The 65,746-nt window shown below is 50.9% G+C and overlaps 1 protein-coding gene across 1 annotated transcript; it reads left to right on the top strand.

Annotated features, from left to right (window-relative positions):
* Positions 1 to 11,379: 11,379 nt before the first annotated feature.
* Positions 11,380 to 47,864, top strand: SIGLEC1 (sialic acid binding Ig like lectin 1). The gene is made up of 21 exons (XM_077814715.1): positions 11,380 to 11,428; positions 13,729 to 14,088; positions 14,336 to 14,632; positions 16,403 to 16,666; positions 17,874 to 18,128; positions 21,879 to 22,178; positions 25,291 to 25,545; positions 26,732 to 27,034; positions 28,674 to 28,928; positions 30,409 to 30,708; positions 32,133 to 32,393; positions 34,646 to 34,948; positions 35,626 to 35,880; positions 38,185 to 38,490; positions 38,938 to 39,189; positions 40,675 to 40,983; positions 42,476 to 42,730; positions 43,604 to 43,906; positions 45,342 to 45,441; positions 46,427 to 46,499; positions 47,613 to 47,864. Exons 1-21 carry the CDS (start codon positions 11,380 to 11,382, stop codon positions 47,640 to 47,642), a joined length of 5,085 nt encoding a protein of 1,694 aa, XP_077670841.1. The 3' UTR covers positions 47,643 to 47,864.
* The last annotated feature ends 17,882 nt before the right edge of the window (positions 47,865 to 65,746 follow it).

The following is a 65,746-nucleotide window of genomic DNA, read 5'->3' as shown; positions in this document are numbered from 1 at the left end:
GTGTGGATGCTCTGGGGGGTTTACAATGTGGTGTAGAGACACCCTCAGGGCTATTAGACTCCCCGGCAAGTGTTCTGCAAATCCTCAGGTAGAGATTGGCATTTGGCTGCAGCCTGGGTGTAGGTTGTGGTTCGGGATTGAGAGCCACTGGAGAATGAAGATTACGAACAGGGATCAAGTTCAGATCCAGCCACCCTGAAATCTTGCAAGCCAATCATGCGAGACTGCAGCTCAAAACGGGAGATCCCAACTAAGATCGCCCTCCCCCTCTTGCATTGGATGTTGTGCAAACACAGTGTAAGGAACCGTCCCTGCCCCAAAGAGATCACAGTCTAAACAGATGCAAAGTGGGTGGGGAACGACAGGCAGAGACAAATGAAGAGATTTATGCAAGACACACCGACTCCACCAGGAGCTAATTCCTGACAGAACCAGGAATGGAACTTGGGTGTTCTGAATGCCAAGCCAGGGCACCACCCACTCGACCACACTGCCATCCTAAAGTCAAGGACAACATCGCTCCTGGCCGTTGCAATCCTGGGACACAGCTTTATTTAGTATCGTTTAATAAACGAATATCCTAACCCTAGATTTTCACATCAAACTCTGGAGCCAGCAGCTTCTCCTTTTAATGCTAGCTCAGCGCTCCTGGCCCGTGAAGTCAGCTGACTCAGGTTTGATTCACATCCGATGCCAAGTGGTGGAGCTGTCCTGGATGGTGTAAGTTACTCGCTATGGTTTGGGGCTTGAAAAGGGGGATTTCCCGGACACCCATCCCATTTGCACTGGGTTTAGAAATGAAGTTGAGCCATAGAGTACAGATCAGAATCCAGATCCTGGGTTTTCCTGAAGCTCGGAGGTGTTTGCATCCAGGGTGTAGGTTCATCTTATTATAGAGATAAGGACCCAGGGCAAAGTATGGATCTGGATCCAAAGATTTGGGTGTTTGGATCTAGGATTTTGGTCTGGTCCCTTCTCTAATTTAATGCTGGAGTGATCGACGCTGGTCGTTAAAGATACAAGTCCAGGAAGGGCCTGTGCTTGGGGTAAAGCACTAGAGAGCACACTATACTGGCTAACATGGCTACCCCTCTGATACTCTACCACTATTTCTAACCTTATCTTCATTGCTAAGGTACCCCTCACCATAGTGTCTGTGCACTGCAGGGAAGGGGATGCACTAGGGAACTGGGCTTTTTCCATCTTTAATTGCCATACGATTGTGTGTCACAGTGCAAGGTTTTTTGGGGGGAGGAGGGCATTAAAAAGGCATCAGCAACCTTTTAAATGCCACTAAACCTAGTTTAAAACTTTGGATTGAAAAAGGCACTCTCTCCGGTGTCAGCAGTAGCGACTAGACCACCAAAGATACAGCCCCCTGAGGAAGAACAAGTCCAATGCAGCACTCAGCCGGAGGCAGCGGCCCCCTGCCCAGAACACTCCCACCAGCAGAGACTTCCCCGAGGTGACCCAAGTAAAACTAAAGCAGACTCTTGCCAAGGGTTGAATCAATGGCCACAAACTGAAGATGGACACTGGAAGGCGCTAGGCCCCATCGGAAACCCAGAGAAGAGTGACTGGAGAGCCACATGACAGAGGAGAGATTGAAGCAGGACGACGCTTTCTATCCAGTATCCCAGATCCAGGGGAGTGCCAGAGATTCCCTCAGATTATCAGGGATCACAAAAGGCATCTATGACAGATATGGCAATTTCCTGCGATAGCCTGGAACGATCGTATTGATTGATGTTTACGTGTTATTGTGGGCTGGGGTCGTGTGTGACCTCTCTCAGGTGGAGAGGTGGGGAAAGATATGACCGGAGAGTTCAAAAGACTATTATGCAAAGTATGGATTTTGAGGACAATAAGGAGTATCTGGATTTCCAAGGGAATCCCGAGGGAGAAGTTAATGCCAATTCCCCTACCCCAGGTATGCAAAACCCCAGCCTATTGAAGCTACGCTCTGAGGAGATGGTCATTGTCTGCCGATCACCTGTTACCGAAGGCCAAGACCGAAGGCTGGAGCTGTATGAAGAAACAGCTGATCCGCCCAGTCTCTACCCTGGTTCCGGATCTAAGTCGGATGAATGGGGAAAACCCAGGTGTCGGTTTAGAAGGACTAATGCCTACTATAGCTGGAGGCTGGGTTTGGAGGTGGCCTTGGGGGAGCTTTCTGGCATGCGGGTAGGTTCTTTTATTGTTTCAATAGGCTTTCTCTGCGATGCTTTTACCTTAAGAATGAATGTGCTTGCTTAGAAGCCGTTGAGTTGTAACTTACAGTTGTGGGCGATACACTGATCATAACCCTCAAAGAGAAAGCAAAGCGCAGCTGGCAGTCTGGCTTGCTGGGGCTATCACAGCGTAAGGCAGGGAGATGTGCTATTTTAAAATCCGCGGTCAGGAGGGAGGGAGACACGGGACTCCATCCAAGAGAGGTGCCGGCTAGGAACTGGAAGCCTGAAGTGGGTGCCCTTGGTGAACAATGGAGGAGGAATACAGGTGCATCAAAGAGCAAGGAGAAACAACTGCCCCCGACCCTGGGAGAGAGACAGCACTGTACTATGGAGTGCCACCCCCCAGAAAGACCATAGACCCAGGGGATCAGCCCCCCACAACCACCAAAGCATCTGACCCTATCCTGGGCGTGTCATGCTCATCTTTGACAGAGCCCAACACACAGAATCATCCCATAGGGTTAGAAGGGACCGCAAGGGTCATCTAGCCTAACCCCCATGTCTAGTTTGCCCTGCCAAAAATTCTCCTTGAATCGCAGTGACTGGGTGGATATTGAGCACTCTTCCCTTAGCCCTGAGTTAGTGCTTAGTATTTTCATGGTGCTGCAGCCGTGCTGAGAGATGGGACTGCACTCCCGAAGTGATGCGGAAGGGGGTATAAACTGCATCTAAGTGCGTATGATGGAATCTAAGGAGATGTATATTTGTGTAATACAGCCACAACCATGTCTAGGGGCCACTGACAGAGATGAGGGATGGTCCAATGGCTAGGGAAGATTTCCTGTGTAACCTTTGGCAAATCACTTACTCCCTCTGTGCCTCAGTTTCTCATCTGTACAATGGGAGGAATAGCACTACCCTACCTCCCAGGGGGGTTGTGAGGATAAATCTGCTGAATTGTGTGGTGAGCTCAGATAGTGATGGGGTTCGTTAGGAAGACCAAGAATGGCATGCGCCACGCGGCCAATTCACACACTACCCCTCCAGTCTGGAAGCTGGAACTGCCTATGCTCGATCTCCTCTGGGCACAGGGGTGCCAGCCTGGAGCCATGCAAGCCCTGTTGGGCGCTTGCCAGGGCCGTCACGCTGGTACTTCCCCCAGGACCACCCTGATTCCTGCATTAAAATAGTGCTAAATAATCAAAGGGTAAAAGAGCTGACGGCATCAGTCACTTCCCCAAACCAGAGTCATTACAAGCCCAGCAAGGGGAAGTGATGCTCTCCTGGATTCTTCTCCAGCCCTGGGATTAAATAGCTCTCCTGGAGTCAGTGTGGGCAGACGCCGTCTCCTAGGTCCAGGGCTCTGGTCCTCTGGCTGGGGATTTCAAAAGGGAGCATCTCTTTCCTGGGGACCATTCCATGAGAAGGTAACATTTCCTGCTTCTCCAGGCCATGCCTGTTGGCTTTGTACCTGTTGGCTTTGTACGGGGCAGGGAGCTGCTCACCCTTTGGGGAGCTTGTAGAGCAAATGACCTCAGGCACAGGAGTAGAGCATGGGGCAAGAGAATCAGCATCTTAGTGCCCCCTTCCCTAGAGCAGTGCGCATCCCCGGCACCCTGATACCCTGACCACCTCTGCAGTCAGATAGGTCTACGTCAGGGGTGGGCAAACTTTTTGGCCTGAGGGCCACATCTGGGTGGGGAAATTGCATGCAGGGCCATGAATGTAGGGCTAAGGCTAGGGCAGGGGGTTGGGGTGCAGGAGGGCTCAGGGAAGGGGGTTGGGGTGCGGGGCGCAGGTGGGGTTTTGGGTGCAGGCTGTGGCGGGATGGAGGTGGGGCTCCGCATGCTGTCCTCGCCTGCGGCTACCTCCCCCGAAGCTCCCATTGGCCACGGTTCCCTGGTCCCAGCCAATGGGAGCTGCTGGGGCAGTGCCTGCAGATGAGGGCAGTGCACGGAGCCCTCTGCCCCACCCCACTCCCCCAGGGGCTGCAGGGACTTGGTGCCAGCCACTTCCGACAGCAGCGTGGGGCCAGGGCAGGCAGGGAGCCTGCCTTAGCCCCGCTGTGCCACGGGGCTGGCAATCCCACGGGCCAGATTCAAAGCCCTGACAGGCTGGATCCAGCCCACGGGCTGTAGTAATGCCCACCCCGGGGCATCCTATGACGGGCCCACTGGGCACCTTTGCCAGGACCACGGAGAGGAAGCGTCCCCAGATGGGGAAGGAAGGTGATGGGTCCTCCCCTGTCTAACTCAATATAGGATCCTGCCGAAAATCTGGCTCATTCTTCCGTCCACTTCCAATAAAGCCAGGTTGCCTCGTTGCTGCATTGTCAAGGGCTCTGCTTCACCAGCTGGACTGTGAGACCACACAGGATGACTGGACAAGAGGGAGCTTGGTGAATTTAAAAGGCAATGAAACTGATTTACTGTAATCCACTGGGGAGCGCGTGTTACAGATGCTCCCCGTGCCAAGAGCTAGAGGCGATGAATAACTGCACTGTCTTAGGCTTTAGCTCATGCTTTTTAGCTCTAGAGGTTCCGGGTTCAATGCCAGGTGTGTCAGCTGCGAGGGCATCTGTCATCCAACTTCCACATGCAAGGTGTGACTAATCTGTGGGACTCCCTGCTGCAGGGGTGGGCACTGGACAATTTCCAAATGGCCTGACCATCTGCTATCTTTAGGAAGCCAGTCTTTGGGCTACTGTAGATAGGGTTTGCACCTCCCTGCTGTTCTCCCCTGGGGAGCCCATCACTTGGTCAGGGGCAGGGAAAAGGGGAGCTGTTGCCAGAGGGTCCCAGCTCAGGGTCTAGTCTAGAGCCTGTGATGGGATGTTAGGTGGGGTGGGATCTGAGTTACTACAGAAAATTCTTTCCTGGGTATTTGGCTGGTGAATCTTGCCCCTATGCTCAAGGTTCAGCTGATCACCATATTTGGGGTCGGGAAGGAATTTTCCTCCAGGGCAGATTGGAAGAGGCCCTGGAGGTTTTTTGCCTTCCTCTAGCATGGGGCACGAGTCACTTGCTGGAGGATTCTCTGCTCCTTGAAGTCTTTAAACCACGATTTGAGGACTTCAATCGCTCAGACATAGGTGAGAGGTTTTTCGCAGGAGTGGGTGGGTGAGATTCTGTGGCCTGCATTGTGCAGGAGGTCAGACTAGATGATCATAATGGTCCCTTCTGACCTAAATATCTAGAGCCCATTGAAGGCATTGGGGCAGGGGGTCTTTCCAATGACTTCGCTGCGCTTTGGATCACATCCTCAGTGGGACCCAGGAGACCACTGGCTATTCATTGCCTCCTAAACCACAGAACAGCTTGGAGACTGGCTGCTCCACCCACGAATGGCTCAGGCGTGGGGCTGAGAATTGGCAGCACCCCCTCTCCCGAAGGAAGGGGCTGCCTGGCAGGGGCTCAGAAGTACTCACCTCCCCCAGGGCCACAGAGATGCATCATGGCAGACGTAGTCCAGCTGGGGAACCCATCCCAGAGAGGTGAATGGGGAAGCGAGACACCTGAACTACGACCCCCAGGGTGCACTGCGACAGCATTTCCACGTGGATGCTTTTCAGGTGTCCAGCTTTTGTAGTTTTCCCTGGAAAGCAGACATCCCCCTTCCCAGTCGGTTTAGTTGAAAACCCCACTTTTCCATCACAACGCAATTTTGACAGAATGTTTCCAACCAGCCTGCCGCCTTCTTGTGTGCCCAGCCCTGTAGCAATGATCCCACACTAGAACGTGGTCAGATCACCAGGACTTTGCTGGTGAACGTGCCCTGTAATGGCCACGAGAGATCGGGGAAACCGAGGTTTCACATCCCCTCCAACCACTGCATTTCCAGCACCATAGCAACTGCTAGCCCCGCTCTGAGCTGGCCAGAGAGAAGAGCTCCGCTCAGCTGGGGACTCCTCACGGGTCTCTCATGAACTGGCTCTGGCCGAATTAGCCTGCCATGGCCCCTGACATCCAGCAGTTAGCTGAATGACGTTGCTGGTGGCTCAGCTGATGTTCATAGCCTGTGATTGCTGGGCAATTACCGACTCCCGTGATCTGTCGGGGAGAAAAACCATTGAGTCTGAGGAGCTGCTCAGTCCCTGGGGGTTGGAGAGAAGAGGACAGGTCTGAAGGGGTCAAGACCTGAACAACAGCATTTCCTTAGGGCAGGAGAGCCCCAGTCTCAGTGAAGGTTTTGATTGCAGGGAGATGATGTCTCAGCAGTAACGAATAGGGCTCGGACCTGTGGGTTTGCATTGGGCCAACCTCTATTATGTCACAGCAGCTCCGAGAGACCCTAACCAAGATCATTGTGCTGGGCGCCGCACAGACACAAAGTGAGAGACAGTCCCTGCCCCAAAGAGCTCATAATCTAAGGCTGTGCAGTCTAGTGGACAGAGCACCGGCTTGGGACTCAGGAGACCAGGGTTCTATTGCTGGTCTGCTGGGTGACCTCAGGCAAGTCTGTGCCTCAGTTTCTCCATCTGTAAAATGGGAATATTGACACTGACCTCCTTTGTAAAGCACCTGTAGAGGTTTGGATGAAAAGTGCTATAGAAGCGCTAGGTATTAACATCAAATAAAACTAAAGACAGGACAGGAAGCAGCGGTCAAGGGAATTACCCAGGGTCACACAGAATGTTATTGGCAGAACTAGGAGCAGTGCCCAGGTCTCCTGCATCTCAGACTAATGCCCTATCCCCTGGACCACAACAGCCAGTGACACTAGAGATAGGTCAGAACCAGAACCGCAGGTTGAAGCACCCCAGAAACCTTGGGGATGTTCAAACCCGCATCCAGATCTGAATGTCACAAATGGCTCCTCTCACTACATGCAGGCCTGGGGTGTGTCTCAGAAACCTGACCCAGGATCCATCACTTCATAGAGCGAACCAGCGAAAATGAAACTGTGAAACCAGGGCAGGAGCGCAGGAGAAATGAAACTTAGTGGGGAAGCACTGTGGAAAAGTGACCCCAGGAAACAGACGGGACATTGCAGAGAGACACAGTGACATTCATTTCCTTCTCGGCCCTGCAGGCTTGCAGTCCCCAGAGTTTAGCAGTTATTTTAGGCTCTCTGGCACACCACCAACCTGTTTTAGTTCTGTAATTTGCTGGATATCTTTGGAGCCAAGTTGGGACAAACATGTACAGCCCTGGGACCTCAGCATGCTGGAGGGCATCTTCCATTGAGGTTGCTACAGATCCAGGACAGGGCGGACCATTTTCTAGATGGGAGCCCCAGGAGAACAAGGTGATAATGGGAATGGGCCCCTTCGGACCCAAGAACTGCAAGTTGGCACACTAGAGAGAGCTGGGAAATGCAGACCTGGTTGCAAAACAATTGTGAAATTTGTTGCAAAAAGTGTTCATCAACATTTCACATTTTGAGACATTTCTGGCCTGCCAAAGTAATAAAATTAAAACCATGAAAATTTTCCACAAAAAAAGTGAAAATTGGTAGAGCAGCTGCATTTTTCAAGCACAGGGTGACAGCGTGTGTTCTTGTTCCCTGCGAGCAGCTAGCCTGCGCAACAGAGAAAAGCCTGCTCCAGCAGCTTCAGGCCTCCATGGACCATCTTGGGGTCTGTCTTTGCTAGGGTCCCAGCGTGGAGGGTATTAGATGGCAGCTGCTAAAAGGTGCCCACAGAGGGCCATTTGCAGTGTGAATAATTTTTTTGGTTCGGCTCCCGGCAAGCAGGGGCAAGGGTGGAGAGAGAGTCCGGGGTGCACAGCGGGTCCACCACAGTCCCAGACTGCACACCGGGGGGAATCTAGTCACAGAGTGTGGGGTTCTTAGGGATTGGCTTGTTTTGAAATGGGATTAGCTTGATTTCTGGCATATTGTGAAAGTCGGGTGCTTATTTACTGCGTGAAAGTTGGCAACTGTGCTCTCCAGGGCCCTTCAACCCCTACATTTCTATAGTTAGGCCTACAAATTTAGGAGTAATACAACAGGTGCTATTCTTCTTGCATGCACTAGGTGGTGCTCTTTTGACAGACTAACTATATACACCTAAAAAGTAAAGGAGTACTTGTGGCACCTTAGAGACTAACCAATTTATTTGAGCATGAGCTTTCGTGAGCTACAGCTCACTTCATCGGATGCATACCGTGGAAACTGCAGCAGACTTTATATATACACAGAGAATATGAAACAATACCTCCTCCCACCCCACTGTCCTGCTGGTAATAGCTTATCTAAAGTAATCGTCAGGTTAGGCCATTTCCAGCACAAATCCAGGTTTTCTCACCCTCCACACCCCCCACACAAATTCACTCTCCTGCTGGTGATAGCCCATCCAAAGTGACAACTCTTTACACAATGTGCATGATAATGAAGTTAGGCCATTTCCTCTGTGCAGGAAATGGCCTAACTTCATTATCATGCACATTGTGTAAAGAGTTGTCACTTTGGATGGGCTATCACCAGCAGGAGAGTGAATTTGTGTGGGGGGGTGGAGGGTGAGAAAACCTGGATTTGTGCTGGAAATGGCCTAACCTGACGATTACTTTAGATAAGCTATTACCAGCAGGACAGTGGGGTGGGAGGAGGTATTGTTTCATATTCTCTGTGTATATATAAAGTCTGCTGCAGTTTCCACGGTATGCATCTGATGAAGTGAGCTGTGGCTCACGAAAGCTCATGCTCAAATAAATTGGTTAGTCTCTAAGGTGCCACAAGTACTCCTTTACTTTTTGCGAATACAGACTAACACGGCTGTTACTCTGAAACCTGTCTATATACACCTAGGAAGTGAGCTGTAGCTCACAAAAGCTTATGCTCAAATAAATTGGTGAGTCTCTAAGGTGCCACAAGTCCTCCTGTTCTTTTTGCGAACACAGACTAACACGGCTGCTACTCTGAAACCTATATACACCAGTGATGATGAACATTACCCAAAGGGGCCAAGGTAGTCTGAATTCACTGATTCGTTTACTAGAGTGCTATTCATATTTAAACAGTATGATGGGGAAATATTTAGTGTATTATTCTGTATCTGTTATTCTCACAGCAAATACATGGATAACTGAGTGCACATTAATAACTTCATTGGTTAACAACATAGTAAAAGCATCCTGATTAGTTAATAACTTTGATTGGTTACTAATTAAAATCACACTGTTTTAATATCACATACTGCAAAGAGCTGCAGGAGAAACGTTAAAGAGCCTCAGTCTGAGAGTCACGGATATACAGCCTCCCCGATACTACCTTTTCATACACTGGGCTCCTGCCACAGACATTTGCCCCAGGGCATGGTTCCTGCCTAGAAGGGCTTACAAGCTGGGGATCCCCTCCCCACAGCATGTGTAACAGGAGAGGACCAGTGGATGAGCCCCTCACCTTCAAGCTTATGCTGAACGTCCATCAGATCAAAACAGGCCAGAAAACCGTGGGGAAAATGTTGCTCAGGCGTCACCAGTGTGATGGTGGAATAACTCCACTGACTCCAACAGGATACTCTAGATCGACACTGGATTGACACCAGGGGCTGGGTCTCTTCTCACCCACAAGGAGGCTGCTATTCAAGTCTTTCTGAGGTAGGAGAGACCATGCCTATTGTCTGTCCAAACTCTGCATCCTTCCAAACTCTCAGGCTTTTCTTCACTCACAGAGGGGTTATGTCAGGTTGACTAAACCCCTTATCTCCACAAAGGGCCCAGGGCCACCCCCCTGCACTTTCAGGGCAGTTTGGGCTTGGATGCTCATTTAATCAGCCTGGAGCGGATATCTACATGTGGCCAAACCAAAACCCTGGAGCTGAGCTACAGGGAAATTTGGATACAGATCTTGGATCCCATCTGCCATTGCAATCTGCACCAAAACTCCAGATCTGAACGCCTCCAAATAGGGGGCCCAATGTGAATGCTGTGGCTTGCGCCCAGCTCAAGGACATCCCATGACCCTCTGCTACCAAACGCCATGTGGCAAACTCTCTGCATTGCCCCATCAAGCCATTGGGTAGGTCTGAGCTGGGCTCACCTGGCATGGTGTCTGAACCCAAGTGCCCTTGCTCCCAAGCAGAGGATGCAGAGAGATGACAGCTGGAAGAGCCAGGAATGCATTTACACTTGTACACAGGCATGCCCAGTGCCCATGCACTTTGCAGACAATCTTTGGGGCCCAGTCTTACCAAGTTGGCTTGCAAATTTTCCTGTTAATCTGGGAGTTTTTATCTCAGCTATGGGCTTCCTTCCTTTCCCCACAATCAGCTGTATGTTACAACATTGTGAAGAATTTGAAGGGATGTCTGACTTTTTTGGGTCTGGGAAGAGCTGCCAGCAGCCTTCTTATCCCCTCCCCTTCCAAAAAAATAAAAAGATCTAAAAATTCCCAGTGTCTGAGTCTATGGGGGCAGGACATGGTCCCACAGCTGGAGTCCTCAACCCAGAGAGATCAGAACTTCCAAACAAGCCAAGCAGAATGGTGGTTTTGTCTAAGGTCTCTCATTGGCCACCCAGAACTAGTGGGTTATCCAAACAAGAGTGGATCATCTCCAACCAGCAGGTAAGTGATAGATGGGGTCTCCAACCAACACCCTCTGTGAAGGAGTCTGGTTTAACAATGCTATGGAGCGAGGCTATGCTCATCCCAATGTCCCATGCCCGTCCCTGGACCATGGGGATGCCAGGTACATGATTTTGCAGCAGCAGCCATGTCATTGTACAGAATAGGGTGCAGATTCTGGTAGCTGCACCAGTGTGAATCCGGAGTAACACCAAAGGAGTCACCAAGTAACACCAATAACCCTGGGTTTATTCCACCATGACACTGGTTCAGTTGAGAGCAAAATTTATCCCACAGCAATCAAAAGCCGTTTTCATCTGATGGATGCTCAGCATAATCTAGGTGAGATGAGTGGGGTCCCAGCCCGCTGCCTAGCGGGTAGATGAGCACCAGTCTGAGCAGAGGGGCCAAGGACTCGCTGGACCATGGAGACTGCACTCCTCTTCCACCCTGGCTCGGGTTGCAGCACATTGGAAGGTCCATATGGAGGAAGCCTGCTCTACCACTAACCACAGATTTGAGGCAGGAGCAGTAAACAGAGGCCTTTAGTCTGCAGGGCCTTGACTCAGCTCCTTTTGCCAGCACAGCTTCCTTTTCCAAACACTTATTATAAAGACTAACCATCCTGTGAAAGCTTATTGCATGATCCTCTTTTCTGTTCCACCAGGATCTTCCATAACGTTATCCAGCAGGAGTGGTCATGCCCTTCTTATTTCAGCTTATCTTCCTGGCCAGTCATGCCCAGCAAGGTACAGTGCCATGTTTAACCTGAATAATCATCATCATCAATGGTGTTCTGTTAGCTTCTGCCTGCAGGCAGCACTCCTTCCACTGCCTCCAGCATGGCAAAGGGTTTGTACCATTAGAAAAGGGATAGAGAATAAGAGAGAAAATATCACAATGCCAGTATAGAAATCCATGGTACGCCCACACCTTGAACACTGCTCGCAGTTCTGATCATCCATCTAACAAGCTATATTAGAATTGGAAAAGGTTCAGAGAAGGGGAACAAAAATGATGAGGGGGATGGAACAGCTTCCGTATGAGGAGAGATTCAAAAGACTGAGGTCTCTACAATCATGACTGCTGTGGAGAAAAAAAGTGTTATTTTCTCCGTCACATAACACAAGAACCAGGGGTCACCCAATGAAATTACTAGGCAGTAGATTTAAAACACACAAAAGGAAGTATTTCTTCACACAACGCACAGTCAATCTGTGGAACTCGTTGCCAGGGGATGTTGTGAAGCAGGGGTCAGAAAAGAATCAGATAAGCTCATGGAGGATGGGTCCACCAATGGCTATTAGCTAAGATGGGCAGGGATTCAACCCCATGCTCCGGGCGTCACTAGCCTCGGGTTGCCAGAGGCTGGGAATGGGCGACAGGGGATGGTTCACTTGATTCCCTGTTCTGTTCATTCCCTCTGAATACCCGGCACTGGCCACTGTTGGAAGACAGGAGACTGGGCTAGATGGACCCTTGGTCTGACCCAGGTTATGTTCTTACCCAGAGCCTGGAGGATTCTCTCTCTAACCGACCCCTGTATATTTTCCCAGGGCAGTGCACACTCGTGTTTTACACCAGTAGGAGTGGGAGTGGGAGTAGGATCAGACACTGGGTGTTTACTGGTCCTAAGGCACGTTACAAAAGCCATTTAACCAATCCCTTGGCAGCAGGTGGTATTGTTTATTTGTATTTCAGTTATGCCTTGGACACTGAACACAGGCAGTGCATCATTATCCCCATTTTACATGCAGGTAAACTGAGGCAGTAAGAGACAGCAGCCCAAATTTCCAGCATGGCCCCTGATTTTGGATGCCCAGCTTGAGGGCCCAATTTACAGAGGTGACATGCACCAGCTGCTCGCAATAGGACAAATTCAGCTTTGGGATGACTCCACCAACTTGAATGGAGTTATCCCAGAGATCAGTTGGGTTCATTGACTTAATGGGAATTGAATCATAGAATATCAGGGTTGGAAGGGACCTCAGGAGGTCATCTAGTCCCACCCCTGCTCAAAGCAGGACTCTAGCCAGGCGCAGACTCACGGGTGGCACCTCCTGCTGGTCCTCTCAGGTAATTAGCATTCCAGCCTCAGGAGCGCCCTCTTCAGGCCAGTGTCTTGCCTTGCTGCTGGCTTCCATGTCCCTCCCAGGACCCCAGTGCCCCTTTCACTGGGTGCTGCCCCCTGGCAGTACCTGACAGCTCTAGGTCTTCCCCTCCCACTATCCCCACCTCGCCTCAGTCGTAGGCTCCTGCCAGTCACCAGCTAGCCCCCAAGTCATGGGGCAGACTGCAGTATGAGTCATCCATCACAGGCAAAGGTGGATTTGGACCTGCTGCCTCCCCGTGGCTGCCCCTGCAACCCCCGAACCTAATAGGCCTTCCCAGGCTCACACCCTGAGGCTTTCCTAGGCCAGAGCTCCCTTGGCCTTTCCCCAGCCCTGCTCCAAACTACATCCTCTATTCAGGTCAGTCCCTCCCTCTCAGAGCTAGGGAGAGAATATCTCTTCTGCTCCTGGCTTCCCTGGCTTTTATAAGGCCCGCTGGGTCTCTTTGGGGCGTGGCCCACAGCTGCAGCTGCTCTGCCAACCAGCTCACCTCTTCCCCTGCCTCTTCCCCTGCCCCAGCCCTCTCCCAGGGCTATTTTAAACCCCTCTGGGCCCGAGCAGGTGTCCACCCTGCTACAAGGACCAATCCCCAATTTTTGCCCCAGATCCCTAAATGGCCCCATCAAGGATTGAACTCACAACCCTGGGTTTACCAATGCTCAAACCACTGTGCTATCCCTCCCCGCTGCATGTGGTTGGCACTTCTGAAAATCTGGGCCTAAGTGAAGATGATCAAGCCCCTTCCCCGCCTACACACACACACACCCCCCCCAGCAGCAAGGCCAGAATGGACGAGATCTCTGCCCAGGAGCCAGGCCCCGCTGGCTGGCGGAGAGGAGAGAAGCATGTTGCTGATGGAGTCAGCAGATTAGCTCTGTCCTGACTGAGGTTTTTGCTTAGCCTTGCTCCCTCTGTCTGTTCCCCTCTGTCTAATACAGCCTTTGGCTCATGGGGCGTCACCTACCCCCAAAGCCTGCACAGTGTAAAGGACTCCTGCATCCTCATACCCTGCACCTTCAGCTACCCCAGCACAGTGACCCCCGTGGGCGGCATTGTGGCCATCTGGTACAAGGATTACCAAAGCCAGAGCACCACGATCTACCACTCGACCACTCCCAGTGAGGTCGACGGCAGGTTTCAGGGCCGTACCGAGATGCTGGGCGACCTGGCCATGCACAACTGCACCCTGCTGCTGAGGGACGTGAAGACTGAGGACAGCGGCAAGTACAACTTCAGGTTCGAGATCAACCAGGGTGACCGGTGGTCAGACCTGCATGGGGTGATGCTGACTGTTACCGGTGAGTATGGAGACGAGCTAGCCAGAGCATGTAAAATCACAACTACTCCACTGCGTGTCACAGGCCCTGTACTGCTGCCAGCTATGGGCGAGTCTCCTTTAGCTCAAGTGCTTGTGGAGCAGCTGAGTTCTATCCCCACTGCTGCCAGGCATGTCCAGGGGTACAGCAGTGTGATGGAGGAATAAACTGAAATTGCTATTATCCCATCGCAGATTCCCCAGAATACCCTTGTTCTTTCCATCCCTAGATGCCCCCAACAGCCCGTCCATTGCTGCCCCGGAAGATCTAACGGAGGGTGTGAGAGTGAACTTCACCTGCTCCAGCCCCTACGTCTGCCCATACGACAGCATCGCTCTGGAGTGGAGGGGCTACAATGCACTGGTCTCGACCGTGGCTGGAGCAGTGCAACTGGACACCGCTGGCGTGCTCAGCCGGCAGACCCTCGTTACCTCCTTGTCATGGCAGGACCACTCCAAAAACCTGTTCTGTGAAGTGTCTGTTGGTGCTAAGCAGGCAACCGGGGAAATGGCTCTGTGGGTGAAACGTGAGTATGCTGCTTTTCAAACACTGGCCTTGCTGATGGAGCGAGGACCAGCAGCTACGGCCTCTATTTCTGCATTGCCCAAGTCATGTCTTTCCAGCCCACAATGCTTCCAGTTCTGCCATGTGATCGGACACCCGGCCAGAAATTCATGGCCAGATCCCAACGGACATCTGGCTTCCCTAAATTCTCTTCTGTGATTTCCACTGAACAAAGACTTCTTCTAGCCTTGCAGGCCTAACCTGCTCTGTGGCATTGCTGGCTGCTGCTTCAGCAGCTGCCCTGTTCCACCCCAGAGGCAGCTGCATTTCTGTGGGGGAGTGAATTGGGTCTTGTGTTTTATAGAGCCACACTTGGGGAAAAACCTCCTCTGGCTGATTTGATGGTGGGTGCAATTACTTGCAGATGCAAGTGAGAGGATGCAGAGGTCTGACTACTTGCTGTCGCTGGCAGAGCGCGGGAGTGGAAGGCAGGCTGGGGAGCCCGGTGAATATCATTTGTAAAGCTGTCTGGGAAGAGAGGGGCTGTACAAACACAGAACATGCTGCTCCTTAGAAACAGTCTGTGGCCCTCACCCTGGAGCTTCCGTAACAGCTGTGCCGACATTGGCAGACTCAGGGGCCTAAAGCAAGGCGCCTAAGACAGCACCTGGCCACGCTAGTAAAAGTGGCCAAAGGTCCCAGGGGCTGGTGTCAATCCAGGGGTGTCGGTGCAGTTACTCCAGAGTCTCCTGGAAGCTGCATCTGGTCCACAGGTTCCTAGTTCCTCCCGTTCTCCTGGATCCACTTATCTCACTGCTGCCCAGACCCTCCCCTCTGACTCCATCTTTCCACTCGGAAACGTTTCTCATTAAGGCCAGCTGCCAGATCTAATATCACTTCTTCCTTCTCTACCCACCACCATCTCAATAAAGCTCCCCACTTTCCTCTCAGTATGCCCCCTGCGCACTCTGCCCAGCCCCTCCTCCCCACCCACCGTCCCCATGACAAACAGGACTCTCCTCCCAGCCCCGATGGGCACTGTGGTGCTGAGATAGCTGGTAGCCAGACTCCCCCCGGCTGTCAAAGGACTCCAGTGCTCCATGGAGCCCAGCACCACTTACCTGCCCACACATTTCAGCCTGAGAACTCTACCCAGGATGCCCTGTTCTTCTGCTCACAGGCTAATGCCTGCAGCCACCTCCTGCCCATGTCATTGGCTTGACCCAGGGCCAAGACCTTTCCAGCTAATACCCACAGAGCTGCCTCCTTTCCTGAAAGCAGAGAGGCCCCCGGCTATGCTGCCCAGGGAACATGGTTAGGAAGCAGCCCTAAGTCCTGGATCTGGCTTCCTAGCTTGCAGGGAACCATCTCTAGGGTTAAGAAGCTGGTTCAGGTCCTTTTGCCTACTTAGGCTTTGGTCTCTGACACTGCCAGTGAGGGTCTTTTGCCCTGTGGAGATTTGTCAGATATATAGACTCTTAGAACCCTAGGGTGAGAAGGGACCACAAGGGCATCTAGGCTAACCCCCTGCCAAGATGCAGGACTTCTTGTGCCAACATCATTTCCAAGAGACCACAGATAGAAGAGCTCTCAGAGGGTGAGGAGAGTCATGAGCAGCACGGATCAGACTGGAGACAGCGACAAATGCCTCTGAGCTAACCCGACTTCCCTAAGTCATGACCACTGGCTTCAGTCTCAGCCAGCGATTCCTGGCTGTGGTGGTGCCCACTGGATGCCGCCTCCATTCCAGCTTCACTCATTGAGTGTCCTTTCTTCCTCCGACTCCCCTCAGATTCCCCGAAAGGCACAAAAGTGGTCATCAACCCCTCCGCAAAGAACATCCGTGTGGGCGACACCGTGTCTCTGACGTGCAGTGTGAACAGCACCTTCCCCGAGGTCACTGCCTACAGGTGGTACAAGGGCAGGACCGCCTTGGTGAGCGAACAGATCCTGACTCTCCAGAGTGTTGCTCGCGAAGATTATGGCCCGTACCACTGTGAAGCGGAAAATTCAGTCGGGACTGGGGTGGCGGAAGCAGTTGTTCTCTATGTTTTTTGTAAGTATGGAGGATGGGGGCCTCAGATGAATCACCAACTAATGCCACCGGAGCACCATGGCTTCAGGGGGACCGTGTGCAGCAAAGAGAACTAAAACCAATGCTCCGTCTAGGCCAGGACGGCCAATGGTGGATGCTTCAGCAAAACAAGGATGTTCCCTCCACCCTAATGCAACTGACTGTCTACCTCAGTAGTTTTCATTACAGCTGTCTGGGAATTTGAGGAATGGGTTTTAAAAAAATGCTTATTCATCAAAACCCAAAAGTTTGCAAAGCAGGGTTGGTTTCAAGGACTCTCCTGACTCAAAATATGATCAGAAAACTTTTTTGAAATGGTCAAGCTGGCCGGTTTTGACATTTTTTGCACTGGAATGTTTCCATTTTTCAAGTCAAAATGACTTTTTGTTTAGAAATGTTAGTAAATTTCGACTAAAAAATAGTTAAAGAAAAACAGGTCAAAAATCAAACTGAAACATGCCATTGACCGAAACCAATTTTTTTTTCTCATTGACTTTTCATCCCAGTTCTGGACAGGAATATTTTTCAATGTCTCCGATTTTTTTATAAGATGGGAAAACGGTTTCCTACTCAACTCGATTGATCACCCTCATGTCCGAGTGCCTCACAAGCACTAATGAATCCACCCTTTGGGATAAGGAAGTATTGCTAGCTCTGTTTTACAGATGGGGAAACTGAGGCACAGGGTGACTAAATGACTTGCCCCGACACAGCAAGTCTGCCAGTGTGGTAGAAATTGAGTCCAAAATCGCTCAAGCCCAGTGCAGTGCTTTAACCACAAACCCAGCCTTCCTCCCCCTTCACTCTTGCATCCTGGAGAGAAGGGGAGAGTCTTCTTGAACCCAGAGGGTGTCCCATTCATGTCTTGAAGCTGGAGGATCAGTAGCCCTTGAAATCTGGCTCCACCCCCTCCTGTGTGCAGGTTATTTGCTAGGATCATGTGAGTGTGTATCTCACATACTCAGTTTCCTGCCACTGCAGGGGTCTGGAGCACTGGTGCACCTCCTTCCCCTTGTGGCACAAAGTAAGCGAGTATCCCAAGGGCTGTAACATTTTGGTCTAATTCTGGTGGATGGGCTTGCTAGGGGGTGGCTGGGTGGCCCGTGCTATACAGAAGGTCAGACTGGATGATCTGGTGGTCCCTTCTAGTCTTAACCTCTATGACTCAATCTGCTGTCATCTCCTTCAGCTGCAGTGGTCTCGGTGAGCCCTTCTGCAGAGATACTGGAAGGCGAGATGGTCACTTTGACATGCGAGGTTCCCGGCGAGGAGAACCAGGATCTCAGCTATACCTGGTACAAGAACAATGTCTGGATCAAGGAAGGCACGGCCCACTCCCTGGTGTTTCATGAAGTCACCACCAGCGATACTGGCTATTATTTGTGCAAGGTGCAGAACGACAAAGGGAGTGAAAAGTCCCAGGCCATCAGCCTGAGCGTGTTCTGTAAGTGTATCACAAAACACACTCTTTCAGCTCACATCTAATACTGCAGGGCACCTTGATCTGTGGTTTATAAAGGGTTAATAAATGATCAATAGATGGGAGGAGCTAGCCCACAGGAGCAGCAAACAGGAGAGTTTTGCCAGGGACGTCTCCAGCGTGAAGGAGAGAGGATGTGATCCTTGGGGTGAGTTTGGCTGCTAGTTTGTTTGTTGCTTGAAGATTCCAGTGTGGTTTGGGGGGTTGTGTGCTGAGCCTGCCGTGGGGCACAGGGCTGCTCAGGGAGAAGAGGGGTTTAAAAAGCCAGCTTCTAAGCAACCAGAGGAGCTAGTGAATAGAGGAGTTTTGCGAGGTAATTTGGAGAGGGGGTGCAAGAGGCAGATACACCTAACAAACATCCTCTAAACTTAACCCCCACCCTCCCAAAAGCAAACCACAAAATCCTGCAGGAGTAAAAAGAACGCTGGCAGAAGTCCAGCAGCAGAGTGGGGGCAGGGGAGGATATCCAGTTTATTGCACTGAATGCAGCATGCTTGATTACCTGCCTTGTGGGCAGGTGGCATAGGTGTGCATTCAGTGCAAACAGCTCCTGGCCTTCAGAGACCGAGGACCGGCTCTCAAGACCCGAGTGGCTGAACTGGAGGAGCAAAGGGAGACAGAGAGGTGCACCGAGGAGACTTTCAGAGACAAGGCAGAGCGGCCCCATCCCCACTCTGACAACCTCCGAGTAATACAGCCGAGGTGGGGGGGAGGAAAATCACAGTTTTGGGGAAAATAAATATTTTGGGAGTTTTGCCTTGAAATTTTTGTCAGTAAAAACTGGGGAAACCATCCCTGCTCCAGGAAATAGCTGGTAAATATCAGCTTCCCTACAATTGTCTGCCAGGAGATCATGGGATGTTTGATGCAGTGAGGCTTGCAGGGTTGCTTGTACTTGGGTAAATGTGACCAGGTTGCTCTTGCGCTCACAGCAACCACAGCTGTCTCCCCGGTCAGATGCAACAGACAGAGATTACCTGCAGCAGCCTTACTCAGCAAGAACCGCTGCATCAGTGCTAGCAAATCCAAACCAATGTTCCCGGAGTCACTCTGCAGGCAGCATCTCTAGTCAGCGGCTGGGCCCAGCCAGGCCACTCCTTCACGGAGTCTGCTCTCCCTCCCAGCCAGTCCTGAACTGCGCTGGGGTCTCCCCTTTTAACCTCTCCCTCCAAGCCGGATACCTATTACAGGGGGGCAGGGCCAGTTGAGCCCCTAGCAGCTCATTCGCCATTTCCTGGCCAGTGTGGGGTTTGTCTACACCAGTGGGTCTCACCCTGCAGCCCTATCCGCACAGAGCTGCGGCCCATGTGACATCCTTAGGGCCACACAGGTAGTATTGGATGCAGTCCACATAACGGGCCATATGTGACACATATGGTGGGCATTTGTCCCAGCTGCAAGGCAGAGCGGAGAGCAGCGGCTGCTGCCCTGGGGGTGAGCTGAAGGCAGTGCTGCCTGCTGGCAGGAGAGCACAGAAACTTGCTGCTGGCGGTCAGCGCTGCCTTCAGAGCTGGCCCCCCCAGGTGGCATGGGGCTCGGCAGGTCAGCTCCACCCCCTGGCAGAGCAGAGCTCCGGGGGTCAGCCCCAGCCGGGGGCGCATGGGGAGGGCAGCTCGGGCGAGCCCTGTGCACAGGGAGGCAGCTCGGGCGAGCCCCAGGCCGTCCCATTTTTACTTTAAGAAATATGGTCACCCTACACCTAACTCTCATTGATTTCACTTGGAGTTAGGTGCCTAATTGCCGCTGAGGATCTGGGCCACAGACCTGTTCACCTTTAGGGTGCTGGTCTGGTCCCTGCAGTGTCCAGAAGCCGTTCCCACCCATCAGCTGTTTGCTGGCCTACGAGAAATGAGTTGGGAGTGTCATTCCAGTTGTTAGTGTAATAATGAAACCCCAGACCCAGGTTACAGTGCATTGGGAAACCCAGGAAAGGGCTGTCTCTGAGCAGCCCCTGAGACTTGGCAGCGTTCTTAAAGCCCCGACTACTGGAGTCAAGTGATTGAGTAAAAAAACATCAGCTTTCATTTTTTTTCTTTTTTTAAAAAGGGCCAAGTTCCCAGCACTGCTCGCTGGGGAGAAAAGCTTGAAACCGTGACCTGAGCGTGCTCTAGCCACTCAAAAACCAGAAGGACTAAAAGGAACCCCAACATTATGATATTTCAAAAATCTCCCAGGTGCTATTCAAACCCAGCAAGCACACCTGTTTTCTAAAGCTAGGTGATTTTAATGTAAGTGGGGGAATAGTCCCGCTATTGTGGGGAACTTTCCTGGCTTCTGCACTACCCCGATGAAGTGGGCTAGCGAAAGGATCTGAGTCCTCGCTCCCACTTCCTTTACCCAGTGGCCTCCCTGTCCTGGAGGACTCCCCTTTCACTCTCCTGTCTGGCAGAGTCCTCGTAACCCCAACAAGTCTGGGCCCAGGAGTCCCCTGGGGGACTCGACCCCAACCCTGCTGTGGTCACCTAGGACAGGGGCCAGGGTGTCCCACTCCGGGGTACTCTGTCTGCACTGGGCACTTCTCTGGCCCACTGACCATTACATACAATTTAAAGCAAATGCAAGTTATTTAATCAACAATTAATTTTAAAAAGAATAAGGGAAAATGGGAAAGGTGAAAGGAAACACATCACCCCGCTCTGTGGCAGGGAACATCACAAACAGTGTCCCTGGAATGTCCGGGCAGTTCACAGTCTGCTCCTTGTAAGTCCCAGGCCCCTTCTCCGGCCCTGGCTGTGCTGTAGGGATGCTGTGGGTTGGACACTCGCTCAGGTGGTGGCCACACGCTCTCAGGCTCTAAGTGGTAGGACCCTTCTGCCCAGTGTCGCCCCCGCCCTGTCGGGGTTACAGTCCAAGCCTGGCCTGCAGAGCCTCTTGGCTGAGGTGTCTCCCTGGGCTGGGCCCGCTGCCCAGGGTCCCCCTTGCTCCCCCCAGCTGCTCACCGCACCCAGCTCCGGACTGCTCCAGCCCCAGCCCCACCACTCTGTCTCTGCACTGCTACTGCTCTGCCTCCAGCCCCCTGGGCTGCTTCTCTGGCCCCGGTTGCTACAGCTCTGCTCCCAGGACAGGTCTGCTCTGCAGGCTGCTTCTGTGACCCGGCTCCCAGTACGGACCTGCTTCCTGGGCTGCTTTTCTGGCCCCTCCGGCTCTGGTTGCTGCAGCTTTCTTCCCATGGCAAGTCTGCTCTCTCTGGGCTGTGCCTCTGGCTTTGGGGCTGCAGCTCTGCTCCCAGGACAGGGGCTGCTCTCTCTGGATCTGGCCCAGCTCTGCTCCCCAGCTCAGCTTGGGCCCCTGCTTTCTCCTTAGCTCGGCCCCACTTGGTCTGACCCAGGCAATTCCAGCTCACACCAAGGACTGGACCTCCCTGGTCTCCTGGCTCCCTGATTGATTAGCCTGCCCGCCCTGTCATTCAGGCTGACCTGGAGCATTGGCCTCTCCCCATTGTTCCTGGGAGCTGTCAGCTTCAGGGTCCTGATTCCCCATCGACCCTTCCCCCTTTTTAGTCCTGGGAGCTAGCCAACCAAAACCCCACTGAATGTTAGTAAGGGGGCAAGAGTCCCCTTACATTAATCTGGCCGTCACCTTTTAACCTCTTGCTCTAATCATAAAACCAGTTGTTATTCCCCCACCGCCCCCAACCGCCACTTTCCCCTGGGTTCGTCAATACCTGGCTCATCATAACACCAATGCTGTCATTGTCTCCCTTCCACCACACAGATCCCCCTAGGGGCCTCGCAATCAGCTTGTTCCAGGAGATGCAGGAAGGAAAACTGGCTATCATTCACTGCACCGTGGATAGCCACCCCCTGTCTGCCCTGGCTCTTTACCACAATGAGGCCCTCCTCGCCACCACCAGCTCCCACGTGGCCCCCAACCAGCGGCTCAGCGTCACAGCTTCCCACAACTCCTTGAAACTGGAGATCCGGAACGTGGTGCCGGAGGACGATGGCCGATACCGGTGCACGGCAAGCAACACGTTCGGGAACGCAACTGCTGCGAAGCTGCTCCATGCCCAAAGTGAGTAAACGATTGGGGATTACCATGCGGGGTAAGGGGCTGCCACCCATCGGGACTCCCCTAGACCCGTCCCAGGCCCATAACAGATTTCTGGGCACAATATCTTCTCCAAGCATCATGTTTAATAATACCCCATTCTTCTGCCACCTTCACAGTGGAAACCCTGGGCAATGTGGTCTCTCTCCTCTCTCCCTTTGAGGAGCATTTCACATCTGTTCATTGTGCCATGCCTGCACCATCCTTAGATTAAGGCCTTACAGAAAGGTCTGCTGATTGCTGGGGCACCCCCTCCTGTATGGCTCTCCTCACCTATCCGTGCCTCCCCCCACCCGGCCAACAGCGGTGGTCTGCCTCTTCTCGTGACTCCATCCTCTGGCCAGCTTGCTTGAATGTCTCTCCCCTGCTGGGGTAACAAACGTACAACGAAATGTTCCAAATTGTCCCAACACAAGATTCCTCGGCCCCCTCGGGTGCTATTGCTCAGCTTGTCCTTGAGGCTCTGTCTTCAGCCCCATCCTGGGCTCAACAGTCCTAACATGAAGCATGTACGCCCCTTCCTCAGGCCAGGGAGGGGAACCCTGGTCCAATCTCCTTCCCTGCAGCCTGCACTAACCACAGCCTCTCTGCTGGTCCCCAGGCGTCCCCCTTGGTCCTCCCATGGCCTTCTTTTTCTGCTGGAACACTGACCCCTCAGGACTGCCTCTCCCTGCCACTGGGATTAATTCTGTTCCTGCGGCTTTCTTCAGTCTGCCTTCCCCTGGCCCTTCCCAGAGAGAGGAAACACCCAACTGCCTCTAGGGACAATGTGCCTCTGGCCCCAGCTTCACTGCCCCCGGCCTCCAGGTTTCCTCCTGGCTCTGGGCCCTCTGATTCTGGCTCCCAGGCTTCTCTCATCCTTTAGCCCAAGGAAACACTCAGCTATCTCTCACCCGGGTCTCCTCCCTTCTTCTGCCCTCTGCTTCTTCCTTTATGAGCATCTGTCTCCTCCCAGCTGGGCTGGATAACCAGTTACACCTGACACCCCTCCTGAAATCATCCAGGGGCCTCGGATGGGCTCAGGATCCTGTTACACCCAATCACAGACCTACACTCAATAAGGAAGCTATCGAGATGCTATTTAACGTTCTGATATAGGCGGAGCTGGCTGACAAAACAGAACAATTTCACTGAACATTTTCAAGTTTCAGAATTGTTGCCAAAATTGGAACCATTTTTAAAATTTTTTTAGAAATTTTCATTAAATATTTTTTCAAAATATTTCATCTCTCTTCCTTTTTTGGCCCCCTTTTGGCTAGCCAGTGAAATCATGTGGATAATGTCCAACGGGTTCCCCCTCCATACCTTTTCTTTTCCTTGTTTTTCCTTTTTCCACTCAGTGACTTTTCAGATCTTTTCCCATTTCAGACCAGTTAAAGAGCGGCAAAAGGGAAAAAAGAAGAGTAAAGTGGAGGGGTGGGGAGAAACAACCTCTCCAGTTTGCTCATCCGGTTGGATTTGGTGAGAGGGGAATGATGAGAAATGATGAGGGAAAGATGAGACAGGAGAAAAACCAAAAATCTTTAGTTTCAAAATTTAAGTAATTTTTAGATTTTTGAAAACCAAAATGAAACAAAAATTTTAATGAGAACAAGTTGAAAAATTTAGTTCCAGTTAGAAATTTCTGCCTGAAAAATTCCATTGAACATGACATTTTCCCACAGCAACAACAACAAGAACAAATACTTTTTGACAAATCCCATTTTTGAAGTGGGAAAAATCTTTTGATTAAAATTTTTTGACCAGCTGTAACTATAGACAGCTCAGAGACTGATGATTCCAACTCACTTCTCTCCAGTCTTCCGGATTGTGCCTTGAAGAAGCTACAGCTGATTAATAATGCCGACACTCGGATTCTAGCGAGGCACAGATGAAGAGAGCGTGTTGTTCCAGTGCTAGAGTTTTTGTATTGCTGAGCTGAGAAGTTTCATAGGGGCCTGGTGTATCTTTAAGAGGACTCTTTTCTTTTAAGCTTTCTCTGGAAGGAAACTGTTTCTTTGATTGGAGGAGCATTCCTAATAGAGCTAATCAGAAAATGTTTTACAGGGTTTTTTTCCTGTTGTAAATTTTGAGTTTTCACCAAAATGTTTAGACTTCTTAGCAAAAAAATTGAAAACCCAAAATTTTTGACTGAAAAATTTCAACTGGAAACCAAAAATCTTTCAATTTGGAAATGCAGTGATGGTACTTCATGGGAATTGTAGTTTAGGGTCCTCATGTTCCCTTTCTCCTCTATAGTCCAGAATCCCTGTCCAAACCACAATTCCCATTATGCACCATGGTTTCCTTCTTGTTAAGCCACCACAGGTGCATCAAGGGACTTCCTGGTGCAGTGCTTCATGGCAAATGTAGTTTGATTAGGGAGCCCAGCCCACAGAGAAGAATGGGAGCAGTATGCACCCAAACTACAACTCCCATGAAGCACTGCAGCAGTATTCCCAAACCACAGTGTTTCAGCTTTAGGCTTTTCTGGTTTTGGGTGTTAGGGTTTGCTGACAAAAAGGTCATTTTTTCCACACAGAAACCAGATTTCTTTTGTGGAACATTTTGTTTTGCCAAAAAAAAAAAAAAAAAAGCAATTTTTCTGTTGAAAAACAGTTTCAACAGAATTTTTTCAACCCCCCTTCCACCTTTGGGGCAGATATCCCAATGTGGTAGGAGAGGCTGAAAGCCATCCTGCCAGTCTTATAAATGGCCTGTATTCTTCCCCTCCCTCCCTCCCCCAAACCGGTCTCAATAAAAAAGAGCAGCAAACAGTAAAGAACCGCAACCTATCCCCTTTCCCAAGCCCATAATACTGCTGTAGAGGCAAACCCAAACAAGAGCAGGGCGCTGAATCTACACTCAGCAGCTGACTAGAGGTTTGATTTCAGTGTCCCTGGCTTTGTTACATTTCCCTGTACATCACGGCACCCACACAGCCCTTAGCGGATTGGCAACATGGGCCCGTGTCCAGCCGGGACTTGACAGGGGCTGCTCAGGCTCACACAGTTTATGTGAGGCCCAGAGGGCAAACCTTGGGTGATGAAGATTTCACTCCCCTGCTTTACTGTGTTTCCTTCCCTCCCTCTTTCAGCGGCGAGAGTGTTGATCGGTCCCTCCCCGGAGGTGCGCGAAGGAGACGCAGTCACCCTGACGTGCGTCAGCACCCGAAGCGCAGAGGAGGGGACCAGCTACACCTGGTATAAGAACGCCAGGTGGCTGAGGGAGAGCTCTGAGAACACCCTGGTCCTCCCAGCCACGAGCAGCGGGGACGCGGGCGCTTTCCAGTGTAAGGCCCAGAATGAGAGAGGTATTAGCACCTCTCCAGCTGTCACCCTGCGGGTGCTGTGTAAGTATGACCTCCCTTCCACAGCCCCTGGAATAAGGCAAAAGGGGGAATTCTTTGTGATTAGGGAACTGGCTAGTCCTTAGATCAGCTGGGAGACATCTTGTGGAGGCTACAATTCACATACTAAAGGCCAAGTTCTGCCCTCAGCTGCCCCATTGTGAAACTAAAGTGATCCCTGAATCAATGGAGTTACTCCAGTTTTACACCAGATTGACTCCAGATTTACACGAGCCTCTCTGAGAGCAGAATCTGGCCCTGAGAGCCTTTATTAAAGTAAGATGCAAGTTGGTTAATCGGATCAATCTGGCAGCGCCATGCTGGTCCTGCAACCGCTGCTACATAGCTAGCCTCCTCGCCCCAGGAACCTTCTAGCTGAGTTCCCACAATCCAGATTGCACAGCGGGGTGCTAAACTGGCATGGCGCTGGTGGAGTTGTCATCTTGCAGGTGAGCTATAGAGTAGAACTGGTATCCTGACCATTCATGGTCAGTAAAAGCCGGCCCTGACTGGCATTCTTCATAAGAGTATTAACTCCGGTGCCAGACCCAAACTCTGCCTGCGGTAGCTGCTGTTCGTCCTGCCAATCTCTTCTCCCTGTCATTTTAGGAGGAAGCCGTTGTTTTCACTTCCTGCCCTTCACTTGAGTGTAGCCTTGCTGTGCGCTATAAAACAGCTGCTACGTTCCACCCCAGAGCTGCACATGCATTTCAGAGGTGGATGAAGGGCTCCCTACCCATAGCTTGTGTATGACTTTAAATATCTGGACTCTATCAGGATCCAAGGCTCCATACAAATGCAAGATCCTTGGGCCAGCTCCTGAATGGGTGTCAGTCGGAGTAGCTCCACTGAAGGAAATAGAGCTGTGCGGATTGACACCAGCTGAGGGTCTGGCCCACTGTCATCATCTAAACGCCCAAAGTTCTGCCCCAGAACATACGGTCCGTCATATCAAAGTGAGGCTGGAGGCTCAGGGACCTTCAGTTGCTCCAGATTCCAATTCTGGCCAGATTCCTGTCTCGCCTTTATTGGCCCAGGCCTGTTCTGAGCAAAGAAGGAGAGTGAAGCAACAGCCTGCAGAAGGACCCGTTAGAGTGCTGGGGAGGAGGGGGGTTGAAAGGTTTCTCCTAATCTAGTAAACAGTCATATGTCAGATAACATATCGGCCAACAACATTTTAACCCTGCAGTCCCACCGAGACGGCCCCAGATGAGCTCCCTGCTGGAGACGCAGAACGGGCACCTGGGTATCATCCAGTGCACCACCGAGAGCGACCCGCAGTCCGAATTAGCCCTGTACAGAGGAGATGAATTGGTAGCTTCCACGAGTGGCTCCCGCTCGTTGGCCGGCCAGAGGCTCCGTGCGACTCCATCGTACAACAGCCTGAAGGTGGAGATCCGCGAGGTGGTGCTGGAGGACGAAGGGACCTACGTGTGCTCGGCCAGGAACGCCTACGGCAATGCAAGCAACTCCATGGTCTTCAGTGCGGAGAGTGAGTGCCCCAGCTGGGCTCCTCTTGTCAAAGGGAACTGGCCTTTCCAATCACATGTGGTGGGAGAGAGACCCAGGCAGGCAGGGAGGGGGACCAGGTCCCTCTGTTGGCAGTAAGGGACGATTCACACAAATCCTTCTGCTGTTATTAAAAAATCCCCCCAGCAATTCCATTGATCACAATGGGGATTCACTGGAGGGGCAGGTCGCGTCCCACCAACTCCTGTCATGGCACTGGATTGAATTCTTAGCGAAATGGCTGTTGTGAGGAATTGAATAAGTATCACATTGTTTGGTCACTCTGAGCGTCCTTCACCACTGGAACAATTTCCCAAGGCTAGGCAGGAGGTCAGACTAGATCACAGTGGTCCCTTCCGGGCTTAGAATCTATGGGTGATTCACTGCTGATCCCACCCTATTAATTCCTGTAGGGGACGCCCCATTGCTTCCTAGGATGACATTGGAGTTAGTGGGATGGGATCTATAAAGGGAACAAGGAAAAGGGGAGATTCTGCAGTATCCTATGGAAACACTGAATATTAAATATCATAGATTCATAGAAACCTAGGGCTGGACGAGACCTCAAGAGGTCATCTAATCCATCATGAGGGAAGGAAACTGCCTAAAATATATAATTTGGGCCTTTTGACCGAGTTTGCTACATAAAACCAAGCTTCTGTGCATGGAGACACAATACTGGATAAATACGACATATCACAAGGCCATGCACATTTTGCCAAGCACTGGCCATTTGATATAACTCAGGGATAGCTGTAGGAAAATGGCTGCCAAACTAGGGCATTTGTGACATTTGAGAGGATTGATTCATTCTCTGCTAAAAAAAAGACAATTGTGAAATTTGAAAAATGTTTCCAAAGTCCCGCAAAGCTGGCGATACTCCAAGATTCTGCTCTCAGGAACACCAATGTAAATCCAGAGTTACTCCGCTGAAAGTGATAGAATTATTATGCATTTACACTGGTGTAACTGAGATCAGAATCTGGCTCTGTGTCAAAGTCCCCCTCTCAAAGCATCATACAACTCAGATGTACAAGGTCATCCAATGTATGCTGCCCCAATGTATTCCCCCCTTCCCTCACCCCCTCCCACACTGAAAACCTCACACACACATCCTGTGCACTCTCCAGGATTTTGCCTACTCCAGTTTTAATTGTCTGGTATGGCTACCACCACTTCTCTTGAGAGCCTGTTCCCCAGCCTAACCGAATCACAGAATCTAAAGTGATGGAAAAGACCTCTTCTGCACTCATAGCCCCCAGGGGCAGGACTGCTCCCTCCAGAACATTTTCTAGAGCTCTGTTCAGTCTAATTTTAAATGTCCCATGCAATGGGGCTCCAGCCCGTCTCTTGGGGGATTATTCCATGGCCTGACAGATTGCACTGTCAGGAAATGTATTCTAGGATACAGACTAACTCCCCCTTGGGCTAAGCCCATCCCCTTGCTCCTGCTTATACCCCCACGGGCTGCCCTTAACAACCACCTGCCTTCTTGGTCCTCCAGCCCTAGCAGGTAGTTATGTCGTGCCCCATAATGTACCCAAAGAGACACATCTTTCGTTGCTTTGCTCTTCCCCTGTCGCTCAGTCTCTGAATCCTGTTTGTCTCTCTTCCCCACTCAGCGGCAAGGGTCATTGCCACACCGGCCTCAGAGGTGCAGGAAGGCCAGGGGGTCAACCTGACCTGCCAAGTGAGCAGCAACTTATTGGCCATGACTAACTACAGCTGGTACAGAAATGGCCAGTGGCTGTCCGAGGGCCTGGCGAATTCCCTGGTGTTCCAGCAGGTGGCCAGTGCAGACGCCGGGGTCTATTACTGCAAGGCCACGAATAATGAAACAAGCAGAAGCTCAGCCTTGGTCTCGCTGAATGTGCTGTGTAAGTTCCAGGCACTTTGAATCTTCAGGGCAGTGGCAGGTTCCCACAGGAGTACGGGCGCACGGGCCCCAGGGGCGCAGTCAGTCCTGTCCCAACCAACGCAGCTGACTTTGCTTGCAGGTGCACGTTGCAGCTGTGTGTACATGAGAGGGTGCACTTGGATACATGCCGGTGGATGTGTGTGTGTTCATCTGGGTGTGTGGGTCCACGCACTGTGCATGTGTATGATTGTGTGGGTGTGTGCATGCGTGGGTACGTGTGGGTGTACGGGCAGCCGTGTGCATTGTTTTTGTGTGTCTGGGCTCTTGCGTACATGCAAGAGCACGCGTGTGTGCCAACACATATGTGCACATGTAACCCAGGCTTACTCAGGCTGGTGTTCTGGCCCCAGGAGTGGCCAAATCACATGGAAGCTGAAGACCCAATTATGCCCCAGACAGGGACCTCTGTCTCTAGAAGCATGAGCTCCCTCTGCCTGTGCTAAAATACCCAGGCCTGTTAGCTCAAGGCTGGAGCCAGCCCACTGACCTCCCTGTGATCCAACCACTGGAAGCCGGGGGGACCATGCGCCTCCCGGAGTACAAGTGGGTGACACGTGCGTCTGTTCCAGAGAGAAGCTACCTGTGAAATGCGGCGATCAGATCAGGTGACTTAGTGAACCCCGGCGACCAGTCTGCGTGCAGACCCTGTGCTGTCGTCTAACACGCGCAGGGCCGTCGCTTCCCCTCCCCACCTCGCACAGCCAGGCTGGGTGCTTCAGGATCCAAACTGCTCGCCTGGCTTTTTAAAACTCACTGTCGGTTTCTTCATGGCAGTCTCAAAACCTCAGAAACTCATTCTCCTGCTTCCAGTCATTGGTACCAGCTTCCGCTCTGCCCTCCATATGGTCACCGCTGATGAGAGACTGCCCCTTCGGCTGCAGATCCTGCCAGCTGGAACGGCCAGCAAGAGTAGATTTGGGGCCAGGCTGTATTCTTTTCAAGGGTTACAACAAGAAGCTAAAACCTGAGCAGAACTGATCATAAATAGCCTGTCTGTAATTAACCGGCTAGTGTGGGTGTGGGTGAGACCATGTGTGTGTGTTAGAACACGCATGAGCATGTGTGTGTATTTTAGCAGGCAAGTGAGCATGTGTGTGTTAGAATGTGTGTGAGTGTGTGTATTTTAGCATGCCTGGGATCATGTGTCTTTGTGTGTGAGATTCTCTCTATGGGATGGAATCGGAGCTTTTCTTCTGTGTGTCATAGCCCCTGTACTGCTTACAGCTAATGGTGATTCTCTGCTCGCTCAATCAGTCGAGGAGTTTGAGTTCCATCGCTGTGTCCCTGTAAGGTTTCTAGTGGCTGTGGTATGCAGCAGAGTGATGACAATGGTGAGGATCTAGGTGACCATGGGATGGTCCAAGTGGGACAGGAGGGGTCTTTAAACAATCCTCAAGACATTTGTAACTCAAGGATGATCTTTTCTCCCAACTCTTCAGATGCCCCCAGGAATCCCCGAATGACCTCGTTCCTGGAGGTGGAGATGGGCAAACTGGCCATCATCTGGTGCATGGTGGACAGCAACCCCCCGGCCCAGCTGTCCCTGTATAAAGGAGATGAACTCGTGGCCTCCACCAGCTCCAGGACTGCAGCCGCTCAGCGGATCAGCACCACTGCCTCCCCAAACTCCCTGAGGGTAGAGATCCGGGACATCACGCTGGAGGACGAAGGGAACTATTGCTTCACCGCTAGCAATGCGTATGGCACATCTTCCGGCCGCCTGTACTTCCGTGTGCAAAGTGAGTACGGAGGAAATGGCTAGAGGGTGTGCGCAGCACTGCCCTCTGCTGGGTGCACCCAGAACTGCTCATCTGTGTGTCCTAGATCCTGTGCTGCTAGGGAGTGGTGAGATGCTACTTTGATTCTAGGGCCTCAGGAGCATTAGGATCGGAGTTCGATCCCCGTTCTCACCATGAAGTTCCATAGGGACAAGGACCTCCAGGGGTCCCTGCACTAGAGACAGGTGACCGGCCATAGGTTTCATAGGGTCTGTCTGGAGAAACCCCTTCAAGTTTGGCTACTTCTCCTAATGTTGGACCAGCTTTCCCAGGCTACAAAACCAGGCTGGAAACACTGTGAGAATGGAGAGTCCTAGTACGCACCCGGCTAGAAATACCACGAGATGGGGGAGGGGTTGGCCCTGGGTCTTCTGTCTGTAGCTAGGAAGGGCAGAGGGTATGCAGGGAAATGACCTGTAATGAAGGGGGTGAGGAGGAACGTAGCTGAGCATGCATCTGAGAACCGTTAAGCAGGGGAGCCGCCCCTAGCTAAGGACCTAGATGAATAACTCCTGTTAGCATTCAGGTGGGACTTGCCCATCACCCTAGGAGAGGAAGAGCCCTCTCTGCATTCAAGGATACTTTAATGAATATTTGGCCTAAGTCCTCTCTGCTGTGTTTATTGGACACTGTAGCCTTCACTTCCTGTCCTAACCTGTTATGTAGCACTGCTGCATAAACAGTTGCCATGTTCTGCTGCAGAGGCGGCAGCATAGTAATGGTGGGTGATCCTGATTGTAAAGCACCAACAGGAGCATTTGGGGCTCTGTTACTGAGGCAGCACTGAGAGGCGTGCACAGTCCCGCCCAGGCAGCCAGATAAAGATCCCTGCCCCAAGAAGCTTACGAACCCCGGCCTAGATCTTGATGTCCTTGCTCAGTCCTTCCTCAGGCAAACTCTCTGTAGTGAGTGAGAATGGAATCTGAGCCAGCATGGGGAGAGCGGTGAAGTGCACTCGAGTGGTGTAAGCTGAGGCAGGTGGGGATTCTTGAAGGAGGAGAGGAAAAGGCCTTGACGGATGGTGATGGAAATTAGGGTTAGGCCAAAATCGGAACCCCAGATCCAAAGCCTGAGTTTTAGGGAAGTTTGGATCTGGATCCAGAATCTGCATTTTGAGCCTGTCTCCGTAATGAGCCAACACGCTGAATGCAACCTCTGTCCCCCTGGATTTTTTGGGAGCCCAGCTTTAGATCTATTTCCAGATCTGGATTTCCCATGTTGGATATAAAAGACTGATTCAGAACTGCCTGAATAGCAGCCGCCGTATTTTGGATTCAGATCCAGACTTGGCATGTGTGGGTGGGGAGAGAGGTAGGACTCAACTTGCTCTTTGAGATCCAGGCTGTTATCATCTCTCTTTGCTGTGGCTTGTCTCCGTGCTCTAGCGGCCAGAGTTCTAATCACACCCTCCACGGACGTGCAGGAAGGGGATGATGTCTCCCTGACATGTGATGTGACAGGAAATGCTCCAGAGGATGCCATCTACACCTGGTACAAAAACAGCCACCGGCTTCATGAGAGCTCGGAGAGCTCCCTCCACTTCCCGCACATAACCAGTGGGGATACTGGATCTTACCACTGCAAGGCTCACAGCCCCGAGGGACCCAGCAGCAGCGTCTCCCCAGCCGTCAGCGTACACGTCTCTTGTAAGTGATATTGTTTATCTAGGTGGAGGCTGATCCAGTTCTTATGGAGGTCTGTGAACAGCCTCCCATTGATGTCAGTGGAGCAGACCGTTGCACTGCATCACTGCTTAACTACATCCCGGGCTGGGTGCACTGGTTTTCTCCAGAGCCATTGCTAGAGGGTGGCTATTCCCTGAGCTGGTTGGAAATTTTCCAGCGGGAGATTTTCCCGTCAGAAAATGCGGATTCATCGAAAGCAAAACGTTTCGCAGAAACCTGTCGTCTTCGGTAAAAATTTGTTTTGAAACGAAAAGGTGAAAAGGGCATTTCAATATGCCAGCGCAGCCTTCTCGGACCAGACCGTTTCGCTTTTCCATTTCGACGTGACTTTTGGTTTCTGATTTTTTCCGTTTTTATTATAAAATATCACATACAATGAAAACAAAAAGGCAAAATCGGGACGAAACGTTTCAATGTTGTCAAAACGGAACGTTCTGATTGAACCTGAAATTTTATTTATTTTTTCTTCATAATTTTGGCTAGCGGAAATTTCAGAATTCTTTGATTTTGTTCCATTCTGGAACCAAAGACATTTCCAAACCATGAAACTCCCCCTGAACTGAAAACGGCAGTTTCTGCACGGCTGTGAGTTTCTGCTGTGGCTGGCCTAGATTCCGTGAACCAGGGCCCTGCTCTAGGACAGCCTATTGCTCCCGATGACTCTAGAGAGAGAGGCTCCGGCACTGATCACGACAAGCCAGATGCAGGAGCCCGTATGGCTCAGTAAAATTCATGCTGACCTCAGCAGGAATTTGCCTGAGCAAAGAGGGAACAGGAACCATGGAAGGGGCACAGGTTTCACCCTGCCCCTTGCCAATGTTGTGTCAAAGGCTTACTGAGCAGAGCAGGAGACGATACAGTCAACACATCCTTGGGAACTAAAGGTGGAAGAGTCAGGGCACGTCCCATTTCAGTGGGAGTTAGGCTTTTGAAGGTCTGTCTGGGCCTTACTTTCTCTGTGCTTTAGTCACACAACCATAAAATGAGGATATTACAGACCCCTTGCTTCAGAGGCATGTTGTGAGAATGAATCCACTAATGGCTGTGCAGTGAATAGCACAAGGAAGCGGCTGGTGGACATGGCTCCCCACCATGCCAGGCCAGCGGTGACATTTGTAACCAGGCGGCTGGAATCAAGGCCAGCCTCTTCCCAGTGCCCCTGTGCGTCGCCCTTCTATTAAAGTGTCATCACTTGCACTTTTGGGACTTTATTTAAGTAAGGAATCTTGTTGGACCCTCCTGGCAGCCCTTGTCAACACACAGGAAGAAATATCAATGACCATTAATCAGTAATGCTCAGCAATAAGCATATGTTGGGCTGCCCACCTTTATCATGGCATTTACACTGTAGGAGGCAGAGCCAAGAGGGAAAAGTTTTTCCCATCCTGCGAAAATTTTCAGGAGTTAGAAAATTTTTCCCATCCTGAATCTGGAGCAAACACCAAAATTTCAAAAATTTTCTGTAAACTGAAAAAACAAAACAACAAAACCAAACTTCAGGTCCAGGTCAATGGACATATTTCATTTTGATCATTTCAAAACCATTTTGCTTTGATTTTGAACTTTTCTTTCATTGTTAACCTTTTTTAAAAGTCTAACTGGCTGACATTTCAAAACAAAGTCGTTTCGAACTCGAAAACTAGGATTTTTCATTTAAAATCTTTTGCATTTAAAATCTTTTTTTTCAAACATTATTCAAGGCTGGAAATTTGTCGTGAAACAGAGTCGGTTTCACAAGCAGAAACGACAAGAGTCGTTTTCAATTCATCAACATTTTTTGACCCCCAAAAATTGCATTGAAAATTCCCAACCAACTCTAGGAACAGAAGCGAACCACAAATACAAATTTTAAAGTATTTGTGGTGGAATCTTGAATTTAGATTTTCAAATGGAAATGGGGCGATCTGATCAGATTCTTCTGGGTGGATCTGCCTTTCCTTCTTCTCCTTCTATTATTTATAGTGTGGCAGTGTGTGCAATGGAGAACTTACAAGATAAAAGGACTTAAGAGATGAAGGGTTGTGAGGGGAGAAGGGATCCAGTATAGAGGTTTCAAGCAACTGACAGAGAATGTTGTGCTGGTGAAATAGGCTGACAGCTCCAGAAACAATGATTTGCTGATCAAAAAAGGAATCATGGCATTAAAGGCTCAAGATGATGGCAAATGAAGAGCATGTCCACTGTGCCTTAATGAGAGTGTCTCACCCCAACAGATCCACCCCGGGAGCCCCAGTTGACCTCCTTCCTGGAGACACTGGATGGGCAGCTGGGCATTCTCCAGTGCACTGTTGATAGTGACCCACAGTCAGAGTTATCTCTGTTCAGAGGAGGGGAACTTGTGGCCTCCACCACTGGCTCCCACCCTGCAGCCAGACAGCGAGTCAGCATCTCCTCATCACACAACAGCTTGAAGGTAGAGATCCAGGCTGTGGTAATGGAGGATGAAGGAGAGTATGTGTGTTCTGCTAGTAACACATACGGCAACGCAACCACCTCACTGAACTTCACTGCGGAGAGTGAGTGCGACATTGGCCTCTATGCCATGGGAACTGGATCCCTCTGTCTATCCCCCTACATACTGCTGTAGCCAGCCAGCCAGCCAGCCACCTGCATACCTCTTATAGCTAGAGATCCATCCATCCATATCCCTGTATCCAACCATCCACCTAAATACCCCCGTATCTACCTATCTATCCATGCATCCCCATACATACCCCTATATCCATTCATCCACCTAAATACCCCCTGTATCTACCTATCTATCCATGCATCCCCATACATACCCCTATATCCATTCATCCACCTAAATACCCCCGTATCTACCTATCTATCCATGCATCCCCATACATACCCCTATATCCATTCATCCACCTAAATACCCCCTGTATCTACCTATCTATCCATGCATCCCCATACATACCCCTATATCCATCAATCCACCTAAATACCTCCCTGTATCTGCCTAGCCATCTTTCCCCATACTTATCCCCCTCCCTTTCTCTCTCTCTCTCTCTCTCTCTCTCTCTCTCTCTAATCCTTGCATCCCCATACTTATCGCTGTATCCATCCATCCATCCCTCTACATACCCGTTGTATCCATCTGTCCATCTCCATACATACCCCTTTATCTATCTATCTATCTATCTATCCCCATAGTATATAAACATTTTCTCACATCACTCTTTCCTCCCAGCTGCAAGGGTCTGGATCTCTCCTTCGCCGGATGTCTACGAGGGGGATGCTGTTAACTTGACCTGTGCAGTTGACAGTGATGCCCTGGGGATGCTGCACTACACCTGGTATAAGAACAACATATGGTTCAGAGAGGGCCCTGGCAGGTCACTCGTGTTTCCCAAGGTCACCACTGCTGATGCTGCATCCTACCACTGCACGGTGAAGACCCAGGAGAGTGTTAGAAGCTCTTCCCCAGGCACTTTGAACGTCCTCTGTAAGTTCTTTGCATGGTTGAACTTTACAAGGTTCAGAGAAAAATGCCTCTGTATCCACCAGCCCAGCCCAAAGCCGCCAGCCCAGTGACACCAGAAAGGGGAGCTAGATAAGTGACCCCTCCATACATTAGTGGGGAGGGGAGGGCTGCACTTCTTCCAAAGCATCCTGCTTTGTCTACTGCTGGAGTCAAGACCCCAGAGTTGGTGACCCCCCTATGGTCTGATCTGTCCTTAGAGGAACTCCTTGTAGGAGCATAGTGTAGTCCTCCCACACCCCTGGGCTTTAGAAAGCAAACAATGCTCCATAGTTCATGCCCATTCAAACCACACATGGGAGAAAAGGCATCCAAACATTAGCCAGAGACTTGTTTGGATTGAGCCTTAAAATATTGAGCTACCACTTGGGAACTGGGAGTTCAAAGGGTCTGGGAATTGTGTCAAGTAAGGGGTGGGGGCTAGTCTGGGGGTCGGGGAAGGTTTCCTTGTCCCATCCTGACTCCCTAGAGTGGAAATCCGCCCATGCTCCTGGGCATGTGCTCCCAGCCAGTTCCCAGCCTGGCCACCAATTTAGGAGTCAGCTGTTAGAGGACGTCAGGTGGGTAGCTGTGGAGGGTGTGGGCAGCAGGGAGATGGGTGGGCAGAGCACATTGTGGGGAGGTAAGGCAGCTGCACAGGGTCACGTCTAGGTGTGGAAGTGGGATGGACAGTGGTTCGGCCTGAGCAAGTTTCAGCTGGAAACCGGGTAAGTTCACAATTTGCCAAATCTCATCTAAAGCCAGAACCCACGGCCCTCCTTGTTACCACCAGCCACAGCCTCGCCTGAAACTAGGGGTGGGTGAAAAATACCAAGCATTTTTCGCAGAAAGTTTTGAAATTTTTTCACATTTTTCAAAATTCCCCAAGAAAAATTTACAAAAAACGGAAATGGAAAAATGGTCCATTTTCAAAACCTGGTTTCATTAAACAGTTTCTGATTTTTGAAAACCAAAAATGGATTTATTTTTATTGGAAACCATTTTTTTAAAACAAAAGCCAAAAAACCATTTTACAGAAACATTTTTGGTTTCTGGTTTTTCTGTTCATTAAAAAAAGTTTCAGTTAAAAATATTTTTCAGAGGTTCATAGATTCCAAGGCCAGAAGGGGCCACTGTGATCATCCAGTGTGATCTCCTGTCTAACACAGGCCAGAGACCTGCCCCACAATAATCCCTAGAGCCGAGCTTTTAGAAACCCAGCCAACCTTGATTTAAAAATTGCTAGTGATGGAGAATCCACCATGCCCCTTATTAAGTTGTTCCAAGGGTTAATTACTCTCACTGTTAAAAGTGTATGCCTTATTTCAAGTCTACATTTGTCTAGCTTCAACTTCCAGCCTTTGGATCGTGTTAGACCTTTGTCTGCTAGATTGAAGAGCCCATTATTAAATATTTGTTCCCCATGTAGGCACGTATGGACTGTGATCAAATCACCTCTTAAGCTTCTCTTTGTTGAGTAAAACAAATTGATCTCCTTGAGTCTGTTGACCAGCACTACTTAACACCCAACCTTAGGGTTCCCCCAAAACTCAGCCAACAAATCCAGGGGTCCTCCTCACTCCTCTTATCCTGAGTATCAAGTGCTGAGCCAAGAAAGCGGAGTGAACATTGCTAAAATGGCACATGACAATGGGTATGAATTTTGAACTGAGTTCACACTGCCTACATTCAAGCCCTGTTTGTGTTTATTTTCCATGAGTATTAGTGTAAAAGAGTTCCCGGCAGAGAAGTTGGCAAAAGTGGAGAATCTGTAGCTGATTCCAGAGAATACTGATGAAAAGCGAGTTTGCAATCTCACCCCGCCCCCCGCACCCCAAAACCTGATTCTTAGAGTCACACTCATCCAATCAGGGAACAGTGACACACCATGTGACACCAATGTGTCCAATCAACTCAGCTCAAATTTTTGTATTGAACACTCATCACAAACAGCTTGTGAACGAGCTACAGGCCAAGAGTCAGTCACAGAAATCCCCTGCCAAATCATTTTGAATAACGATGTAACTCAAGAAAAAAGAGGCAAAGTTCACTGAATAAATGAACTGTGACAAATTGTTTGGCCAGCTCTAATAATGGATCCCTCATGAAACCTTCCTGGCTCTAGTTCACAGATTGACAGAGTTCCACCCCAGAAGAGGCCATTCAATTATCCAGTCTGACCACCTGTATAGCACAGGGCAGGGAATTTCACCCAGGTACCCAATAACTTGTGAGTCACTGAGGTCACATTAAAGTTCTGAGGTCAAATTAAATCCTCCTTCCTTGTAGATCCTCCCAGGAATCTCTGGGTGAAGTCCTTCCTGGAGACTCAAGATGGGAAGCTAGCCATCATCGTCTGTGCTGTTGACAGTAACCCGCAGTCAGAACTGGCCCTGCGCAGAGCTGGTGAGCTGGTTGCTTCTGGTTCCTCCCGAGGTGACGGGGCATCCGGACAGAGGTTACGCGTCTCATCCTCACCTAACTCCTTGAAACTGGAGATCAAGAGCGTCACCTTGGAGGATGAAGGGACGTATGTGTGCTCGGCAAACAATGCGATCGGCGAGACCAGCAGCTCCGTATACTTCACCATAGAGAGTGAGTATGGAGTACATGACTCCCATTGCTCTCCAGTGTCACTTAGAAGGGAATTCGGGGCAGATTCTCTCCCCCACTGCTCTCCCCCTGCACCAGAGAGTGGAATCTTCCTGTCTATTCTGCTGGGGATTCTCCTGGCCAGCGGGCAACTAAGCAAAGAAGCAACAGAGCCATCTGACCCCAGCATAGGGGGTGGGTAGGGTAAGTGGATATGGCTGAGACATGCTGCGCTCCAGCTATCCCTGGCTGGTGAATGTGGATCATTGCCGGGTGTGTAGGTTAGAGCAGCCCCCATGCTGCTCTAACCTATGCCGGGCCTGGGGTAGAACTGGGCAGAAGATCAGGGATCTGTAACAATCCACCAAGCTGACTCCGATTGTTAGTTATTGGTTTCAAAGGGCTGCTCCAGCTGTATCCATTCCAGCTTTGCTCTGGTTTCTTCCACAGCTGCGAGGGTTGTGATCCAACCAGGTCCTGATGCACGTGAGGGGGACCGCATCACACTGACCTGTGAGGATACCAGCGCCCAGCCGAGCACCATTTACACCTGGTACAAGAACACCAAATGGCTGGCGGAGGGCCCTGCCAGTTCCCTCATGATCCCTGGTGTGGCGGGCACTGATGCTGGCTCGTACTCCTGCACGGCTCACAATGACAGGGGAAGAAGGACGTCTCTGCCCACTGCCTTGCGCGTGCTATGTAAGTTGCCTGCAGTTTAGATAATGTTATGTCCTCTCAGGTGGAGGCATGCAGCCGAATTCCCAGTGCAGGTGACTCCAATCTCAAAACCAAGTCTTGCTGGGTGCCTGCCATGATGAGCTCCAGGGACAAGGGATCATTGTTTCTCCGGGGAAAGGGTGACAGTTCCCTGTTGGATACAACCCAAATGGGTCAAATTCTTGAAACATTATTTAGCTTTAAATATCTTAAGTGGAAACATTACCCACACTAGAGAGGGAAGGTCTTTGTCCCCCTCTAGTGGCTGCTCCACATCAGAGGTTAACGAGTCTGCCATTGCTGCCCTCTAATGAGCGGGCTTAGTCCTTTCACTGGCGGTTTCAGCTCTGTAAACCCTGGGTTCAAATCCTGCTGTTGGCCCAGATGGGGTCGGTTATAGAAACGTACCGGGCCGAAGCCCGCTTTCAGTGGCGGCAGCGTAAATCCAGAGGAACACAGTTTCTCCGGAGCAATGCTACCCCACAGTGATTCAGGGACCAATGAGAAGTGCCTTCAAAATACCTAAGATAGAAAGAGATCCGGCAGAGCTACTCTGTGTTTACACCAGGGTAACTGAGATCGGAATGCAGTGCACTGCATCTGCCCTAGCTCTCTGTTAACAGTGGGAACAGCCCCGCGGGCTCTCCCCGCATTGCTGTCTGCCTGTGTGTCGGCCCTGGCCCGGAGGGCAAACTCCAGGAGAAAGAGAGGAGAAGCTCATTCACTGTGGCCCATTCCACCTTCGGCCTCTCGGCTGTGACTGCCAACGGGAGGCAGTCGGCGCCAGGTGCTCTTGGCCACTTCACACAGATGGGTGGATAGTCATCAAGTGCCGATGACGTCTGGTCAGTCCTGAGCGAGTCAGAGAGTTGACCAGGGGCCCAGGGTTATAAGCGTCACGCTAGAACCGATGGGGAATTTTGTAACAAAACGTTTTTTCCCATTGGAAAGCACTGATTCCTCACAGCCTCAACGCCTCGTAGGAAAGGGTCAGTTTCAATGAAGTTCCCATTTCAAACATTTTTGAAAAAGAGATTCTAAGTTGTCGGAGCATCCCATTTCAACATTTTCTGAATGTTTTTTGGTTCAAACTGATTTCCCATTGAGAAATTTAAGTTATCTGAAGATACAAAACATGGAAAAAAATATGAACAGGTCAACATTGAAACAAAATTTCTCCAAAGTTATTGAAACAAAATATTCTGATTGCGACGTTCAAAGACAAATTTCAGATATTTGGTTTGCAAAAGTTGTTGAGATTTCAATTTTTCATCCTGATTTGGGACAGGGAGAATTTTTTAAATCTCAAAAAAGCTCAAAGGGCAGGAAAACCATTTCCTTTCTAGAGCTATTCCTTACCCCCTGCCCGTCCCCAGAGCCATCTGGCCAAACCGTGCAACCCCCTTCCAGAAGAAAGTGACTGTCTTTGTTTTTTAACTCAAGTACAATGTGTTCTTGTCCCTTCAGACGCCCCAAGGAAGCCCTCACTGAGCTCCTTCCTAGATACCCAGGATGGGCGCCAGGCCATCATCCAATGCACTGTCGACAGCCACCCACCGTCAGATATAGCCCTGTACAGAGGGGCTGAGCTCACACCTATGGCTTCCACCCGGGGTTCTCGGGGCTCACCCAGCCAGCGGCTGAGCGTTCACGTGTCCCACAACTCCCTGAAGGTAGAGATGAAGGACGTTGTGCTGGAGGACGCAGGCCAGTACATCTGCTTGGCTAACAACACCTACGGCAGTGCTGCAGCATCCGTGCACTTCGGGGTGGAGAGTGAGTGCAGGTGTATTTTTAACCCTTCCATGCCGTGCGCTCTCCCAGGAGCACCCGCAGGCTATGCGGGGATTTGGATGCAGATCCCATAGGGTGGGGCCAAAGCAGAATCTGGATCTTGTGCACCTCCGTGGAACCTCTGGGGAAACTCCGATTTAAATCTCGATCTGAGCATTACAGCAGATTTGGGTGTAGAGCTCAGTGCTAGCAGCTGGTGCTAGGCTGACAATGCTAGAGGCTAAGAATGAGATTTGCCAAGTGGTCTAAGGCCGTGGTTCTCAACCAGGGGTCCGGGGCCCCCTGGGGGGCCACGAGCAGGTTTCAGGGGGTCCTCCAAGCATGGCCAATGTTAGACTAGCTGGGGCCCAGGGCAGAAAGCCGAAGCCCCAGCGCATGGGGCTGAAGTCCAGGGCCCTGAGCCCCACCACCCAGGGCTGAAGCTGAAGCCTGAGCAATGTAGCTTCGTGGGGGCTCCTGTGGTGTGGGGCCCCGGGCAATTGCCCTGCTTGCTACCCCCTCACGCCGGCCCTGGCTTTTAGAGAACCAGTTACTGTGGCACAGGTGGGTGGTGGAGTTTTTTAGCATGTTGGGGGGCGGGGCTCAGAAAGAAAAAGATTGAGAACCCCTGGCCTAGAGGACTTAGCCACGTAGCTGCCAGTAATGTCACTGACACAAGATGGGTGAGGTACTATCTTCACGGAAGTTGGTTCAATAGAAGACATTACATCACCCACCTTGTCTCTCTAATATTCTGGGACTGACCTGGCTACAACAACACTGCATACAATATTGTCACTGGGAGATATGTGTCAAATCCCCTGGACTGCTTTGAAAATCACATTCCCCCGATGCTATCGTTATCTGCCCAAGCAATGGTAGTGTAATATACCCAACTCACGTGCTTCTCCATGCCAGTGTGCCCCAACTCTCATCTGGAGGGACCACCTCTAGCAATGAGGAGATAGTTCATTTCTTTGGCCCATTCAAAGGGGGCCAACAAGGGGTCCGATCAGTACCAATTACGGTGGTGGGTTTTGTGGAGGAGGCATCTGGACTAAGACACACCAAACAGCTATCCGAGGGGTCTAACCTTGGGCTAGATTGGAACTGGAATCCGAGATCACTAGCACTGGCTGGAAAATGGATGATACTGTCCGTTGAAAATGTTGACAAAAATTAACATTTTTCAGTTTTGTGGACATTGTTTGCAGAATTTTTCTGGTTTTCGCTGAAAAACCAAAACCTCAAAAGTTGTTGAAAACCAAAAAAAGTCCTTATTTTTAACACACACACACATCCCCCAAAAAATCAGCAAACATGGAAATTTTATTGCAAAAATTTCCATTCTGTCAAAAAAAATCTGAAGAAGAGTTCGGATAAAAAAATTGTAAGCAGCTCTGCTGATGAGCAGCTAAGTCTCATGAAACGTGGCACTCTCCTGGCTCCACTAGAATACATTTGGCTGATTTTCCTGATCTCTTCTCCCCATCAGCTATCAGAATCATGATTGAACCATCTCAGGAAATCCACGAAGGAGTCGCCGTCAACATGACCTGCCTGGTTGCCGATTGGCTCAGGGGGGAGACCAACTACACCTGGTATAAGAACAGCAAGTGGCTGCAGGACGGTCCCGTTAGGTCGCTTCACCTTGATAGGGTATCCAGCGCCGACACTGGGTCATATCACTGTCGGGCAGAGGGGAGGACAGGAAGAGCCACCTCTGCCCTGGTCAGCTTGGATGTGCTCTGTGAGTGTCAGGGGGATTTGGGGTTTGATTTGTTCACACTAAATAAAGGCAACTCGGGATCTCATTGTTGTTATTATCTGTTATTTCCATAGAGCCATAGCTATGCCCAGCGGTCCATGAGAGTAAAATTAAGACACAGGCCCCAGGCAGAGCCCCAGATCCAAACAGTTCTGAACTATGGGAGCATCCAAAATCAAGATGCCAACGTCCCCTCCCTTTAAATGAACCAAACCAAACAATGATTGAAACAACCTCTTCCTTCTTCTGCAGTCTCCCCGTCTCCTCTCTCCCTTGTCCTTTCACCCCTCAGCCTTTGGATGCTAAAAGCCTGGCTAACGTGATTTCCTGGCATTTGTGTAGCACTGTTTTCAGATACACTTTGAAGGTCAATAATAGACTGAGTCGAACAATTTACAAGGGGACCGTTTTCCCTTGGAAAATGCTGATTTGAGAACACTGAAGCATTTCACCGGAACATATGGATTTCATTGAATTTTTCAAGGGGGAATCATTCAAACATTTAATTGTGATAAGATCCAAATGTTTTGTTCCAATAAGGCTGAAATGCTTCATTTTGATAATATAATAGAAGAGTCAACACCAGAAAGTCGAAATGAAACATTCTGATCGTATCTGAAAGAAACTTTTCCATAAAGTGGTGATGAAATATTCCTTTTTGCAAAAAATTGCAAGATTTCAAATCAGGACAAAATGAACTTTTGAAATCTTGGAATTTCTCATGGGATGGAAAGACTATTTTGTGATCTGTTCTAGTCAATAACTGTAGACCACCACTGGCTGCTCTTAACCAGTCACCTCAGTTGAGGAAGCTCCGTCACCTGATTTAACAATAACATTGTCTCCTCCATGCAGACGCTCCAAGGAACCCATCGATGAACGCTTTCCTGGAGAACCGCAATGCAAGGGTGGGCCTCATCCGATGCACAGCTGAAAGCAACCCACAGGCTGAATTAGCCCTGTACAGAGAGAATAAACTAGTGGCTTCCACCCGAGGCCCCCGCTCAGCAGCCAGCCAGAGGGTCAGTGTGTTTCCATCCTACAACACCTTGAGAGTGGAGATCTGGGATGTCACATCAGCGGATTCGGCAGAATACACGTGCATGGCCAGCAATGCACTAGGCAACGTGACAGCCACCTCCTACTTCAGTGCACAGAGTAAGTCAGGCTGCTAGCGGGCTATCAGCCATGGATGGGGCTGCCACGCCCCGTCAAATCCATCCCCACAGACAACATAGGATTGTTCCCTACAGCGTGTTCTCCATCCAGTCCCGTTGTACCCAGCAGGGGGCACAGACCCTCAGAGGAGCAGATCTGAATCCATCCAGCAGGGGCAGTGAGGCACACGTGCAAACACACACACACACACACAAGAACGGCCAGACTGGGTCAGACCAAAGGCCCATCTAGCCCAGTCTCCTGTCTTCCGACAGTGACCAGTGCCAGGTGCCCCAGACGAATGAACAGAACAGGGCAAGTAGCGAGTGATCCATTTCTTGTTGTCCAATCCCAGCATCTGGCAGTCAGAGGCTGAGGGGCAGCCAGAGCATGGAGTTGCATCTCTGACCATCTTGGTGAATAGCCATTGATGGACCTGTCCTCCATTAATTTATCTAGTTCTTTTTGGGGCCCTGTTACAGTCTTGGCCTTCACAACATCCTCTGGCAACGAGTTCTACCGGTTGTGTGAAGAAATACTCCCTTTTGTTTGTCTTAAACCTGCTGTCTATTAATTTCATTGGGTGACCCCTGGTTCTTGTGTTATGAGAAGGAGTAAATAACACTTCCCTATTCACTTTCTCCAAACCAGTCAGGATTTTATAGACCTCTAGCATCTCCCCCCTTAGTTGTCTCTTTTCCAAGCTGAAAAGTCTCAGTCTATTAATCTCTCCTCATACGGAAGCTGTTCCATATCCCTAATCATTTTTGGTGCCCTTCTCAGTACCTTTTCCAATGTATCTTTTTTGAGATGGGGCAACCACATCTGCACGCAGTAGTCAAGGTGTGGGCGTACCATGGATGTATAGAGCGGCAGCAGGATTTTTGCTGTCTTATTCTCTATCTCTTTCCTAATGATTCCCAACATTCTGTTCGCTTTTTTGACGGCCGCTGCATTTTGAGCAGATATTTTCGGAGAACTCCCCACAATGACTCTGAGATCTCTTAGAGGTCTGATCCAACCCAGCAGGGGGCAGTGGGACACACATGCAGCTCGGACCCTGTCCATCGGGAGGCGATGGAGCACAGACAATAGCCACAACGCGATGACTGAAACAACATATGGATGACATGAAGACTCAGATGTTGCGGTAGAAGAACACAGCCTCCTGGCTTTGAGCGCTGAGTGTATTGTCAGACCTGACAAACACAAGTCACTGGCCCTCCAGGAAGGGGGCTGGCGAGGGAGAGGTTAAATCCAGTACATCGGGGGGCAACTTCACCTTTCCAAAACTCACTGCCCCCTTCCCTTACCCATGTTTTGCCCCTGTTGGAGTGACTTGAGTCACAGCAGTGTCTGGAAAATCACTGTGCAGGCAGCTGTTTGTGATTTTTACACTGGCTGGAATAACCCTCCTCTTCTCTCTCCTCCTCAGCTCTCGCTGACCTCCGCTTGTACAAGATCCTGGCTGGGATGTTTATCGCAGCGCTGGGGGTTATTGTTCTGGCCGTTGCAGTGGTCCTGTTATGGCCCAGGTAACTTGGCTCTTGCTGCTGTAGTTTGTAGAAGCAGCTTGGGGGGGTCCAACCGGACTGGCTCACAGGGGCTGGGAAGGGATGGCTTGTTTTGGGGTGGGTGACTTTTATTTATTGTTAATTTGATATTACTAAAGCCAGCCCACAAGAAGGGGTAAGTTTTGACTGGAAAAAGCCTGAAGTGACGTTTATTTGAACAGTCCAAGAGGGAAATTGAGGCAGGCTGCTGTAGGCCACTGAGGGGACACGTGGGAGGCTGTTGGCCGGGTTACAGACTGAATCCTTTTCCTGCTGGTGGTGAACATGAGTTGTATGACCCACTGCTCAGTGTGTTGGGTCCCCCACTCTACGTGATCCACAGAGGATGTCAGGCTGTTACTGTCCAACCTGCAGAGCCGGTCTCTGTAGCAGCCACTGTAGAGACTGCCATGGTTAGCTCTGGAGGTCCCTGTTTGGGCCCTGATGGTGCCATTTGAGAGTTTTTGAGCACCTTGTACACAAGGCCTTGCCAGGTCTCAGGCCAGTTCCAGGTGTTGGCGTCACAACTGGCCCCTCACTGGCTGTCTAAGTGGAGAGGCCAATGACTGAATGGCCCTGGAGAATAGCAGCCCCTCTTGTATCGAGTGTGTGCATTCAGGAGCCGCATCTGCTGGAGGGGGGCATTGGTGGTCAGACACGACAATGATGGGCACATGAGAATAACTCACTGGAAAAGTGTGTGTCAGACCCCTCACTAGTGGCTGGTCCCGTACAGGAAAACAGCCTACTACTGCTAACAGGATTGTTCCTTTAACTCAAGCAGCAGAGGTCTGCTCTTCAGCCCTGGGTTCAGATCCTGCTGATGACCCAAGTGAAGGTTTGCGATGTAGGCAGACAGATGGCACAGCGGGCCTGCCGAGTTGGGCTTTTTCTGCTCCTAAAATATCTTCTCTTAAGTGCTAACCACCCTCACCATGACACATATGTTGCCTCCTCTCCTGCCTAGGATAAAGAAGCTACTGAAGCCGCTAAAAGATGAAAGCTCCATGGAACTGACTGGCACAGGGGAACAATCACAGGTGTGATTCCTCAGTGTGGCTGGGTTGTTCCCATGCTTGGGGTTTGGCCCGGGGTCACCAGAGCTGAAGGTCAGGCCCCCAGCTGCTCAAAGGCATAAAAGACAGTGGGGCCAGCTGAACTGAGAGGGTCCGGCTGCTTTGCTGTTGCCTACAGAGCAGGCCTTGGGGTAGATACTGGTACATGAGTGCAGGAGAGTGGGACTGATGGGGATGGAGAGGGACGAGGGGTTAATGCACTGGGGTGCGTCAGGAGCTGAAATCCTGGGCCCGTGTTGGGATCAAACAGGATCTGGGTTGCATTTTTTCCAGCCCGCCCTGCCCTGCCTGTGCCGACCTATCAAAAAGGCCTGGGCATGAAAACTGCATGCTCCCCACAGCCTCCCCCATCCTGTCCCTCCCACTTCAACCCTCTGTCTCACCCTCCAGCCCCGAAGAGGTATGGAGAATCTTCTCTGTGGGTCTGTCTCCCCATTTCCCCATGCTACGCGCACCCTGCACCTAGGAGTCGAATTCTTTGTGCCTGGAACATAGGGGAAGATGCAGTCCATGCTGGGGGTGCAGGAGTTATTTAAGGACGAGATCTTCAGTTGGTACGAATTGACTTAGCTCCATTGGCTTCAGGGCAGCTGTGGCCATTGACTGGCCCACTGATGTCAGTGGATCTCTGCCGATCGGCACCCGCTGGGGATCCGGCCCGCCGACGTCCATGGAGCTCTGCAGACGGACGCTGGCTGGATGTTGATAATTTAACCCCGCTGGCTAGGAAGAGCGCTGGGCGAGGGTGGGAATTCACACTCCCATTCCCGGGGCTGGCAGAGCAGAGGGCGGACGGGCCCAGGGCTGGACGCTGGGCAGAGGGAGTGCTCGGAATAGAAGGGCGGAGCGACCCCTGCAGGAGGGTCAAAGATAGGCAAAGGGGCAGGATTGTAGCTCAGCAAGACGGTGCCGCTGTCTGTGGCCCCTGGTCCGTTTCTGGCACCGAAGTTAACAGAGACCCGTGTCTGGTGTGTGGCCGGGGGTTGTGCACTTGGGGGCTTGTCCCACAGGCTGATTTGGGGCGCTGGGGTTTTTCCCAGCAAATTCCAACGAGGCGGGATTGTGTAACTTTTCCAGGTTGACGACGCCTCCTCGACCAACAGTTAACCACGCCGCTCGGCAGCGCCCGGAGCAGCCTGCGCGGCAGCCGCACTGAGACTCCCCCTGCCCAGCTGGACCTGGGCAGCGAAGTTGTTCTCACCCAGTGGCATATTTTTGGTGCTCGCCATACCTTGTACATCGCATGTGTCAAATGCAGGACCGCTGTCAATACCCAGAACTGAGCCTGGACTGTGAAAAATCCCAGGTGGTGTTTTCACTGTAACTCCGTTTAGCATCCTCACCCCTCTCCCCCTCCACAAAACCCACGCCATCCGGAACACCCTCATCTGCGCCCTGTGACTCCATCAAGCCCCCACTTTTGCAATAACCTCCCCGGGGTGCTGCCAAGCATCGAATCAGTCACAAAATAAACGAAGGAGCAAACTGTCGGTGTCACAAATGTTCAGAAGTACAACCCCTCTGGACCTGACCCCGTGTGAGGGGAAGGCAGTGGGGAAGCTTCCCCTTGACCTCACAGATGCAGGATCAGGCTCTTAAACCTAGTCATTCTCAAAGCCTATTCAACCTTACTGGGGGGAAAGCTGGGGGAGCCCTCAGGATCTAACCACTGGGGGTGGGGGTGCTACGGATGGATCTTGGCTCTCAGGTGAGGTGTGCCCAGCAGTACAGACTCGACCCTCATGTATTTGATTTATCTAATGACTGGTATGGGAGATAGTCCATACCTGTGTAATGCCCTAGGTACGTGCTCAAGATGGGAATTCATAGATTATAAACCTGGGAAGGGGTGACAGGGGATGGATCACTTGATGATTCCCTGTTCTGTTCATTCCCTGGCACTGGCCACTTTCGGGACACAGGATACTGGGCTGGATGGACCTTTGGTCTGACCCAGTCTGGCCGTTCTGATGTTCTTATAAAGCCAAAAGGGAGCATTGTGGTCGTCTAGTCTGACATCCTCTATAATTAATTCCTGAATTCATTCCTGTTTGAACGGCAGCAGATCTTTTAGAAAAAACATCCAGTCTTGATTTTAAACTTGCCAGTGATGGAGAATCCACCCCGAACCTTGTTAAATTCATCCAATGATTAATTCCCCTCAGTGTTAAAAATGTACCCCTCATAGCTACTCTGAATTTGTCTGCTCCAACTTCCAGCCATCAGATGTTGTCAGACCTTTGCCCGCTAGGGTGAAGAGGCCTCTACTATCAAATATTTGTTCCCCATGTAGATATTTACAGACTGGGGTCCAGTAACCCCATAACCTTCTCTTTGTTAAAATAAACAGATTGAGCTCCTGGAGTCTATCACAAAAAACAGATTTTCCAACCCTTTGATCATGTCCGGATGTTTATCCCAACACTTCCCACTCTTTGGGGGATGTCTGGATCTGGACTTCTGTTTCAGCCCATTATAGACACATGGGCCAGCCACAAAGTTTGGGTCTGGATCCAAACTTTCCCTGAAGTCGTTGTGTGTTTGGATCTGAGGATGCCTATTCAGGTCCCTCCCTAATTATAACTGTAGAGAGCTGACGGGGTGGAAATCCATCCTATCCCAAGGAGAGCTAGGGCTACCCTGCAGGTACAGAACAGGGATGTCTGAGGTCATTCTCCAGCTTCACCCATAGCAAGGCCAGGACTGCTGTGACATGGGATAGAATGCCAGAAATCCAGGATGTTTCCATGGTCTGGAAAAAACGGTAACCAGTGAGGAGGCAAAATTTGCAGATGATACAAAGTTACTCAGTGCAAAGCAGACTGTGAGGCATTACAAATTGATCTCACAGAACTGGCAAAAAAATGGCAGATGAAAAAAATGGCACTGAATAAATGCAAAGTAATGCACATTGGAAAACATACTCCCAGTTATATGTATAAATGATGGGGTCTAAATTAGCTGTTACCACTCAAGAAAGAGACCTTGGAGTCACTGTGATAGTTCTCTGGAAACATCCACTCAATGTGCAACGGCAGTCAAAAAAGTGAACAGGCTGTTAGAAACCATTAGGAAAGGGATAGATAATAGGACAGAAAATATCAAATTGCCGCTATATGAATCCATGGTACACGCACACCTTGAATACTGTGTGCAGATGTGGTCACCCCATCTCAAAAATGATATATTAGAATTGCAAAAGGTGGAGAGAAGGGCAACAAAAACGAAGAGGGGGACGGAACAGCTTCCATCCATTCCAGGTAGATACGCTGGAGGGTAGGGATAGGGTCCAGAGTGATCTAGACAAATTGGAGGATTTGATGAGAAATCTGATGAGGTTCAACAAGGACAAGTGCAGAGTCCTGCACTTAGGACGGAAGAATCCCATGCACCGCTACAGGCTGGGGACCGAGTGGCTAGGCAGCAGTTCTGCAGAAAAGGACCTAGGGATTACAGTGGATGAGAAACTGGATGTGAGTCAGCAGTGTGCCCTTGTTGCCAAGAAGGCTAATGGCATATTGGGCTGCATTAGTAGGAGCATTGCCAGCAGATCGAGGGAAGTGATTATTTCCCTCTGTTCAGCACTGCTGAGGTCACACCTGGAGAAATGCGTCCAGTTTTGGTCCCCCCACTACAGAAGGGATGTGGACAAATTGGAGAGAGTCCAGCGGAGGGCAACAAAAATGATTAGGGGGGTGGGAGCACATAACTTACGAGGAGAGGCTCAGGGAACTGGGGTGATTTAGTCTGCGGAAGAGAAGAGTGAGGGGGGATTTGATAGCAGCCTTCAACTACCTGAAAGGGGGTTCCAAAGAGGATGGAGCTCGGCTGTTCTCAGTGGTGGCAGATGACAGAACAAGGAGCAATGGTCTCAAGCTGCAGTGGGGGAGGTTTAGGTTGGATATTAGGAAACACTATTTCACTAGGAGGGTGGTGAAGCCCTGGAATGGGTTACCTAGGGAGGTGGTGGAATCTCCTTCCTTAGAGGTTTTTAAGGCCCTAGCTGGGATGATTTAGTTGGGGATGGTTCCTGCTTTGAGCAGGGGGTTGGACTAGATGACCTCCTGAGGTCCCTTCTGACCCTAATCTTCTATGATTCTCTGATTCCGTATGAGGAGAGATTAAAGAGATTGGGACTGTTCAGGTTGGAAAAGAGATGACGAAGCTGGGTCTGGACGACAGGGATGGACCACTCGATGATCGCCTGTTCTGTTCATTTCCTCGGAAGCACCTGGCGTCGGCCACTGTTGGAAGAGAAGAGACTGGGCTAGATGGATCTTGGGTCTGACCCAGTCTGGCCGTTCCTATGTTTGTCCTGCAGTGTCTTTCAAATGGCCCGCCATTCCTAGGAGGCAGCTGCACGAGACCCCCAGTGGAGACGCCTCGTGGGCCATCTGTGATCTTGGCCTGTCTCTGAGGAGCTAGGCGCCTGCCCTGGGGATACGCCCCCTAAGGTGTCAGAATAGCCGCCTACAGTCAGTCTGTAGCCGCAGAAAGACCAGGAGGACTTGTGGCACCTTAGAGACTAGCAACGAAAGCTGATGCTCCAATAAATTTGTGCGTCTCTAAGGTGCCACAAGTCCTCCTGGTCTTTTTGCCCCCTAAGGGAGAACCCTAAAAGGCCCATTTTGTAGGAGAGGGTCTGTCCGGGAATTGGCAAGGGTGACACCTGGTGGTGAAGTCGGGGAAATACTCTGGCTGCTGCATGTTGCTTAAGGAAAAGATGACACGCAGCCGCCGGGCCCACAGAAGAGGTTCCGCTCCTGAGCAGGGGTAGTTGCCTAGCGGAGGATTCCTCTTAGGGTCCTACAGCTCAGTCCGCTGGGCCCCGTGAGGCTGGGAGCATGCGCAGCCCGTAGCATGGGGGGCAGGGGAAGCATCTTGTTTCTCAGTCCCTCCTTGGGGTTGACTTCAGCGGAGGTCCTCTACCTCTGGCCCTCACCTCACCTACTTCTCCCACCCTTCTCTTCCTACTTGATCGTTTGCAATTAGAGCCCCCCCCGCCCCCAAAAAAAAAAAAAGGTCAAGTCAGGGCCTCCTGGTGCTGGGTGTCGCACAGACATAGTGAAGGCCAGCCTGCCCCCCAGCGAGATTATACTTTAAACAGATGGGAGAGAAAGCACACGGCAGAGGGTGGGGAACTGAGGCACAGAGTGTGATTTACCTGCTCCTACACACAGCATCTGCGGAGGACCTAGGATGTGAATCCACACCTCTGTGATCCAGGTCTACTGCCTTAACCACTCACTCCCCACCCCTCAGCATCCCTCTAATTGTGCAACCAACCCTCCGGTCTGATTCCTTTCCCTGCAAAGGCTGTCCGTGGAGCCTGTCGACAATCCAGTTCACCACAGGGCCTGGTATCAGAACTGCAGTGTCTGCTCTGGTTCCAGCTGCCCGGTGCTCCACTCCCCCCTCTCCACGCGACACTGCTGGCCTGTGATTGACCAGACTGACGATAAAGCCAAAGAAAGACCTGCCTCCTGCAGGGAGATTCAACTCCACAGCAGGGCAGGCTGCTCCCATCTGCATCAGAGGGGGGTCAGCCAGAATCTGCAGAGAGGGCAGGGGCAGATCAGCGAGGCGGGGCGGGCAACTGGTGAAGAAGATTCCTTAAGGTGAACAAGCAGCACTAATAGTTCATCCACTCGATGCCGCGTCTACTCTTCAAACTTAAATCCAACAAATGTATGTCGGCGTACGGCCGCCACCGTGGTTACCTCGCTTGTACGTGCCTCCACCTTGCTCCTTGGGTCGGCGGTGCGCATCCCCCCCGGCACCGATTGTACTGTCAGTGTGGGGGCTGCGGGAAGGCTCCTGAAAGCCGGCAACAGGCGACATGAGCGACGCAGGGTCCACGCTGACCCTGCGTCCACCCAACTACAGCGACCTTGGCCCTGCCCAGCTGGGGCGTGGGATTATTAAGTCGGTGTAGCCGGCATGTCGGTGGGAGCGAAATTTAAGTGTAGACCCTTCCTTGGTTAGGTTGACGCGGGCTGCCTTGCGTCGACCTAACCCTGCAGCAGAGACCGGGCCCAATTCATTTGCCTGCTTGGGGGGGCTTAGCTAGCAAGGAGACAGGCACAGGAGAGGTACCTCTCCCCTAAGAAAGCCAGCCCCCCCCTTGGCTCCCTTCTCTAAGACTTTGATCCTCCAATCTCCCTATCCTTGCTCCATCCACCAGCACCACAGACAGCGTCTCCTCTCCTCGTCCCTTCCCCACGTCTCCCCAAGCCGGGGCTATCCACAGCCCTGCCCCTGAGGCCTTCGTCACCTTGCCAGCTGTGTCCACACTGAAGCTGGGGGTGCAGACATACTTCTGCTACCTGTACTCTAGCTAAGCAGGTTTCAGCGCAGGCTGCAAAACACCCCCGGACCCTGCTCGGTGTTTACTCGCTGGTGCAGCCCGTGCTGGAGCCGCCCTTCTAATTTTAGCAAGGGCGCTAGAGTACAGGTCGTGGACGGGAGCTGCAAATCCCACCCGCACTGCAGTGTAGACGCACCTGCCATCTCTGCGGGATTCTGGCTCCTCAGCCAGCTCCCACGGCAGCTATTCATCATGTGACCACTTCCAGAAACACAAAGCTCACTGCTCGCCAGCTCGCTGTGGACGGCAGCGGGCCCCAGTGGGCCGAAGCCAGGAGACCCGGGCTTCATTCCTGGCTCTGCCACTGAGCTGCTGTGTGACCTTGAGCAAGTCACTTCCCCCATCTGTACTTCTGTTCCCTTCTCATACTTTGTCTCAACTGTGAGCTCCTGGGCATGGGGACTGTCTCTCATTAGGGGTATATACAGCACCTAGCCCATGGAGCCTGATCTCAGCAGGGGGCTTTAAGAACTGCCTCCTCTCTGCTGCTGATCTCATTGGTTATAATCCCAGGCTTCCAGTCTTGCAATTACAGCTCATCAGGCTCCCGAGGGTAATGCTCAGGAAAGGCCTGGAGTCCTCAGAGCAGGGGCAGCTGCAGGATAAGCTTCCCCCGCACCAGAATGCCAGCGTACAGAGAGGCCTGCTCATTATCTATGCCCTCTCCAGCCCCTGGCGGCTCTGTTGAGTGGTGCCGGTTGCTACTGGCTGCAGCCTGCATTCCCGCAGAGACCTGTCAAACTCATCTTGCACCAGACCACTGAAGAGCCATCAGATAGTAACTTCCTCTGGCTGCAACAGACTTATGGCCAAATCCTGAGCTCCTCACTTGGCAGTTACACATTCCTGACTTATGCTGAACTGCCATGGAAGTCAAGGGGTGTTTGCATCCGGAGGAACTGGATGCCATAAGGACCTTGGGCCACTGGGCTGCATTGCCTAGTGGTAAGAGTCACACCTCCCCTGAACCATTTCCAGTCACTCACCACACAGACATTCCTGATGATGCTAATTATGTGAGCGGCTGCTGCAATAGATCCCTGTTCACTGCAGCTGAGATTCCCTCATTTCATGTCATGCAGGTCACTAACGAGCCATCAAATGGGACCAGTTCTGGTTCACTACCAGCCATGGCCAGCATGGACCCAGTGATCTCAGGGGGGGACTGCATTCCCCTGTGGCCAGTCTCCTGAGCCAGCCACATTGCTCTCCCAAAACAGCATAATCTTGCATAGTTTACAGCATAAAATGAGATTCTTTATGAATCTATCTATCCCCATAGACACCCATGTGTCTCATCTATCGGAGTGGACCACCAGGGCTGCTGTCATTAAGGTTTAGACCGACTTTCTGGTTAAAGCTCAAGTCTTCCAAGTGCCCTCAGACCCCCAGGGTTACTTGGATCTATCCTTCATTGGCATGAACAATAGGTGGCGCTGGGAGGCTGCATCATCCACTCGGAGCCGGCAGGAACTCACCCCTGGCAGGTTTGAACGTGCACCGTGCTGTGTGGGAGAAAGGGGCTGTATTTTATGTAAGGCCGTTGGGATCTTTTCAAAACCAGATTGACATTTCTCCCTGGGTTTGTTTTGTTCACACGGGCCTTACACCTTGTCCTGATCTAGACGGTTGATATTTTCTCCTGCTTATTTACTGTCCTGAAATAATGTATCATGACTTATCCTACTGGGAGGAATGTTCTAAAAGAAAAGTATGTTAATCTCTCTGTGTTATGCAGAAGTACTACATGATCGTAGTGCTCCCTTCTGTCTTTATAATCGATTTTATTTCTAATGCACTTATCCCTTTGATATTCCAGACACTAATTCACACAAAGAAGCTCTTTTCTCGGAGACTAACAGCCATCCATTCTCTGTCCCAGAAATTCCCAGACGATTCCACATGGCTGGGATTCGCGCAAGAATAATGACCTGGCCTTGGTTCACATTGGTTCAGCATCTCGACCCATAAATGGGATTAGACATGCAAACCCATCTGAGGTGCAAGGGTTAAAGTGATCACGGTTTTTGCCAAGGGGAAGAATTTCCTTCCATGTCTGTGAAAAACGGTCACTTACCGCTGTCTGCTGTGTTAAAGGAGGCACCCAGGCCACCCCTAGGCTCATGTGAGAGGATCTTCCATGGTAGTGATCGTATTCCTGGCATGCCATGGGCAGAGACTCCTTCACAAAGGTGAAGGTCCCCAGCTGGAGAATGTGAGCATGGCATGCCACATCACTGCAGAGCACCAGGAAGATCAGAGAAGGGAGACAACTACAGCTGGCGTCTTCACAACCTTAGGCACTGAGAACCTTATTTAGTTACTTCGCTAAGTGGCGTGATCATTCCAAGGTGCTGAGCACCCAGCAGCTTCCAACCGGACCTTGGCTCCCCTGACAAATCAAGTCACTTATTAAAAGGGCCAAGTGTGGGTTTAATGGTCTAGCTCAAGGTAACCAGGGGGGAAAAGTCACAGTTGAAAGAGCATAACGCCGCTCATTCACTTTTCACAGTCAAGGCCCCTGCCTGCCATGGGTTCACCATGACCAGCCACGCTTTGCTTCCCAGAGTGCCCTGTCTCAGCCCCATGCTGTTGGCCTTGAGTTGCCCCCTCACTGCAGGGGAAGGGTCCACCAGGAGCAAAACCCTTCTTGGTGACCTGAAAACAAGACAGATCACAAAAAAGGTCACTGCTGTCATACAGAGCACACCTCACTAACTGGAATGAGAGCCTTTTTAAACCAGGTGTTCTGATTAGCCTTAATTAATTTCTAGCAGCTTCCCAATTGGCTACAGGTGTCCTAATTAGCCTGCCTGCCTTAATTAGTTCTAGAAAGTTCCTGAGTGTTCTGGAACAGTCCCTGTTATCTTACCTAGGGAAAAGGGACCTGCTTAACCTGGGGCTAATATATCTGTCTTCTGTCACTCTCCTGTAGCCATCAAGCCTGACCCTGTCACATGGGGTTACTCTTATAGTGCAGGTGGGTGCTCTGTCTCCTGTGGTGCTAAAGGTTTCAGTTTCAAACCTCCTGAAATTCTGCACTGGGGCTTGTTATGCTTATTCATGTGACTTCAAGAAATTCGCTCCTTGGAATACCATTCACCATGGCTAAGCATGGTGCCATAGTTCCTTTGGCTCTGGCACCCGCTGCTGACAGCCCCCTCAAGCCAACAGTGGTTTGCCCCTTCTCACAACTCAGCCTCCTGGCCAGGTGACTTACAGTCCCCATCCTTTCCCAGGTAGTCAAGGCTCCAACAAACAAAGTCTAATGGCCTTATGCCATTATCTTTGACCCCACCCTGGACACAACAGTCTTTGGCCTCCGTGCATTGGGTGGGGGGCTCTTACATCCCTTTCCCTGGTGACAAGAGGGGGACCCAAGCCCTCCAGCTAGGGATGATCATGCAGATAAGATCTGCGTGCTCAGACTGGCTGCCACTTCCCTGGGCCACTTCCTACCTTCATCTGCTTCCCAGCTCCTTTCCCAGCACATCTCCTTCCTGGGCTTTGTCCCTGGAGATCCCCTGAGCCCTTTCCCACCTTTCTTCCTCCCTCAAATGTCTAGCCATGCCCTTCTGCCTGGCCTCTAGACTCTTATCCCAGCTGTTGCTGGTTCCCCAAGTCACCACAGTAGAGGCGGTATCTACTCGGTCTCTGAGCCCCTCAGGGGCTGTGGCAGGATGGATTCCCCCCGCCATCCCAGGTCCCACTAATGGCAGGGCAGGCCTGGTGACTTTGGGAGAGACATAGCATGTGCAGTGTCACTGAGCAGAAGCTAAATGCCAAGGGCTTTCCTGCAGTCCTCATGCAGAGGGATGGAGACTCCTTCTGGGGCTCTGTATTAGGGGGTGCGGGTGTTATTCTGCCACTCGTGCTAGCCAGGCTTTGGCTGGCTCCTCGCACTGTGGCCAAGGATGCCCCTTGAAAGCAGAGCCGTGACTCTGGGTGTATGCTGGTGTTGCTGAGAGCAGAACCTGGCAGAGAAGGGACAGGACTGGGCCATAACGAATCCAAGAGGAATTCTTTCTTGAGGCGCTTGGATGCAGACATACCCTGCCATTCTCTCTGGCTCCCTAGCTGGCAGCCTGTTCTGCTTAGTGTCACCACAAGGGGTCTCCCTATGTCCTGGGCCATGGGAGGAATTGCGGACTACCCTACAAGCCCGGTGTGGCTGCATAAACCCTGGAACTGGTGTACGTGTGTGTGTCACCTGGCTACCTGCCCCGCCAGCTGACCCATCCTTCTTTGGAGGAGGTGGGCCAGAGCCAGACCAAAGCCGCATGGAATCTCCACGGCACACTCAGACATGATGGCATGAGAATACTGTTTACCGTGCTGCCTTCACTCAGTTCCCAGACATACCACTTAGTGTCATGAAAGCATAGAACTCTGGGCCCACGTGTCTGGGCGAGGTGGCAGCAATCTCTGTCGGGAAGTGTCACGCGGCACCATGGAGACACTAAATATAATTCCACAGCTCTGTCACGTGCCAGTCGGGTGCTGCCACACAGACACTCCTATCACTGCCCTCCGGGACCCTGTTTTCCCCCCACCATCACCTGCTCCATTGTCATGCAAAGCGCTGCCTAATGCCACGTTGTCCCCAGAGCTGTTGGCAACTCGCCATCCTGCTCTGCAGAGGAAGAACGGGCTCTGGGTCTTGGGCTGGGTCTTCTGTCCCCCTCCCCATGGCTCCATGAAGCCCAGTGTCCTCGGGAACCAGCATCCCCTGGCCCAAACCAGGTGGCCCAAGGATAAACAAGGACCACAAGGAAAAGGAAAACAGACTTCGGAAAAGATCAGTGACGGGACTCAGTCCTCAGCCTGTGTAAATCAATGAAGCAGAAGCAGGGAAGGGATTAACACCCCCCTCCCCCCAGCAAGAAGGAACTGTGTCTCTGTGCTGCTTGGATTCTGAGGGGCAAGAATTACTAAGCATAAGCAAAAGATCCCCAGTGCTTAGCCTGGGTTAGCCCTACAGGGCATAAAGATCTTGCTTATCATTGAAGTGTCTATGACTTTTTGAAATGTAAGATTGGAACTCATGTCTGTGTGTCTCTGTTTACCTGCTTTAACCATGTAAATAACTCTCTCCTTTCCTTTTTAATAAATCTGTATATATTTTATTGTAGGACTGACTACAAGCATCGTCTTTGGTGTGAGGTCTAAGTTGAAATTGACCTGGCTTAAATGACTGGGCCTTTGGGACTGGGAGTAACCTGGATATTGTTGTGAGGGACCATCGCTCACAAAGGCAGGCTCGCCGGGTAGTGAGACAGATCGTAGAACCCAAGGGGACTGGCTGTGACTCCGTGGTTAGGCTGTGATGATACCTGAGGAGTGTACACTTGATGCTCGCTGGATGAAATCCAAGTACAGCACCCACAGCCAATGCGGGGGGTATGCCCTGCTTCCTACCAGCCTGGCCGGAGGCTGGTCCTAGAACAGACGAGCCACTGCAGCCAGCTTGACGTGCAGACCCGAGCATACGAGAGGGGGCTAGACAGAGCCTGGCTCGTTTGCAGCATGAGCGGGGCTCTGCCTGTTTTCATAAAGACCTCAGGGAGGGAGAAGAGCTAGCGAAGCTGCAGGGCAATGGTGGCCCAGCACCAAATGGGGAGAAACATGGATGGTGGGTGAAGCTTACCTGGGGGGAGGCTAGCTCCCTGTCCAACCTCTTCTGCCTGCGGCCCCGCCCACACTCCACCCCCGCTCTGCCCCAGGCCCCACCCCTTCCCCTTCCCCATTCAGCCCCCTCCCCGCTCACCCCCCTGCCACTTCCCATGTCCCTCCTCTCCTTCACCCTGCTCCCCCCGCGAGACCCCCGCCGCTCCCGCTCTCTGCGTCCCTCCTCTCCTCCATCCCCTCCGCCCATGGGGGGCAAGTGAGGAGGGGGATGCAGCGAGCAGAGGGGACCTCAGGAGCGGCGGGGTGGAAGGAAGGAGAGGAGGGACTCAACAGACAGTGGCAGGCAGTGGGGGCCTCGGGGAAGGGGAAGAGGCAAAGAACAGGCAGGGCCACGGCCCAGGCATCCAGCGGCGGGTCTGCACCAGGGGAGGCTTAGTCTCCCCTGGCCTGTTATACCTGCCGCCTATGGGGAGAAACCGGCCAGGAATAAACTGAGTCTGGAAATGAGAAGAAGGTTTCTGGTCTTCAGAGAAGGGAGGTTCTGGACCAGCCTCGCAAATAGGTCCAGGGGGGCGGGAAAACAACTGAGCTTGTTAGAAGACAGAGCGTGCTAAGTTTATGAACAGGATGCTATGACGGGGAAGGCTGTGACAGCAGAGACTGCACTTAATGGCCTTTCCAGTCCTAGACCCTAACGACTGCATGTCGACATGGCCTCGGACAGACAAAGAGAAACAGAGGCACAAGCTCTGCCCGAAGGTCACCGGCAGAGACAGGAACAGAACCTTTGTCTCCTCACGGCTATTTTTGAGCCTCAACTGCTAGATCGCACCTGGAAAGCAAAGCCTGTGACTGCGGCTGCAGGGACAAGCTGCAGCCGTCTTTATTTCTCCGTTTGTCTTCACTCTCTCCTTTCCCTTTCATGCTGGAGCAAAGCGTCTTACACCAAACCCTTCCCTAACACGGTCTAAAGGCAATGCGAGCAGCTCACATTAGGTCAGAAGGGAAACTGGAGGCCAGGGATTTACCATCTGGCAAAGTATTTTCTAAAAAAGCACCAGGCCTTCCTCATCAGATAAATCCATTGGAGTATGAAATTTGACTCACTCTTTATACTAATCCCTGGGATGTTTGAAATGTGCATTGATTTGTTGGGGGCATTGTTTTGGGTTGCTCCTGACCATTTCATAAAGCACCCGGGTTTGATTTCACAGGGCTCCTGATAAGAGCTGGTCTAGGCTCGCTACATTATGTGATTAATTATTGTTATTGCTATAATTGTATTTTGCCTTATGTGGTGCCTTTCATCCTAGGATAGCATCTCAATATGCCTTGCAATGATCTCTCATGTAATACATTAATTAAAGCTCACAACCCCCTTACCCCAGAGGTAGATAAGTATTATCCCCATTTTATTTTATGTATTGTATTTGTTTCAATTGAAATACTAATTAAAAAGATCCCAATCCAAGGCTCTAGGAGCCCTAACACATAATTAATGCTACCACACAACCCCAGCAGCATTCAGACAGGAATAATCAGCTGAACACGAGCTCCCAATGCAACGCTGTGGCCAAAAGGGCTAATGCAATCCTGGGATGCATAAACTGGGGACTCTCAAATAGAGTAGGGAGGGATTTTACCTCTGTATTTGGCACTGGTGCGACCACTGCTGGAATCCTGTGTCCAGTTCTGATGCCCACAATTGAAGAAGGATGTTAATAAATTGCAGAGGGTTCAAAGAAGAGCCAGGAGAATGATGAAAGGATCAGAAATCTGCCTTGTTGTGATAGACTCAGGGAGCTCAGTCTATAATAGACCAGGGTTCCGTGTAAGAAGGGTCTTGATCTGGACCAGCGGACTCATTTGGTATGCCAGGGACAGAGCTGTATCTTTGTCTCTTACCCCAGATCCCCAGGAACGGGTGTGCGTATACGTGTGAGGAATGGTGCAAGAGAACCTTCACTTTGCGTTACTGCTCTATTTGTATGTGGTTCTGAGCTTTGGTGTCTTCATTAACTGTGCTGATAAAAGTGCAGAGTTTTGCTTTCCCCTCAGTGAGAGTGTCTTAATAACTTAATAAGCACTTAACAAGCACTTAATAACCTGCGTTCTGTTGTGCCCGAGTCTGGGCTTAGAACCCTGCAATCCCCCAGCTCTTTCAACCAGAATGAACGGGGAATCACTAATAACCAATAACCATGAAAGAATCAGGCAATACTTTGTTGCCGTGTTGTTAACGAGAACTGGGCTGTTCATGCTCATTTGTTATTGGAATGATGCCTGGTTTAAAATATTCATGAAAAAACAGGCCAGTATTAATATTCCAGTATCATAAAGCCCATTCCCATGGTTTTCCATTATCTATTTCATAGAACAACAGAGATCAGAGACAGAATAGAGTTAGGAGATCCCCATACAATCCCTGCCAGGCAGTGCAGGACTGCCTGTGAGACATTGCCAAGTGTGTGCCCAGTCTGGTTTTAAATAGCCCAAACTGTGGGACTGCCAGCTCTTCCCTTCGGGAAACCGGTGACCCGCAAAGTACATCCCATTGGCAGGACACTTTTCCTGAGCTTCAGCCTACGACTATCTTACTTCTGTGCCATCGCTCCTAGTTACACCTCACTTGGGGCACACGGACTCATTCCTGTCCCCCCCCAGAGAGCTCACATAGTTGTAGGATGTTGGCATGACACCCCCCCTCCCATGTGCCAATACCCAGGGTTTTTCAATCTTGTCTCCTCAGTCCTCGATCATTACGATTGCAATACAAAGATGGAGTGGACAGAAGTCCTACTGGACCCGGACTCCACAGTGCTAAGGTGCGGTACAACCACAGAACAAAGACAGGCCCCAAGGAGCTCACAAGCTACATACATCTTAGTCTGGAAGCAGGGGTCCCAGTGCAATCCCAGCACGGCTGTTCAGAAAGGGTCTATTTCCCCCTGAAGCTGGTTATTACCCCTGTGAGTAGCGGGTCGTAGAGCAGGAATGATTGTTCTGGCCTCTGGCAAGTACCTGCCTTCCTGCCAGCTCCTGGAGGTGACCATCGCATCCATTCCCTTGGTTTCCCACAGTGGCCTCTGGATGGTTTTTTCCTTTTCTGGCTGGGGAGGCCAGGTGGAACAGAAAATCAGCTGCCTTAGAATAAAGAAAAGGAGTACTTGTGGCACCTTAGAGACTAACCAATTTATTTGAGCATGAGCTTTCGTGAGCTATAGCTCACTTCATCGGATCCATGCATCCGATGAAGTGAGCTGTAGCTCACGAAAGCTTATGCTCAAATAAATTGGTTAGTCTCTAAGGTGCCACAAGTACTCCTTTTCTTTTTGCGAATACAGACTAACACGGCTGTTACTCTGAAACCTGCCTTAGAATAGAGTGCTAATCCAGATCCCACCTGTAGATGGTAGCGGTGGAGCTGAGATTTGCAGTTAAGGACCTTAGCCCAACAGAGACCTCAGCCACAATAAAATAGACCAGAAAATCTCATAAAAGCCACAGCAATTCGTCTAGCTTCTTTCCAGTCCATCTGGAGCATCCCAGTGTCTTCCCCATTCCCCCAATCCCTCCATGGCTTCTCAGACTCCTTGGGCCCTATGTGCTCTGACTCCCGTGGCAAATACAAACCAAACATCGGAGATGAGGAGAGGCTGAGGGAACTGGGGTTTGTTTAGTCTGTGGAAGAGAAGAGTGAGGGGGGATTTGATAGCAGCCTTCAACTACCTGAAGGGGGGTTCCAAAGAGGATGGAGCTCGGCTGTTTTCAGTGGTGGCAGATGACAGAACAAGGAGCAATGGTCTCAAGTTGCAGTGGGGGAGGTCTAGGTTGGATATTAGGAAACACTATTTCACTAGGAGGGTGGTGAAGCACTGCAATGGGTTACCTAGGGAGGTGGTGGAATCTCCATCCTTAGAGGTTTTTAAGATCAGGCTTGACAAAGCCCTGGCTGGGATGATTTAGTTGGGGATTGGTCCTGCTTTGAGCAGGGGGTTGGACTAGATGACCTCCTGAGGTCCCTTCCAACCCTGATATTTTATGATTCTATGATTACTTGGCAGATGAAATTCAATGTTCATAAATGCAATTTTCATGCCCCAACACCCAGCTTTGCGAGATCCCTTTGTAACTCTTCACAGTCAGGTTTGGACTTAACTATCTTGAGTCATTTTGTATCTTCTGCCACATTTGCAGCCTGACTATTGAGACCCCTTTTTCCAGATCATTAATATGTTGAACACCATTGGTCCCAACAGAGATTCTTGGGGGACCTTGCCATTTACCTCTCCCCATTGTGGAAACTGACCATGTATTCCTCTTTATTTTCTATCTTTAACCAGTTACCAATTCATAAAAAACCTTTCCTCTTATCATAGAATCATAGAAAATCAGGGTTGGAAGGAACCTCAGGAGGTCATCTAGTCCAACCCCCTGCCCAAAGCAGGACCAATCCCCAACTATATCATCCCAGCCAGGGCTTTGTCAAGCCTGACCTTAAAAATATCTAAGGAAGGAGATTCCACCACCTCCCTAGGTAACGCATTCCAGTGTTTCACCACCCTCTTAGTGAAAAAGTTTTTCCTAATAGCCAGCCTAGTCCTTCCCCACTGCAACTTGAGACCATTACTCCTTGCTCTGTCATCAGCTACCACTGAGAACAGTCTAGATCCAACCTATTTGGAACCCCCTTTCAGGTAGCGGAAAGCAGCTATCAAATCCCCCCTCATTCTTCTCTTCCGCAGACTAAACAATCCCAGTTCCCTCAGCCGCTCCTCATAAGTCATGTGTTCCAGTCTCCTTATCATTTTTGTTGCCCTCCACTGGACACAGCCATGGATTTAAGTCTATGGATTGGAGCCATTGGAGCCAAACTGGACACAGTACTCCAAATGAGGCCTCACCAATGTCGAATAGAGGGGGACGATCACGTCCCTCGATCTGCTGGCAATGTCCCTACTTATACATCCCAAAATGCCATTGGCCTTCTTGGCAACAAGGGCACACTGTTAACTCATATCCAGCTTCTCGTCCACTGTTACCCCTAGGTCCTTTTCTGCAGAACTGCTGCCTAGCCATTCAGTCCCTAGTCTATAGCGGTGCATGGGATTCTTCTGTCCTAAGTGCAGGACTCTGCACTTGTACTCGTTGAACCTCATCAGATTTCTTTTGGCCCAATCCTCTAATTTGTCTAGGGCCCTCTGTATCCTATCCCTGCCCTCCAGCGTATCTACCTCTCCTCCCAGTTTAGTGTCATCTGCAAACTTGCTGAGGGTGCAATCCACACCATCCTCCAGATCATTTATGAAGATATTGAACAAAACCGGCCCGAGGACTGACCCTTGGGGCACTCCACTTGATACCGGCTGCCAGCTAGACATGGAGCCATTGATCACTACCCGTTGAGCCCGACAAGCTAGCCAACTTTCTATCCACCGTATACTCCATTCATCCAGCCCATACTTCTTTAACTTGCTGGCAAGAATACTGTGGGAGACGGTGTCAAAAGCTTTGCTAAAGTCAAGGAACAACACGTCCACTGCTTTCCTCTCATCCACAGACCCAGTTATCTTGTCATAGAAGGCAATTAGATTAGCCAGGCATGACTTGCCCTTGGTGAATCCATGCTGACTGTTCCTGATCACTTTCCTCTCCTCTAAGTGCTTCAGAATTGATTCCTTGAGGACCTGCTCCATGATTTTTCCGGGGACTGAGGTGAGGCTGACTGGCCTGTAGTTCCCCGGATCCTTCTCCTTCCCTTTTTTAAAGATGGGCACTACATTAGCCTTTTTCCAGTCGTCCGGGACTTCCCCCAAGATAATGGCTCTGCAATCACATCCGCCAACTCCTTTAGCACTCTCGGATGCAGCACACCCGGCCCCATGGACCCGTGCTCGTCCAGCTTTTCTAAATAGTCCCGAACCACTTCTTTCTCCACAGAGGGCTGGTCACCTCCTCCCCATGCTGTGCTGCCCAGTGCAGTGGTCTGGGAGCTGACCTTGTTCGTGAAGACAGAGCCAAAAAAAGCATTGAGTACATTAGCTTTTTCCACATCCATGGTTATGCCATGATTCCTTACATTACTTAAGAGCCTTTGGTGAGGGACCTTGTCAAAGGCTTTCTGAAAGTCCCAGTACACTATATCCACTGGATCACTCTTGTCCAAGTGCTTGTTGACCCCCTCAAAGAATTCTAATAGATTGGTAAGGCATGATTTCCCTGTACAAAAGTTGACTCTTCCCCGGCATACCATGTTCATCTATGTGTCTTATAATTTTGTTCATTAGTACCAGGCAAATTGGTTGAAACTATAGTGAAGTTAGGCTCACTGGCCTGTAATTCCCAGGATCGCCTCTGGAGCCTGTTTTAAAGATCAGCATCACATTAGCTGCCCTCCAGTCATCTGGTTCAGAGATTGATTTAAGTGACAGGTTCATACCAGAGTTAGTAGTTCTGCGGTTTCATATTTGAGTTCCTTTAGAACTCTTGGGTGATACCACCTGGTCCCGGTGACTCATTACCGTTTAATTTACCAGTTTGCTTCAAAACCTCCTCTCATGACACCTCAGTCTGGGACCGTCCCTCAGCTTTGCCTTCTCAGAAGAATGGCTCAGGTGTGGGAATCTCCCTCACATTCTCTGAAGACTGATGCAAAGGATTCATTTAGCTTCTTCCCAACACCCTTGTGTTTCTTGAGTGCACCGTTAGCACCTCCATCATCCAGCAGCCCAGCTGATTGTTTGGCAGAGTTACATCACTCTGGGCATAAGAGAGCGTGGTTAAGACACTCAACGGGGGGGCTTGAGCTACCTGAGTTCAGACCCCTGCTTGGCCCAGTTTGGCCTAGGGGAAGCTGGCCTCTCTGTGTGCAGTTCCTCGGCTGTAAAATGGGGAGAATAATTCATCCTGTGTCCGCCTTGTCTATTTCAACTGCCAGCACTCTGAGGCCGGGACTGTCTCTCACTAAGCGTTTGTAAGGCACCCAGCACAATGGAGCTCCGATCTCAGGCAGGGCCTCCAGACTCAGTAGCAAAACAATCATAACAGCGCAGCGGACAAACTGGGCTTCCATTCCTGCCGCCCTCCCAGCTCGTACTGTGCTAAGAACGGAAGCTCTTGTGATCAAGGCTTGAGTCAAAGGTCTGGGCTCTGCCCCGACCCACCCTGGGCATATCACTTCATCTCTCTGGGCCTCATCTGTTCAACAGGGAAGATA

The sequence above is a fragment of the Eretmochelys imbricata genome, chromosome 4, assembly GCF_965152235.1.
Source record: "Eretmochelys imbricata isolate rEreImb1 chromosome 4, rEreImb1.hap1, whole genome shotgun sequence".
NCBI lineage: Eukaryota > Metazoa > Chordata > Testudines > Cheloniidae > Eretmochelys > Eretmochelys imbricata.
Note: the sequence above shows the minus strand (reverse complement) of the source record. Positions and strands in the feature narration are given on the sequence as shown.

What these genes read in the sequence shown, in the direction of transcription:
- SIGLEC1 (XM_077814715.1), top strand. Translation starts at nt 11,380, where the DNA reads ATGCCCTTCTTATTTCAGCTTATCTTCCTGGCCAGTCATGCCCAGCAA. An exon ending in GGCCAGTCATGCCCAGCAAG is followed by an intron (nt 11,429 to 13,728) that starts GTACAGTGCCAT and finishes TGTCTAATACAG; the next exon opens with CCTTTGGCTCATGGGGCGTC. An exon ending in GAAGCTGCTCCATGCCCAAA is followed by an intron (nt 22,179 to 25,290) that starts GTGAGTAAACGA and finishes TCCCTCTTTCAG; the next exon opens with CGGCGAGAGTGTTGATCGGT.